Genomic DNA, 72,089 nt, shown 5'->3' with positions numbered 1-72,089 from the left:
TTCCCCTAGTCCCCCACCTATCACTGAAATGCCACTAGAACTCTTTGCTAGGCCACCACCTCTATCAGTGGTGCCATTTCCAAATAACCTATGCTATTCTTACATCACTCTACAACCAGTGACATCATTTTTTCAGCATGTGACATTATCTTTTTTGACTACCACATTAGCATTCCATTCAGCCACATCAACATGATGTCACCAGCCTGGGCCACCCTATTGATGTCATTTTTTGGCAGCATGACATCATATTCTAGCTACTGACATAAGCATTTTGGTTGCTAAAATTTTTTCTAGGTGAAATCTAGTTGACAGTCATATGACCATCATATTTTTTGTCATGTTTGTAATTTTCTAGTGAGCTTGTCTTTTGGAGTAGTACTTAGTTTTTTGGCCATAACTTGAGCACACAGAAGTCTTTTTCCAATTTGAAAGAAGTGAAGGAAAGCTAGTTTAGAGATGGAGACAATGATACTATTTTTTTCTCATTTTGAGTCTGTTTGAGCTCCCTTTTTTTGTTTTGAAGTAGAGGCTTCTATTTCCTCCTTCTCTACATCTAGAATCAAGGTTCTTTTCTTAGTTTTCATACTTTCTATAGTTATTTTTTTAGTACTTGAGGGATATCTTTATACATTATAGGGGGCATTTTATTTTTTGTAATTTACTTTAGAATAGGACCCTTTCACTTTCTTCTTGTTTTCTCAATGTCAGATCCTTCTATGACCTAGTTCACACCATAGAACTATCACACTTGGAAGGCACAAATGACTAGGCTTCTCATGTCAAGGGGCTTATGGTCATGTCTAGATGTGAACCAACCTATTCTACAACACCCTTTTGAGGTTCTACAATACAGAAATAGAATGGATGAGGCTATGGGATTGGTTGCACTAAATATCTTAGATAGTCTTTTATTTCATTTGGATGGTTTGAACACTTTGTGGGCTATTTGGACCAAATTCCAAAACTTGTTTGGTATAGTGAATGAATTTTGAGCACTTCAACTTGATGCAAAGTTGACCTCTTCATCACCAGCCAACTTTCCCACTATTAAAGACTTCTTGATGAAGTTCAAATCTTTGTGTATAGTTTTGCAAGGATGTGGTAAAATCAAAATAGATAATGAGTGTATCTTTTTTATCAAATCTTCTCTTCCACTTTCTACTCGACTATGGATTCCTTGGGTGACAGACACAAGATGCCTTCATTTGAGATATTTTGTTATCAATTGACACAAGAATAGGCAAAGATCTAATAGGTGGATGACTCTGGCTCTTCCATCCAAGCATTGGTTGGTCAAAATTCTAAGGGGAAATCAAAGAAGAAATAAAAATTGAAGAAAGATACACCAAAAATTGATACTAAACCTCTAGCTAACCCTCCTAAGGGTAAATATTCTTTGAATTCTTCTAACTCTATCTCCAAGACCAAGAAGAAATCAAGTAAGACTTGCAATTTTTGTGGAAGGATGGACATCTTATTTCTAGGTGTTGGAAGCATTTGGAGGCTTTAGAGGAAGCCATGTAGGAGCATCATATTTTAGCTCCTGAGTCTTCATCCCCTTGCAAGGAAAATTCATGTTCTTTCTGCTCAAGCTACAACTTTAGGGCCTCTCTAGATTCTTGATTTTGGAACCTCTCACCATATGACAAACACTTTTTTGTTGGTAACCTCACTTGCTCCTTGTGCTACCTTAATGATTGCTATTGGGAACTCATCACAACTTTTAGTAATGGGTTCTAGTTTTGCTGCACTAGCTAGTGGCTCTCTTCAGGATCTTCTTTGTGTTCTTGACATTTCAATGAACCTATTGTCCATCTATCATATTTTCCACTCTAGATTTGGTAAGAGATTTGAGTTCTCACCACATGATGTGGTTATCTAATACTTACATGATTTTGAGATGGTTGTGGCTACTGGAAGTATTGACTTTTCATCAGATCTCTATAGATTTGATGGACTTGAGTCTTCTGATGACATAGGTTCATGTCTTGTTACACATGTAGATATAGTAAGTAGACTTTGGCATGAGCATTTGGGCCATGTCAATTACACATATCTTTAGTAGATGAGTACACATGAACTTGTTCTTGGGCTTCCCCAGATTTTTTGTATAGGTCATGTTTGTTAGTGTTATGCACTTGGCAAGCAACATAGGGATTCTTTTCCACATGGATGAGCCACTCATGCTTTGGTGCCTTTGGGGTTGATTCATAGTGACCTCATGTCATTTTCTACTCCTTTTTTTGGTGCTAGATATGTGCTTACATTCATTGATGACTTCTCCATATGCAAATGGGTGTATTGTCTCAAGTACAAGTCTGATGTCTTTGATTCATTTCAAGTCTTCAAGACATTTGTAGATAAGCAGTTTGGTCTTTCTATTTGAAGGATACACATAGAAAATGGAGGGAGTATTTGAACCAATATTTCATGGATTTTTTCTTTGAACATGGTCTTTAGCATCAGTTTTTAGTGCCCTACACCCCTCAGTAGTATGGTGTGGCTGAGAGGAAGAACAAAAAAGTTTGAGAGATGGCTAATTATATGATTTAGTCTAGGTCCATGGGTTCATGTTTTTCAGTAGAGATAGTCAATTGTGACAATTATATTTAGAATCAGATGCCTCATAAGGTGATTCAACATATGACTCCTAAGGAGGCTTGGTCTCATGTCAAGCCTAATCTATCATCATTCCAAGTTTTTTGGAGCACAACATGGGAATTTGTACCTGATGCTTAGAGGAAAGAAATGGAATAGAAGAGTTAACCACTCATTTTTGTTGGCTACTGTGTGGATGTTAAGGCTAATAGGTTGTTTGATCCTAATTCTAGAGAGCTCCTATTTTGACTAGATGTCTAGTTTGATGAGAGCCTTCCTACAGTCCATACCCTACCTCTAGTGCTTACTTCACTTCCCACTACTCCCTCTTCTCCTCCAGTCTATTTTTTGGATGATGAGTATGATGATCTTGGCAATCCCCATTTACCTCTATCACATGATCCCACATAGATTCCTAAATGGGCTCAGGCTATAGTTAAGTTTGTAGGATCTTCAAACATTTACAATAGCGACAAGAAATTTAGAGTGGGACAGTGCCATGTAGGAGGAGTATTCTTATTTGATGAAGAACAACACTTGGGATCTTTGTACTCTTCCTAAGGGAAGAAATCTAGTGTGATGCAAATGGATCTGTCGTACTAAGTTTTTTGCCAATGGTTCAATTGATAAGCACAAGGCTCATCTTGTTGTGGAGATTTTTTTGAAGGTTGAGGGTATTGAATACACTGAGACCTTCTCCCCTATCACCAAGATGAATTCTATCTGTCATGTCTTATCCCTCACAGCTTTACAGGGATGGCCTATTTTTTAGATGGTTGTGAAGAGTGCCTTCCTACATAGTGACCTCATTGAGAAAATTTACATGGAACAACCTCAAGGATTTGTGCAAGATTCCTTCTTGGTTTGTAAACTTTGACCCTCATTGTATGGTCTCAAATAGGCCCCTCAAGCTTGGTATGAGAAGATGGACTCTTTTCTACTTTTTACAAGCTTCACTCATTGTGTTTTTGATCCTATAGTGTACATTCAATGTCTTGGAGATGATACTTTGTTTCTTATCCTCTATGTTGATGATATTATCCTCATGGGTAGCTCATCCTCTATGCTTTTGGATGTTCAGTGTGCATTGATGGACTAGTTTGAGATGACTGATCTTGGCTTCCTACACTATTGTCTTGGGCTATAGATTGTTTAGTCCTCTATGGGGATTTTTGTTACTCAACAAAAGTATGCTCTTGACATGCTTTGTCACTTTGATATTCTTGATTGCAAGCCTACTTCAACACCTTTTTAGTCAGGTGTCACTTTGTCTACCTTGTGATCTTCACCTTCCATGGATGCTACTTTGTACTAGTAGTTGGTTGACAAGTTGTTGTACCTAATACACACTTGTCTTAATCTCTCCTTTGCAATAGGTCTTGTCTCTTAGTTCTTCCAAGAGCCTCATGAGAGTCATTCATAGGCTACCATGCACATTTTGAGATACATTCAAGGCACACTTCTCTATAGCATTCATTACACATCAAGAACTCCTCACATTATTGGCTACACTAGCTTTGATTGGGTCAGTGATGTTGATGATCAAAAGTGTACTTTTGGCTTTGTGCTTTTTCTTGGCTCTAGTCCTATCACATGGTCATGCAAGAAGTAGAATGCTTGCACACTTTCATCTACAAAGGCTTAGTATAGGATATGAGTTCTTGCTAGTTAGGAGATCTTATGGCTTTGATAGTCGATGACTACATTTGGTTTTCCTCCTAATCATCCCACTATTTTGTGCTGCAATAATCAGAGTACCATTCACATTTCTTGCAACTCGGCAAAGCATAAACACACCAAACATATTGATTTGCATATGCGCTTGAGCTTTCAACTGATTCAAGATGGCGTTATCTCTTTGGAGTACATTTCTACTGACACCCAGGTTGTAGACATCTTCACCAAACCTTTTGCATCTCCATGCTATCTTTAGTTGTGGTCTATGCTGGGGGTTATGAAAGTTGTCCTTGGAGGGTCTTGTTGAGGGCTTCTTTCCTTCATGTTTTCTAGCATGTTTTTACTTACCTCTTTTGGGGGAGGGTTTTTCCCATGTGGTTTTCTCTCTTTCCCCATTTTCTGAGGTTGCATTTCTTATGCATTTGTACATGGGTACCTTTCTTGGCCTTGTTGTTGGGACCCATTATTTATTTCATCTTATCTTTTTGTAAGCTTAAGTGCATTCCCCTAAGTTGCACTTAAGGGGGGTTGTTAGAGTAAATAATTATTTCTTTATATTTACTCCTTACTTAAGTTTACTTAGATAAATGCAATTAGATATTAGTTGTCATCTAGGATATGTTGACAACATGAGGTTTTTTTCCTACCTAATCATACTTATCTTCTCACCTACATGGTAGGTAATCCACCTTTTGTAGATGTGTGCTTAGTTGTCATACTTATCTCCTAGTGCTTTCTAGCTTGTTCTAAAAGATTCCTTCAGGCCTTTATATTCGGGCTCTCCCATTATATTTTTAACAAAACAATTCAGCTCTCATTGTTGCAATATATTTTCTCACTTTTTTGAGTTGCTCACTCTTGTTCCTTCCTTCTTCAGTTTCTCTTCAATAGGTTATTTGCATGTAGGTGATCTTGGTGCACTATGAAGTTGGCTTTCATCAACTTCTATAAATAAGATAAGTGTGGGTAGTTGGTCTGATTTTTACATAACTAACTTCTCTTAAAATCATGGTATAAAAATCAAATGTGAGTCCTTTTATTAGATCCTAGGGTTTTAGGTTTTTGTCTCATACTCTTGGTACCTTTCAAAATCTATGTAAAGCCCTAGGTCTGGCCCTTTTATTTTATCCTAGCATGAAAGTTTTAAAAAAAGTGAATATTCTTTTCTCACCTACATTGAGGTCATTTTTGAGTCCTTTTGAAAAGTTTTATCCCACCGTTGGATCTTGTTTGAATCCCCGATTGTGGCATACTCACTATAAAAATTTGTGATGTTGTTTTCTATAGTGATGTAGAGACCATCAAAGAATTATGTTGTGGTAATAAAAAATGAAGTCCGGCACCGAAAAAGGTGTGTTAATATGAAGACATTATGATCATGTGCTATGTCCCAGGATTGTCAATATTAGAAAGGATGCACGAGGAGAAACTTGCAGATGGTGTCACTGGAGTTCAATTTTCTGCAGTGATTCGCTAAGTCACTACAGGAAAATTTATGCGACTTGTCGATAGTGACATAGTGAATGCTCAGATTTTAAAGAAAGTAGTAACATTTTTAAGGTTGATGTGATTGCAAAAATTCCCATGCAGTCTCATAAATATGCATGATCACCTTCTCTAACACCAGTATTAATTGGTGAAGTTTCAATCAATGTATCTTTTGTTATCCATCACTAGAATTGTGAATCTGTTGGAGGTTGCTACTTCACTACTCGAAAAAAGTACCAATTTTTTGGTAGTGACATAGCGAGGGCCTAGTCATTGCAAAAGGAAATGTTCTTTTAAAATAGGAAATGATTTTGAGGATCCTGAGGAAGATATTGTGCAAGCTCTACTTTTATTTCTATGAAGGTTGTGTCATTCATTGTTTTATTTCCTGGTGCCAATTTTGATGGGTTACCAAAAAGTTGTTATCTCGCTAGTTGGAAAGTTGGTAATTTTGCTAGTAGCGAGGTACTAACTAGTCAAAAGGTTGTGAAGTAATGGAAATCTTCAAAGGTGGGCCTTGAATGAGTGACTTGACAAAACTAAGTTATGCAGATCAAATGACATGGTGGCATCCTATTGAGCATTTATAAGCCAAAAAATTTGAATTCATCAGAACTCACTATATTGCTAGTTGGAAAGTTAGTAATTTTGCTAATAGTGATGTAGCGACCCACCTAAAAATAACAAACATGGCAAGGCTAAGGAAGTGTGATGTCACTAAAAGTTTAAAATAATATATATATATATCATTACATGTTAAGCCAACTTAGTACCAATGGTAACCTGGACCCAATCCCCATGCATAAAATATCCAAAGAATTATGATCATCAGATCAAGCATGGATCAATGATACTAACTTGCTATGAAAAGATGTGAAAATATTATGTATAGTGAGCTAGCAAATGAGGGGACCACCATTGTTCTCTTAAGAGTTCCTTCAAATGTTTGCCACACGATCAAAGAAAAATTAGTGGTTATCGCTATCTCGCTATAGCAAGATACTCAAAATTTATGCATAGCGAGGTAGCAACTTGATGACTCATGTTCCCAATCATCAGTGGGCCTAGATTGAAATGCTAACATTGAAGGAAAGGTATAGACTAAAGCAATTTATTGGTTTGACTACTAGCATGCTAAGAAGAAAACTGAGTCATCCTAGTTTTCATTCCTCGATCATATGATTTTTCAAGGATCAATGGCACAAATTTAAAAGGATGTGTGATGCCACTCTTTTTTTCTATTCTACACATTTATGATGAATGAAAGCTTCACATGTAAGAAAAATAGAGTATAATATAGGAGATTTCATTACTTCTAGTCCCACACAAATAAATATTTCACATTTTTTGAGCACAAGAGCCTGTTTATCATATTGTGTTTAGCTTGGCAAGGATGTGAAGAAATTCCTCATCTATTCAAGAGAAATTGTAGAGGCTTAGAGAAGAAAAAGTTTGGCAAGTCAAATATTGCTTTTGGTGAGCAGTTAGAAGAAGGTGGTATAGATGATGATGAAGAATAGAAAGGTGAGGTGCAGATCATTGACACATTAGCACTAGATTTGAAAGAAGAAGAAGGTGGAAGTCACCAGTTAGTTCCAACTATAGGTAAAGAAGCTCGAGATGTGGACATGATAGAGGAACTATCAAGTGAAAAAGTAATATTGCCTATTTAAGATGAAAATAGTGAAAATCCAAGGGAAAAATTTGACTTGGAGGCACCACAAGATAACCCTTTGTTGGCTAGTTTGGTAGCCACATATTCTGAAGATCTGGAATAGTAGGGGACAAATCAAAAGTTGATGATTTGTAGTAGTAATGAAAACAAGCCTACCCAAATAATTTTTGATGCACTTGGCATTCTGTTATACTTGTTTTTGTCTCTTGTTAATTGTGTTATGTTTCTTGTTTGAAAGGACACTTGTCAATCACATTTTCCCTTTTCTTGTTGCAACTCATGTTATATAAATGAGTTTTCAAGGCATTGTGAGGGTTTGAGACTTGAAAATTTTTAGTCTTTTCAAATAAATATAGTCAGTCTAGTCATGTTGTAGTTGTTATGAGTTTATTTTTAGTCATATACTTTTCGGATGAAAAATAGAAATACAGAATCAGTATGATCTTTTGGGTTCTTTCTTGATTTTTTATTGGTCATTGTATTAGTCAGAAAAATGGATAATATAAAGGGGTATTTACATCAAATATGTGTCATTATTTTCTATCTCCATTTCATGAGTTTATTAATTCTAAGATCATTTGAATAATGTTCATTTGATTGAATGCAGTCTGGATGGGATGTATATTGATTGCATTGTTGCCATTAATTCACCAAATTATGTAAATGCTTCAATAAATCAATAGAATTCATGAGTTTATGAAGAGAATATCATGTAAGAATGGAAATAGGTGATTATATTTTATAAATTCAATTACAAGTTAATTGGAAAAAGTCACTTGCCAATAAGTTACTCTTTTTTGCCCAATGGATAAGGTACTGGTCATATAAATTAGAGATGATTGAGAGTAAATTCTACCTCCACATGACAAATCAATTATAAATTCTAAATTACTTTTGTTCTCTCTAGTTCAAAGTTATAATTTTGGTCACCACTCATTTACATTCAATTTTCTAGGTCTTAGGTAGCTGCTATTTCTAGAAACAATTGTGAACTCAAGGAGAATTATGACCAAATATGCTTATATGGGATGAATATATATTTGAGAGCTTTAAAGAAAATTGAAAAATTATGTATGTGCTTGAGGGAAAAAGATGAGAATTAGAATGAAACTAAAATAATTTCATACCACATTTTGTAATAGAATCATCCTTAGGTATACCCACCTTGGTTTAGCAGGGTCTAAAGAGTAGGAAACCATCCTTGGTTTCATTAAAGTTGGGTCCAGATGATTGACTTGTATAATTGACCATGGGAATTGGCTAATCCTTAGGTTATTTGAGTATTATCATTCTAGTATTGAGTATTTTGTTGCTCAATAGTTTCAAACACCAAAAAAATGGCAACTTTGCTAGAGAACACTAAGTATTGTCAATAATTAGTGTGTCATTTAAGATCTATGTCTCCCTTTGGAAGAATTTAAGTTAAGTGTTTCAGGTTGAAGTTTCCTACAGATTTGGAATTTGTATACATTTTGCCTAAAATTGTCACTAAACCATTTTTCATTTGTTTAGTAATGTTCTCATTCTAATAGGGTCGGTGGTGACTAAAACAATTAACCAATGTCAATTTTTGAAAATTGTTATCCCAAATTATGGAAAATAAAAAGAACAGATGGGAAAATGTTAGGAAAAACCCATGAATCAAATAAAAAACTGATCTCCCTCCTAGAGGAAGATGGAATTGGGTTGTGAAGGGAAATTAGATGCAGAAAGGGAGCTATTAACAAGAGATAATAATAGGGAATGATAATACTCACCATTCTGGTGTTCAAAAGGAGTCTTTTTGCAAAGGTCCAAGATCTCACCCAATTTTGTCTGATGATGATTTCTATAATACCCCTAAAATGATATGTCAGGAAAAGGTTGTGCAACCATATGCACTTAATCTTAGTAACAATTTTTTTTAGTGTAGCACAAACTCTTTCATGTTAGATTATTCCCCTAAAAAGGTGAGACCAAGACACTTCAAACCTAAAAGTTTCAATGATAAAAAGACATCTGGGTTTGAGTTTACTATCCCTAATCTTGATGAGAATGAAATTTTGAGAGCACAACTTGCTGAGCAAGAAGCTATTGATAGAAGATATCAAAAGGAAAGGGAAGAAAAGATCATGAAGGCTTATGAAGAAAAGCAAGAGTTACTTAGGCAAATTGTTGCTTTAAAGAAGAAAAATGAGATAGCAACTAATTCTTGGCAGCTTGAGATTGTGGGACAAAGTTTGCTAGAAACTCAACAAATGGATTTGGAGGGACCTATAATATAGAAAATTAGGAATTATAATGCTCTAGAAGTTGATAACAATAGAGTAAAGAATGTGGAACCTATTGTAGATGCTAAGGACAAAGGAAAATAGAAGGAGATTGGTATTTAGATTAATGAATCAGTAAAGATAGTTCAAATCCATGATTCCATGTCACTTTCTAAAATTCGAGATTGCAGAAAGTGAGGCTGCTATAGTTGAGATGAACAATAAGATCAAATTCCTGGAAATTGCTAAGAAGCAATCTGAAGCTATGCCTAAGGGTACTATAGATGGTGGATTTAATGATGTAGATCAAAATACCAATAAGGTACCTATTTCTTTCTTATCCTCTTCCTCATAGAAAGTAGATCTAAATAAGCCAGTTGGTGATGCTAACACTAGTAATGTCATGGATAATGTTAAGAAAAATGTTCCCCATCATCCTAAGGTTGATTTGCAAAGAAGACCTATTTAGTTAGAGGGTTATAGGTAGATATGTTTTGATGGAATCCCTATTTTTACTAACCCCATCCCTCAAGAAATGAGAAAAAGGTTGCCTAAGTTTGTTGGAAACAATGCTATCACTTGTGAAGATCATTTGAGAAGTTTCTTAGATATGATGAGTGACTATGAGGTCGGTGCTAAAGATGTTATAATGAAGTTGTTTGTTCAATCATTAGTTGAAGATGCTAGAGAATGGTTCAAAAGACTTCCAGAATTGTTCATTATGGATTGGAAGGACATTGAATATTATTTCAAAGAGCAATATCGTGACAAGAAAAAATAGAGTTACATTTTGAGTGAATTCAATAACATCAAGAGATTTCCTAATGAGTTTGTAATTGAATTCAACACTACATTTCAAAAGAGAATGTACAAGCTAATGAAGGCTATGCAAATTGATGACAAGGTATGTCTAATAACTTATCTGAATGCTTTTGATTGTAAAATGGCATACTAGCTTAGGGATAAAGAGCCTAGGACCTTAAGAGATGCCGTTAGGATTGCTATAAATGTAGAGAATAACTTAAGGATCTCAGGGAGATTGGAAAGTAAAAGAGATGACCCTAGGTTGTTTGGAAATAAGGGAAATAGAAAGGAGGATAGCATAGGTGTAGATGGGAAGAAGCAAGAGCCTAGTGAAATGAGTCAAATTCTAAATTCTATAAAAGGTCTAAACCTTCCTTAGATGAAGAATGATAGGAACCCCACTGATAATAAGGTCCCTTATCAATCAAATTTCAATAGACAAAATATGCTGCAAAATTTCCCTTATAACACTACTAGGAAGGATGGTCAGCCTAGTATCCCTCCTCCCAAGAACAAAAACAACAAGGTGACCCTTGATCCTTTGTCAAATTTTTTTTTTAATTTGGTAGATGATCCTGAGTTTTTTGCTGAACCTACATGGTGCTTTGCATGTCAATTGCTCCATTCTCCTAAATCTTGTGCAGTAGCATTGTCATTCCTAGGAAATCAATCTGTAGTAGAAAAGTGTCATGAGCAGGAAGAAAATAATGATGATGTAGAATGAAATATGTTTGAATCACATTATTTTGAATGTGAAGATTATGATAGAGATGTGTATGGCCAAAGATAGTTTTAGAATATCATACAATAGCAAGTATTTTCTAATGGGAGTGATGTGGTGCACAATGTGTGTAACATGGTAAATGCAAAAGAAGAAGTAACACTAAGAAAACCTTCTCGGGAAGAGATTGATCAAATTATTGCTAATATGATAGCTCAAGTTTAGACTAGAAGCATGGCTCAGAGAGGTGAAAATGCTAAGGTAGCTAGTATCTTCATAAAAGGAACTGATCCTAAAAAAGGGGAAATTGTGAGACCGAAAGAAGCTTCTGCTATGAAGATTAAAATTACTAATAGAAGGTGGGAACAAAAGAAAGGAGGAAATCCTAAAGATGTAGAGTTCTCAAATAATGTCCCCAGAAAAATAGATAAGAATTTATCAAAGATTATCACAAAACATGATAAAAATCATCAAAATGCTCTAAACATTTTGGATAAACAAGATGAAAAAAGGAATGTGACTAACGATAATTCTTATGATTCTTCCATAGATATGCTTGCTATTTTATCTCAAATTACTGTTAAGGTTCCTTTCTCTAAGTTGCTAACAATCCTTGAGCACTAAAATAAAGCCATAACATGGTTAGGATATATTGATTTAAAGGTAAGTCAGGATTGTAATGAAAATCACAATCCCAAAGAAAGAAGTAAAGAAAAGGTAAAGGACAATGAAGCTAAAGTAGTTTTCTCTCAAATTCCTCAGGTGTTTTTGGATAATTCTATAAATTAGTGTTTGGGAAATGTTGAACCATTTTTCTTGAGCATTTTAGTAAATGGTAAAATATTAAAAAATTGCATGATTGATTCTGGTGCTTCCAATACTCTGATGCCTTTTGAAATAATGAAAGAATTAGGCTTAAACGTGGATACAACTCAAGGAAGATGTTGTGCTATGGATAAAAGGGAAGTGACCATCATAGGCAGTATAAACTATTTTCCATATAAAAACCTTCCGTGAAAAAAAACTTACTATGAGTGTATTGGTTGTTGACATTCCACCATAGTATGGCATGTTGTTATCAAGAAACTAGATTGCTACTATGGAAGGGAGTCTACAATGTGATTTATCATTTGCCACTTTTAATATTGAGAGGAATTTGATAAAAGTCAATAGCAAGCCTAAGAGTATATACATGATAGAAGAAGATGTAGAAGACACATGAAAAATTTTGTGGATATAGATATTAATGCATTCAGAACTAAGGTTTTGACTTTGAAGAAATCTAAGCATAAGTTTCAGATGGAAATGGAAGCTGACACAAAAATACACAAGGTTGATTTATGGACTATGTTTTCTGATGGTGCATGCTACAAATATGGATCTGGTGCAGGAATTTTTTTGATATCTCTAGTAAGGGTAACATATAAATTCTCCTTTACTTTAAGTTTCCCTTGTACTAACAATATAGCATAGTATGAAGCTTTATTGTTAGGCCTTAGATTAGCTCATAAGCATTGGATAAAATGCTTACATGTTGTAGGAGATTCTAAGTTGGTGGTATCCCAAGTAAGAAATGCTTATGTGTCAAAGAATAAAAGATTAAATAGTATAGAAATGCAGTATGGGACATGGTTGAGTGTTTTGATGCATTTGGGATAATTTGGAAGGATAGGAAAAATAATAAAATGGAGATTTAGTGGCAAATATAGCAATAAAACTTGATGATATCACATTTACTGGTGTGTCTAAAACTGAGATTCAAACTAGACCTTCTATCCCTGATAATGTTTAGAATTGGCAAGTGTTTGAAGATGATAGGGATATTTTGAGATTTTTGAATTGTGAGCATATGTTGTCAAGACAAGAAATTGATTGTGCAGCTTATATAAAAAATATAGATGGAAAAGATACTATTTTTGGGCAGGAAGTTGTGCAATTGAAAACAAATAAAATTCCAAAGGTCTAGTTGTTTTAAAAACTATTTTTGACAACCAAGATAGGTCACAAATGGACACTAATGGACATAATGCAAAAGATTTAGAGGAAGTGAACTTGGGAACATAGGGAACACCTAAAAAGGTATATATTGGTAAGAAATTTCCTCCTAAAATTAAAAGATCTAATAGACCTACTAAGGGAATATAGACATGTGTTTGCATGGTCATATGATGATCTAAAGGCCTATAGGGAAGATCCCTTTCAACATGAAATCCCTTTGAAACTAGATGCTAAGCCTTTTAGAAAAACATAAAGGCCAATAAATCCAACCTTGGCTCCAAAAATGTAGGAATAATTGATTAAGTTAAGAGATGCTAGGATCATAAATCCTATCAGACATTCTTCTTAGGGATCCAATTTAGTACTAGTAAGAAATAAAAATGGAGATATAAGGTTATGTGTTGATTTTAGGAATCTCAACATATATTCATTAAAAAATAATTATGGTTTACCCAATATGGAAGCCATATTGCAAAGGGTCACTAGTTTATATATAATGTCCATGATGGATGGGCTTTTAGGATATAATCAAGTAGTTTTCAAGGAATCAGAATAGTTCAAAACTACTTTCACTACTCCATGGGGTATTTATTTATATGTCAGGATGCCATTTGGGCTTACAAATGCTGGGGCAACTTTTCAAAGAGCAATAGATGTGGCGTTTGTTGATATCATTAATAAATTCTTGGCGATATATAAAGATGATTTAACTACTTATTCTAGAGATAAAAATGATCACTGCATACATTTAGAAAAGGTTTTTATCAGGGCCCTCAAGTATGGTGTCTCCTTCAATCCCATAAAGTGTCCATTTGGTGCCACTGAAGGAAAATTGTTAGGACATTTGGTTGGCAAGCATGGAGTGAGGATTGACCTTGAAAGGGTAGAAGAAATAGATAAGATTTAGAAACCCAAAAGTGTTAAAGGCATTCAGTCATTCTTTGGACAGATCAACTTTCTTAGGAGATTTGTGACAAATTTTGCAGAGATTAGTAGGCCTATATCAAGGATGTTAGTGAAACGATCTAAGATAAAATGGGATTGTGAACCTAGTATTGCATTTCATAAAATTAAGCAAGTGATTAAAGATGCCATTATTCTAAGAGCTCTTGATTATGACAAACCAATGCATATATTTTCTTTTGCCTCATTTCACACTATTGCTATAGTATTGTTACAAAAAATTGAAGAAGGTTATGAGTAGCCTATTGCATCCTTCAGTAAGTCTTTGCAAGCAACAGAACTTAAGTATGACATCAATGAAAAATAGGCATAATGAAAAATAGGCATATGCACTGGTGAAAGGAGTTAAGGCTTTTAGATGTTACTTAAAGGGAGCTAATGTCATTTCTTTTTTTCCTACTACTACTTTGAAGGACATATTTTCACAACAAGAGGTGTAGATGGATTAATAGGATACAAGAGTTCAATATTGACATTTAGATCACTAAACTAGTCAAGGGTAAAGGTTTGGAAAAAATTAATGACAGAAGCCAATCTAGAGGCAAACCAAATTAATCAATTTGATGATAGCTTCAGGGATAATATTTTTGATATGGATGCCTCTAACTGGTATAAAGATGTTATTTATTATTTGCAAAATATGAAATCTCCATCAGAGTTAATAGATGATTAGAAAAGATACATTAAGTTATAGACCATAAAGTATGTTATATTGTGGGGTCAATTGTGGTGGAGGAATATGGAAGGAGTACTTTTAAAGTGTGTGGATGAAAATGAATCTAAAAAAATCCTAAAAGAAATGCATGAAGGTGTATGTGGTGGTCATTGTATGGCAAAAACTATAGCCCATAAGATCCTTAAAGCTAGTTTTTGGTGGCCTACACTTTTTAGAGATGCTCATGAATTTTTGAAAATATATGATACTTCTCAAAGGTTTAGCGAAAAGTTAAAATTCTTTGGGAATTTTCCATTAAGACTAGTTGAAGTGAAGACACCATTTCAACAATGGGGAATTGATTTTATAGGAGAGATCACAAATAAATCCAATGGTGGTCATTCATGGATCTTAGTATCCACTAATTATTTCACCAAGTGGGTTGGGAAAGTCCCTACTAAGAATGCAACAAGTAAGGTGGTGATTAATTTCATTCTAAATAGTATTATAGCCATATTTGGTTACCCATAGAAGATTGTAAAAGATAATGCTATGTGTTTCAGATCATAAATTTTTTTGTAAGAAGTATGGCATTATAGAGTATACATCCTCACCTTATCATCCTCAAGGGAATGGCCAAGCAGAATCAAGTAATAAGAGTATATTAAAAATCATCAAGAGGATCTTAGGAGAAAAAAAAAAGGCTTGGGACTCAAAGTTTCCATGAGCTCTGTGGGCTAATAGGGTTACTATGAAAAAGGCCATTGGATGTGCCCCATTTGATTTGGTCTATGGTATATAGGATAGACTTCCATAAAATAACCTAAAGGAGATGTATAAATTTGTTGAACTATATGAAGATGATATCATTGATGAGATGCAACTAAGAATGGATCATATTTTGCAATTAGAAGAAGCAAGGAGAGAATATTCTATTAAAAATGTCAAGTTACAATCACAAATGAAGCACTTATATGACAAAAGAATCACTGAGAGGAAATTTGAAATAGGTAACATGGTACTGATGTGGAATGCTAGGGTGGAAGATAAAGGAAAGCATGGTAAATTTGACCCCATTTGGCTTGGCCCATATGAAATTTGTGATAAAAATGGAGAAAATTCATATTCTCTAAAGGATTTAACTAGAGGTATTCTTGAATTGTCAGTTCATGGACAATTCTTGAAGAGGTACTTTTCTTAAAGTATTTGTTTTCCATGAACAATAGTCTTAGGGTTCTTGGTTTTCCTATACTTTCTATAAATTTTGTAAATCCCTATAATTTTATTTGTATAGTCTAGTTCCTTGTTCTATTTGTTCTATTGTATGCTCTCTAAAGAAGTTATCATTGTTATATCAAGTTTGTCATCTGCTTTCCCAAAGATTCTAAATTCTTGCATAGACTCAAATAGTCTATCATGCCCAGACAAAGCCACTGTTGGTCTAATTTTTTACATAACTAACTTCTCTTAAAATCATGGTACAAAAATTATATATGATTCCTTTTATTAGATCATAGGGTTTTAGGTTTTGTTCTCATACTTTTGGTACCTTTCAAAATCTATGTAAAGCCCTAGGTCTCACCCTTTTATTTAATCCTGGCACGAAAGTTTTCAAAAAAGTGAATATTCTTTCCCCACCTACTTTGAGGTCATTGTTGATTCCTTTTGAAAAAAATTATCCCACTATTGGATCTTGTTTGAATCCACGGTTGTCACATACTCACTATCAAAAGTTATGCAGTTGTTTCCTATAGCGATGTAGTGACCATCAGAGAACTATGTTGTGGTACTGAAAAATGAAGTCTAGTGCCAAAAAAGGTGTCTTAATATGAAGAAATTATGATCACATGCTATGTCCCAGGATTGTTAGTATTAAAAAGGACGCACAAGGAGAAACTCACAAATGGTGTCACTAGAGTTCAAGTTTCCCCAGCGATTCGCTAAGTTGCTACCAAAAAATCTATGTGACCTATCGGTAGTGACATAGTGAGTGGCTAGATTTTAAAGAAAGAAATAACATTTTTAAGGTTAATGTGACTATAAAAATTCCCATGCAGTCTCATAAATATGCACAACCACCTTCTCTAACACTAGTATTAATCAGTGAAGTTTCAATCAATGTATCTTTTGTTATCCATCACTAGAATTGTGAATCTGTCAGAGGTTGCTATTTCACTGCTTGGCAAAATTACCAATTTTCTAGTAGTGACATAGCAAGGGCCCAGTCATTGCAAAAGACAATGTTATTTTAAAATAGAAAATGATTTTGAGGATCCTAAGGAAGATATTGTGCAAGCTCTACTTTTACTTCTGTGAAGGTTGTGTCATTCATAGTTTTATTTCCTAGTGCCGATTTTGATGAGCTACCAAAAAGTCGCTATCTCACTAGCTAGAAAGTTGCTAATTTTGTCAGTGGTGAGGTAGTGACATGTCAAAAGGTTGTGATGTAATGGAAATCATTAAAGCTGGGGCCCAAATGAGTGACTTGAAAAAATTTATTTATGCATATCAAATGACACGATGGCATCCTACTAAGCATTTATAAGCTAAAAATTTTGAATTCGTTGGAACTTGCTATATCGCTAGTTGGGAAGTTGGTAATTTTTTCAATAGCGATGTAGTGACCTGCCTAAAAATAACAAACATGGAAAGGCTAAGGAAGTGTGATGTTAGTAAAAGTTTAAAATAATATATGTGTGTGTGTGTGTGTGTGTGTGTGTGTGTGTGTGTGTGTGTGTGTGTGTGTGTGTGTGTGTGATTACATGTTAAGCTAGCTCAATGCTAGTGGTAACCTAGACCTAGTTCCCATGTATAAAATATGCAAAGAATTTTTATCGTCAAATCAAGCATGGATCAATGATACTTGCTAACTCACTATGAAAAGATGTGAAAAGATTATGTATAGTGAGCTAGTGAATGAGGGGCCCACCATTGTTCTCTTAAGAGTTGTTTCAAATGTTTGCCACATGATCAAAGCAAAATCAGTGGTTATCGCTATCTTGCTATAGCAAGATGCTCAAAAGTTATGCATAGCAAGGTAGAAACTTGATGGTACATGTCCCTAGTCATTAGTGAGCCCAGATTGAAATTCTAGCATTGAAGGAAAGGTATAGATGGAAGGAGTTTATTGGTTTGACTGCCAGCATGCTAAGAAGAAAAGTGAGTTAGCCTAGTTTTCATTCCTAGGTCATACAATTTTTCAAGGATCAATGGCACAAATTTAAAATGAAGTGGTGATTCCACTCTAAATTTCTATTATGTGCATTTATGATGAATGAAAGCTTCGCATGTCGAAAAAATAGAGTATAATACAAGAGATTTCATTACTTCCAGTCTCATGCAAACAAAGATTTCATGTTTTTCTGAGCACAAGAGACTATTGCTCATATTGTGTTTAGCCTATCAAGGATGTGAAGAAATTTGTCATCTATTTGAGAGAAATTGTAGAGGTTCAGAGAAGAACAAGTCTAGCAAGTCAAATATTGCTTCTGGTGAGCAGTTAGAAGAAGGTGGTATAGATGATGATGAAGAATAGAAAGGTGAGGTGCGGATCATTGAAACATCAGCACTAGATCTAAAAGAAGAAGAAGGTGAAAGTCACCAATTAGTTCCCATTGTAGGTAAAGAAGCCCAAGATGTGGACATGACAGAGGAGCTATCAGGTGAAAAAGTAATATTACCTGTTCAAGTTGAAAATAGTGAAAATTCAAGGAAAATTTTTGACTTGGAGGCTCCATAAGATAACCCTTTGTTGGTTAGTTTGGTAGCCACGTATTCTAAAGATCCAGAATAGTACAGGACAAATCAAAAGTTGATGATTTGCAGTAATAATAGAAATGGGCCTACCCAAAGATTTTTTGATGTACTTGGCATTTTTTTATTCTTGTTTTTGTCTCTTTTTAATTGTGTGTTTCTTGTTTGAAAGGGCACTTGTCAATTACACTTTCCCTTTTCTTGTTGCAACTCATGTTGTATAAATGAGTTTTCAAGGCATTGTGAGGGTCCAAGACTTGACAACTTTTAGTCTTTTCAAAAAATATAGTCAGTCTAGTCATGTTGTAGTTTTTATGAGTTTATTTTTGGTCATGTACTTTTCTAATGAAAAATAGAAATATAGAATCAGTATAATCTTTTGGGTTCTTTCTGGAGTTTTTATTGGTCATTGTATTAGTCATCAAAAGGAATAATACAAAGGGTATTTACACCAGATCTATGTCATTATTTTCTATCTCCATTTCATGAGTTTATTAATTCTAAGATCATTTAAATAATGTTCATTTGATTGAATACATTCTAGATGGGATGTATATTGATTGCATTATTGTCATTAATTCACTAGATTATGTAAATTCTTCAATAAATTAATAGAATTCATGATTTTATGAAGAGGATATCATGTAAGAATGGAAATAGGTGATTATAGTTGATAAATTCAATTCCAAGTTAATTTGACAAAGTCACTTGCCAATAAGTTACTCTTTTTGGCCCAATGGATAAGGTATTGGTCATATAAATCAGAGATGATTGAGAGTAAATTCTACCTCCACATGAGAAATCAATTATAAATTCAAAATTATTGTTGTTCTATTTGGTTCAAAGTTATAATTTTGGTCACCACTTATTTACATTAAATTTTCTAGGTCTTAAGTAGCCACTGTTTCTAGGAACACTTGTGAACTCAAGGAGAATTATGACCAGATCTACTTATATGGGATGTATACATATTTGAGATCTTTAAAGAAAATTGAAAAACTGTTTATGTGCTTGAGGTCAGAAGATGAGAATCAGAATGAAACTAAAATAATTTCATACCACAATTTGCAATAGAATCATCGTTAGGTATACCCACCTTGGTTTAGCAAGGTCTAAAGAGTAGAAAACCATCCTTTGTTTCATTAAAGTTGGGTCCATATGATTGACTTGTATAATTAACTATGGGAATTGGCTAATCCTTAGGTTATTTGAGCATTATCATTCTAGTATTGAGTATTTTTTTGCTTAGTAGTTTCAAACACCAACATGAGTAACATTTTTTAGCTCTTCAACAAAAATGAAAAAGAATTTTGACTATAAATATTGATTTCAGAAAATCCATGATATGAACAACATAATACTTTGATTCTATAGTTGTTTAGTGTCTTATCTATTGGGCAATCCCACAAATCACTAACATACACCTCTAGAAATCATTGAGACATTTTATGTATTAGGACTTCCTGATCTATCCATTCACCTTGTGAATCAAATATCTACATCTTTCTAAATCTCATACTCAACCTATCCCTTCATGAAATATGCAACCCAATGATGATAAACTAAGAATTTACACGAATCCTTGAAGAACAAGCAAAAAAATCAACACATACAACGTAAAATAGATTGCAACTGAGTTTTATGTTCTTTGTTGACAAAACATAAAAGATCACAAACAACATGAATAAGAGGCAAGATTCAAAGTGAAGATTAACTTACTACTGCACTTTTATTTATTTCCTTGAAAAAAATACAATAAGATGCATGAAAATAACTTCTTAAAACTGCTAAATAGACTAGAACTAGCTATATTATCACTACTTCTGGTTCATTACAAGAGAAATTATGAAGAAAAATTAAGGAAACCCATCTAAGCTTTCTTAGAGAAATTGGGAACCAACCCTTAGAATAAGAGAGAAAGAGAAAGATATAAAAGAGGAATGAAATCTTGGATTTGATCTAGAAGTGACACATGTCTACCTGAATCTTCACCCTCTACTATTGTAAATCTTATCTCTTCTCTCTACAACCAAAATTTGAGAGGAATCTCATCATTGTGCTCCAACAAACTCAAAATATATCCTCTAACTGATGAGAAACCTTATTCTAACAAAAACATCAAGTATGTGTCTAAAATGTTGATAAAATATTATGCTAAATTGATGTGAGAGTGAAAAAAACTATCACTAACTACATCCTTACTACCTTTGGCACACATCCATTTTATCATTTCATTGAAAATCAAATCTAAACTACTATAACAGAATGTGGTTGAAAAATAGGCACTTGGGACAAAACCCTAAATAACTCAAACATATGGCTTCCTATGCAAAAAAAATTCAAAACTAGAAATTTTTCTCTAAGATCTTTCTAATGGTATTGATAATCCTATGCTCACTTATTAGAAATGCCCAGAATGTCTAGCTAAAGATTAGGTTCATACATTGCCTTTGAGGTTTGCATTTTATGGAAAATATTTAACCATTTTCTAAAATTAAAACTTTAGCATATAAAATTTTTTTATTTAAAAAACCTTTCACGTAATTTGAGAGAAAACCTTTTAAAATATATTTTTTCTCTTTTGAAAATTTTCCCCCTAATTATGCATTTGGGTCAAACTATATTGACTGATGGTGACACATGTCATGATGTGATTGGCTAGTTGCTACACTATCATCTGCCACCTAGACACCTCATGGAACCCTCTAATTGGTCCACTAGTTTATCATTTGTCACTTGACACACTACCATGTGGTAGCTTCTCATTGGATCTTCTATTGTATAGTCACTGCCATGTTAGATGTTTGTTAGGTGGCTTGCCACATCACTAGCATGTGGTGTTTCCCAATTGGTCTGATTTTTCACATTGCCAAGTGGGCCTGCTGCCACATGAAAACACATTGCTATGTTTCTTTGGTTAACTTCCTTGCAGCTTTTCTTGGTGACATAGTGACAACTATCAATCCTATGCCACATGGCTAAATCTTGTGTGTCTGTCTCAAACATGGCATGTCACTATCCCTACCATGCATCATTATGTTTATTTGTCACTATCACAATCATCATTCTACCATATCATCACAACATAGAAAAATTGTGCCATGTGTCCCTCCTTGCCACACCACCACATCAATTTTTGTGCCAAGCTCAAAACAGTCTACCACATATCACTCTATGATTCATTTGACTACTACCATGTGTCACCTCTTGGTTGGTGTGAAATTTCACATCATTAGCAATGTCACAACATTCATTCAAAATTTACTGAAGGTATCCAAATCAATGAGTCTCACCATGCATTTCTTTGTAGCTTACAAAATCCTAGTGTCTTTAAGATAGTTAATAATGAAGTGTTTTGTATTTAAACAACTTGAAAAGCTTCTTGTTGAGAAATGTGGGATAATGCAAATAGAGATTCCCTATGAACTAAACATCTGCGAGACCAAACACAAAAATTCACCTCAAGTACGAAATCAACCATTGTGAACATTGCCTCATGTAGAAACTCCATGACCTTGGCATTATCATCTCAATCTTATAATCTAGAGGTAAATAATTTTTATCAAGTTTTTCCATCCACATTTTGCAAATGCTACTAGAAAAAGTTGAGAAGAAATAGGGAGTCCAATATTTTTCATGGAGTGGATGGATATTTTCTCACTGAAAGCTTCTAGTGCTTGATTTGTATGAGACAAAATCAAGCTTCTCAAAGGATGCAAACATGAAATTCCCAACAGTGATCACAAATAAAACAATGAAAGGAAAATGTTAACAAGCCCAAGGATTAGTTTTTTCTAGAAAAACTCATTGATTTAGAAAAACTCATTGATTTATTACTACCAGGAGGCTAGGCTTTGCGATAATCAAGGAAATTTTAATTTAGGATCCATTTTCCTATGCTTAACCTTTGTTAGAACATGAAGATTACACATGCTTTTCCCTTTCATGTTGCACAGTGATAAGAGATCTAGTGGTATCATGGTGTTAACAGATAGTGAAGAGCTATCCAAGAATCCATAACAAATAGTGTTAACCATGCAAGCTCAATAGACACTATTGAACTTGGTTAACACTATAGAGATTGGTTAACACTATGATCTTCTTCACTTTTAATGACTATCTCAATAGCCTCTGCTACACTCAGTTTTCACTAGACTTTGTCTTTGAAGCTCAGTAAACACTATGTAGCTTGGAAAACACTATAAACTAACTCAAGTGCTTGGTAAAAATTGTATTTTGATAACTTAGCTTGGGAGTAACTAAATCACTTTGTTAACACTGCAAACTAAATGATAAGCTTGGTAAAAACTATAGAGCTCATAGTAATATAACTAATTGACTAAGTGTTGAGTAATTGATAGACAAATTGACCTTAATCTCAATAGCCTCATCTATTTTCCAAGATCATATATCATTTGTTTGATATTATTGTCTAAAGTTGTTTGGGAGTGATATGGGTAGAACATACTATAAGAATTATCAACTAATCATTTCATTATTTTCTAATGTAATACAATGATAATTGAATTTAGTTTCACAAATATATTGTAAATAAAAGATATAGTGACTTACCTTGATGAAGGTACGTTGATCATGCATTTTCAGCCTTGACCCAATTTCACTTTTCTTTGATATGAGATTTCTTAAATTTGTAGCAAATCTTAGGAAATCCAATTTTCCATATGACTTAATTTAAGGCATTAATTTTTTGCTCTATTAATAAAAAGCACTTGCATTAATTTGATGTCCATTTCTATTTAATTGAATGATATTTTTCATTACATGACTAGAATCATGAATGTCACCACAAATTTGGGCATTTTTTCTTTATTACACCTTCCATCCAATATTTTTCATAGTGTCTCTATTACATTCTTTCCAATATGCATATTATCGAAGAAATGCACAATTTATAGCTACTTGTAGTTGGGCATCCTACTAAATTCTCTGGGATAACATTTTAGTCCCTTTGGAAGATGTTTACTAATGCATTGACAACCTTCATGATCATCAAATTACATAATTAGCTAATGAAACAATCAAAATATAGATTTTTCAAACATAAACTATTAGGTGGAGTGATACTACCTCAAATTCTATTATATTCCAACTACCATAGGTGAGGTGTCATTTTTTAGGGATTTGACGTAGTCTGTTCTTTCCCATTGAAAAGATTTTTTTTTGCACTTCGATACTTATGATTTGTGTGGAGGAAGTTCCTATTCTCATCAAACACCTATTTTCTTAAACTTTTGGAATGACAAGATTTCATCTTTGGACCACACATTGGACACACAAATTTTTCCTTTGTTTGAAGACCTACAAGATAATGATATAATTGGATTAAATATGTTCATTTTTGGAATTAGTATTATTGCGTGCAACTAGATTTCAGCATAACATAGCACATAAATGTGTCAACCTGCTATATAAGCATCCAATGGTGTAAGGGAAATCCTATATCACCCAAAAATATACTTAGTGTTAGTTTCTATTTAATGTGTTTTTATTTCTGGATACTAATTTGGGTCAAATAGAGGTTCCAACTCTCATAGTTCCATTATTGGTTTTCTAGTTAGTGTTTTTGAGCACCTTCGGATATGTGCCAATACAAAAAATAGGTTATTTTGTAATTGAGCCCTAATTATGATGAATTGGAGGGTGTAAGTTGGAGGGATCATCATATTTGTAATTTAAAGCACTCCAGAAAAAGAATTAGGTCAAAAAGCTTTACAGTTTGAAAGTTATTGTAGTTTTAAGTTTCCTAGAGACCCCCTAAGATCACTTCAAAGTCAAATTTGAGGAACTAAATGTTCCTTGTATGAGCCTAAAAAATGGGGGATGAGCAAAGCTCATCCTTAGGGCTATAGATAACTTGGAGAGCTTTCTAAAAATGTAAATAATTTTTCAATTGGAGTCCCAGATTAAAAGTTATGCCTTCTAGAAGTTGGACTACCATTTCTAGATTCTTCTAATTTTGCACCAACTTCTAATTTTTTTCCAGAACTTTCTATTTTGGCAGTTGAACCACCTCACAATAGGTGTTCCATAGTCATGCACTAGGCCTAGCTTAGGAATAATATATTCAAGCTAAGGACTACTTTTCTCCTACCATGAGGTGCATTTAGATTATCAACCCAAGGATGTATACTTGAAATGGTTGACACAGTATGTGCACTAGGTACCTTGATGAGTCATTATGCTTGTGCTGTAGGAAAGTAAAAATGAAAAGGAAGGAAACTACACTACTATTGTGGAAAGGAAAACACTAAATCTATGAATGTTGAAAACATGATGACAAGATAACAGAGATTCCATCTTGACTCATCCACTAGACTATTCTCGCAGATGCTGCGGGAACATTCATGAAGTGTGATGCTACAGGAAGGAATTAACTAGCTATGTCTTACTTAAAATATTGCTAATGCTAGTAAAATGAATCTATTCTATCCTAATCTAATCCACCTTCCAAGTGGGCCCCCTTGGTTGGCTTCTCTAATCTACCAATGCAGGATAGAAGCTAAAGAGAACTAATTAATTTCATTAATTAGTCATTACATGATTCAGAATTGTAAAACACAACTACAACAAACTGTGAATCAGTGTTCTCTCTTACTCAATAAAACTTATCAAAAACCAAAAACTAAAACTTCACACACAGGAGTCGATCCCAACATATATAGGGAATCTACTCTTTATTACATAACAAAAAAGTAACTATCCTTAGTTAAGTCCGCAGGAGAGAATATAGGAGAACAACTGAAAGCAGAAAGGAAGGATAACGAAATTGAGGAGGGAGCAATGAAGTCTCAGCATCCGCTTGTTACAATGTAAATGCAGAGAAGGTAATGGCTCATAAAAGCTCCTCCTTATTCGTTGCCATGTTTCCTAGAGTGGTTATAACTTCCTTTTTGTGGTTGTTCCTTGATGCTTGTTTCTCCTTGAATGTTGTTGGCAACCAACTTCTAGATTCTTTCACTCATCCTTTAATCCTTATCACCAGGTTAGTTATGATATAAGACATATTTTCAAATAAACATCCATCAAACTAAATTCAAGCATAAGAATGCACATTTGGATATTTATATGAAATACTACATATTAGATATAATTAAGGCAAAAGATGACGTAGTTTTTCTACCCCATAAATCAGCAAAGGTTTATCAAACATAGGCTTATAAGTGTTAAAACAAGGATAAACGGAGTATCACAAAGTATCTTAAGCATAACAAAATAAAGGCATTTTTTTAGACTCATTAGCAGTGGATGGAAAATGGCATATTCTAAAATGTATTCCTAACCCTAAACCTAATTATGGTTACTTAAGGTCATTTATGGTATTGTAAACACAAATTTCCAATGGATTTTGGGAGAAGGTACTATGAGGAGTGTCTTTCTCCATAACAAAACAACATTGTAAGCCCCTAGGGTAAATTATTGACTCTATTTTCATTGCATTGATTATAATAGCATATCAATTCTGATAATAATATTCCTCTTTTTCTATTGTGTTCATTTTTTCTTGGGTTGTGCCCTCATTACAACCCTGGGGCATCATGAATTGTCCACACAAGCATTGCATGGAATTGAAATTATTTTTGTCTAATTGGTCTAGAGGTATCATACATAGTGAAACCATTACATAACATGAATAACTCATCGATAAGAGGCATAATATATACATTCATATATTTCACTTGGTACTTACCTAGTTGAATGAGCACATCAATAATTATTATGGTCATTTCACTCTAAGACTTATAATTACATGTAGGTAACAATAAAATAACAAAATACCTAGAACAATCAATACCAGCATAATGTGCTCCCTCTTTATTGACATTCATTGAGGAAGGTTCTTCTTTAAAGTGTGGCCACTTTTCCTCTATGTCCATAAATGTTGAACTATGTGTAGGAATTCAAATAATGTCATCTCTACTTCTATTGCATGCATGGTAATCCATAAATTGTGCCTAGCTATTGGACCTGGATAATCATTTAAGATATGGAATAATGGGTATGTAATAAAGAACCTTGCTAGGCACCTTTTTTGTCACTTGATCACCTCAATATCTGTTTGTATGGTATTTGGGACATTCTATTTAATTTTTGTGTTCTTTATGATAAATTACATGATCTTCAGGGCATACATCTATTGCTTGATACTCCAATCCAATATGTTTCATAGTGGCTCATAATTCTTGATATGAGTTAGGGAGAACATTTGATGCTGGTAACAAATAGTCACCTATCAGTCTAGAACAAAAAATATAATCCATTAGTATAAACAATATTAATGGTACATATTTTACCTTTTATAGACTATAGTGATGTATATCACAACCTTAGCATATGTGATATTATTATGTTGGATAAACCATTCATACCCTTCAAATTCACCAACAAAAATACAATAGAGAGAAGATTTGATTGGGATCCTTCCTAAAGGGTTGTGTTTGCATTCTCAAGTAGAGGTATATCATGGATGGCCTCAATTTCATCCTCATCATTAGCAACAACATCACTAGTGTGTAATGGATCAATGCATTTGTACCATCATCTTCAAATGTTTTTTCTAGTGCATGATCATCATCTTCCATGGGATCATGATCTTCTCCTTTAATACTCACACCTCCATTTTCCTCCATATTCACACCTCCATGTTCCTCTGACACATGTTGGTCTATATCACATACTACCCTAGGGAGATTTGCCTATATAAAAATGATGATAATCAAACCCCCATTCCATGATTCATATGTATATTAATTGTGAAAACAATATAACAAAAAACTTACCAATGGATGATAATCAAACCCCCCTTTAGTGTGACCATTCTCCCTACAATGTCTCTTAGCTTCTTTTTATTCTTCTTTTCTTTAAGTTGTTACAAATCTTGCAAGGACAATAACATTTGCCATCATCTTCTCTTTGAAAGGTAGATAACAATCTAATGATTGTCTCCCTATTTTCATCAATTTTCCTTGTATTATCTAACATGATCCTTCTTCACGGGAATAACTAATTCTTGTACCCTTATTGAGTTGGTTGCACTTAATGTTTGTATTTTCACATATGGTTTTGAAAAAAAATTTTGGTGTAATTAATGTGTATATCTAAAAAATATTGGACATGTTGTACTTAATGTTTATATCCACACATATGGTTTTGAAAAAAAATTGTTCAAATTAATGTGTATACCTTCAAAAAATATTGGGCATTCTATACTTAATGCTTATATCTACACATATAGTTTTGAGAAAAAAATTGGTGTATTTATGCCTCTTCATTTTGATTTTGTTCAAGGGTATCTTGTTAATGGTAAAAGTAAACAAGAATTTATTTTCTAAGAGTCTACAATTGTTCAACAAAATTAATTTTTTACAAGAAAATGCATCCAAATAAATATTAGCTCAGAAGCATTAACATTGTGTTGAAATAGTACAGAAAGTGCTTGACATGAGATGCCTACAAGTGAGGGTGTTGACCAACTTTGAAAACTTGAATATTTAAATGAAAGCTATCAAGGATCACAAACCTATGCCAGAGTTACAACAGAATGTGAAGTTGATTTTAGATATGGTAGAGATATATATTCAAAAGTTTGATCAAAATTTAATGCATGAGAGAGTTTGTGGCAATATACCAGAAGGAGAAGGAGCAATTTTAAAAAGAGACTACATGATAGAAATAATAGCTACACAATGTAGAGGATATTATGGGAGTATTGGATAAAATCCAAGAAAGTGTTTCATTAAATAAGATTTCATGAAGAAAAACAAATCCAAAGGTAAACATTAGATCTACCTTGCTAACTTGTAATGGGTTGGGCTATTATTATTTGTCCCCATCACATTTACTTTGATAGCCATGTTAGGGAGGTGATCTCACCTAGTTCATCCTTGTGACTTTGAATTCCTTAATCATGATCTTGGGTGCTCAAATTAACATCCAAAACATTTGTGCCTTAGGTTCCTATTTGATCATCATTTGAAAGGACCTCAATGTCAACCACAAAATGTCTCTCAATATGTTGTTCTTTACTTTCAATATATGGGGAATCCATCTCTTTCTTACTTGCAAATAAAGGTGACCTTTTCTTCTTTTTAGGTGGCCCCTTTTCCTCTATCCCTTTCCCCTTCTTTCCTCTTGTTTGTAACTCCTTGTCACTCCCTCCATTCTTCTTCTTGTTTTGGCCTTCTTATTTTCTTCAACATTTAGGGAGTTGATCACATGATTCCTCATTTGGTTCTTCTACATCTTTCATTATTTTATATTTCAATGGAATTCTATTTTCCTTCAACATAGTCGTCTATTGGCTTATACATGTGTAAGTGAATGGTGTTAAACATGAATCATTAATGTGTCAAAACTTCATCTTTGTTTGACTAATCTATAATAGGAATTGCATTCTTTATTTTTGTGTCATGGTCACCTTGGAAATAGCTTCAATCCTCCTCAAAAAACTTTGGAATAAGTTATAACCTATTTACTATCAAATTAGATGATCTTTATAGATCTTTACCTTATAGTAAAAAATCACGTTAATCCAATGATCTTCAATGTCAGCTATATATGTTGACTTTATATGCCCTCTAAATTTGATGATGTGGATTGAAGTTGAGGTGGGTGTTGTATAGGGCTAGTTTAAAATGATTTCTCATCTACCCCTATGCTAGGACTAATGGGTAAATCTCACTTGAATTTCCAATATGAGAAGGGAAAGACACCCCAAATGTGTGTTTGAGATTTATTGGATCTTTTCATATGCTAGTAGCTATCTTGCTAGTTCCATTATGATTGGAATGTCAAGTTGTACAATTTATCATGTATTAAATCTTCATTTTCTTTTTCATTTCTTATAAGAGTGTTTCAAGTTTGGGAACCACTTCAAAATCCTTTGCATAGTTTAGAGGTAATGTCATTATGGAAAATCTTCTACAAGGAAATTAGCCTCATGATTATGGAATTTACATAGAAGCAAAACTTGCTTCTTCAACTCCTTACACTCAACTCTTCACTGAAGTTATTCTTCCAGTAGTGAAAATAACTACTACAAATTCTTGGAAGCCAATGGACCTTGAAACACTACATTTTCTGGAGACGTGGGAGAAGTTACTACCAGATTCAATACTTCATAACATTTTGGATCATATAGTGATGCCCAAATTAATAGCAACAATAGATACTTAGGATTCTCGCAGGGAGACTGTACCAATACATGCATGGTTACATCCTTGGCTTTCATTGTTGGGCTGACATATGTAGCCTTTATATCCAACCATTCATTATAAGTTGGGGAATGTTCATTCCTAGCATGCAAGTGATGCAATTGTATATATGATTTTATCACCTTGAAAATTTGTATTTGATCCGACCAGTTGGGAACAACTAATTGTTCATTTTATTGTACCTAATCAAATTATAGTTGTAAAAGAATTTTTAATCAACCCAACTAATCAAGAACTAGACCAATTTAACTAGGGCTTGTTTCTTTCTAAAAATATCTTCTATGATATGTTTATCCCATTTTTTATAGTTTGCATTATTTTTGTGCAAGATCTTGAGCTAAGTCACTTAGCATAGGTTGGGTGATTTTTATTGTTTTATTATTTGGATTCTAAATATGTATGCAGCTAAATCAATTTTTTCCTTTTTTATTATGTAATAAGCACCTTAAAAAGATCTCTTTATATACATAAAGACTAAAAGTTGTGCAATTTTTCATGTATTGCATTTTCATTTTCTTTGCCATTTCTTATAAGAGTGTTTCAAGGTTGGGAACCACTTCAACATCGTTTACATGCTTTAGAGGTAATATCATTATGGAAGAGTCTTCTACTTGGAAATGATCCTCATAATTATGGCATTTATAAATAGAAGAAATATTTTCTTATTCAACTCCTTACACTCAACTCTTCATTGAAGTTATTCTTCTAGCAGTGAGAATAGCCGCTACAAATTCCTTGGAGACAAGGGACCTAGACCGATGCTACATTTTTTTCAAACATGGGAGAAGTTACAACAAGATTTAGTACTTCATAACATTCTAGATCATATAGTGATGCAAAAATTCATATCAACAATAGATACTTGTGATCCTCATAGGGAGACTATGCTAATACATGCATGGTTACATCCTTGGCTTCCATTATTGGGCAAGCATTTGGAGCCTTTATATCTAACCATTTGTCATAAGTTGGAAATGCACCTCATGGCTAACATGTAAGTGATGCATCTACATATGCAATTTTATCACCCTGAAAAATTGTAGTTGATCCTGCTAGCTGGGAACAACTAATTGTTCATTTTATTGTAACTAATCTAATGATAGTTCTATAGGAATATATAATCAACCTAGCTAATTAAAAACTAGACCAATTTAACTAGGTTAAGGCTTTTTTCTTTCTAAAATTATTTTCTATAATATATTTTTGTTAAATTTCTTTCAAACTCTACCCAATTTTCATAGTCTACATTATTTTTGTGTACAATCTTGAGCTAAATCACTTAGCATGGATTAAGTGAGTTTTATTGTTTTATTATTTAGATTCTGGAATATGTATGCAGCTAGATTAATTTTTTTGATGTGATCTAATATGTAATAAGCACCTTAAAAAAGATCTCTTTATATGTGTAAAGAGATAAATGTTTAGAAGTAAATGTAAAGAAATACATATTTAGAAGGAAAACAAAAGAACATTTACATATGTATCTCTTATAGCCCTTGAAGGAAATAATAGAGCAAGAGCATGAAAACAAAATGAAAAGATCATAAGGGTATGGTATTAGAAGATTGTTGCAAGCATGAATGCTGATGATTTTCCTATAGGGGAGTACTACTATGATGATATGTTACATTCATGATTGAGTTTGTCATTGATGTCAACACAGAAATTTTCTATGGTATCTAATAGAAGAATAGTGGAAAGATCAAGTTGCTACAAATGGCTAGTTGAGTGTTTACACTATCTAAGGTTATGGGAGATACTTCTAACTATCTAATATGTAGTGCTTGCCCCTAGGTCACATTTTTTTTATCATTGCCAAACTCTTTTAGGGGTAGTTTTATGTTGATGGTTAGCAGCATTATTTTGAGACTATCAGATATTATGCTATGGATTTAGTTGATATGTGATGAGATCACTTAGACTTTACATTTCATGTATGCATGATGATTATTTTTAGTGTTTGCATTTATTAATGATGGTTAGTGGGATGATTTATTATCATATGTGTTTTCTTATGGATACTTACCCCATACTTGCATGTGTATGGTGTGCATGTTTGTTCTTATGTATGGCATGTCTGATGTGGTTAAGGAAGGGAGTCATAGTCACTTACTAGTTAGGATCTACATGATGCACTACTTCCTGCCATTGCCTATTTAGTTTAGTATATATTGTGCTTGTACATGCATGGATTTTATGCAAGATGCAAGTACCAGGTATCAACTTCCCTAAATTTCCAGGATGAGTGTACCCTATAGCATTATCTCAATGATAAGAGAGGGGAGATAAATTCTCAAGTCCAAATCCCAACCATTTAAGCCATTTGTTCTAATTGAAAATTAGGACAAGTATCTGAGTTGAGTACCCTCTGAATGCGTCAGATGATGTAATTCGTGACATTAACCCTTGGTTTGATTTTGTATGTGTTTTGCTATAGTGGATTTTTTGTATTTTATTTTATGAGTCTTTGATGTATTTTCTATTAATTAGCATCAATGTCCAGGTGCACTCGAGATTTTCGCTTATTCTATTTGCACTCTTTCTTTTCGTGTCTTCATTATGTCTGTTATATGTGTTTGAATATATTCCATGAATGAATCTTCAATTTTGAAATTGGAATCTAGATATGTGTGTGTGTGTGTGTGTGTGTGTGTGTGTGTGTGTGTGTGTGTGTGTGTGTGTGTGTTAATTGGTTGAAAACAATAGAAAAACCTAGCTTCAATTTAAGAAAGAAAATTAGTTTTAAATTGGGTTTGGGTTCGAATTAGAATCGAGTTGAGAAATAGATTTCAAAATTTAGAACAATTATTTCAAAGGAAAAATTTCTAATTGAAAGAGTTTGAATAGCCCTTTTTGTTTTAAGTTATATATGTGTAAAATCTGCACACACACACACACACACACACACACATATATTCATTTATTATTTAAAAGAAAAAAAATAACTATGGTTGATAGCAAACTGAGTGTATATATATGTATAGTATATATATATATACACACATATATACATACATATATATATACACATATACGTATATATATACATATATACATATATGTATATTTGTGTAAATCGCACCTTATAACATAACTTGAATCACAATACTTTTGAAAAAATGTTTTAAAGAAACTTATTATAAAGTAAGTGCATGATAATAAACGTTATTGAAAACATTTTATTAAAAAAAAAAAATTATATATATATAAAGAGAGGCGGGGAGGGACGGACCCGTACCCCCACCTCTCTCATGACGCAGAGTGTCGACAGCTCTGCTGCTGTAGGCACTGCGACGGCAGTGCTATCGCAGGCTTGTGACAGTAGACTGCCATGGCACTGCCATCATTCCCATCTGCTGCTAGTACAGTTTGCATCATGATATAAGTATAAATCAAGGTCAATTTATATGTTATGAATCATTTTTGGTGATTTGATTTTGAAGTTATTAATTATTGATTATATATATATATATATATATATACATATATATGTGTGTGTGTATGTATATATATATATGTATATATGTATATATATGTATATATGTATATATATATGTATATATATGTATATATGTGTGTGTGTGTGTGTGTGTGTGTGTGTGTGTCTATATATATATATATATATATATATTGTAATTTGACTTTTAAGTATTACGAAGATATTGAATATTAATTATTATATATATAATATTAATAAAATTTTATTTAAGTAATTAATCAAGTCGTTGAAATTTCAATAAAGAAATATAGTTAGAATTTATGAAGTTTTGAATTTGTAAATGGATTGATTGGAAATGATAAATGATTTTAAAAAGTATTAATAATAAATTGTCGATTATTATTATAAAAGGAGAGATATTAATATAGTTAGAATTTAATAATTACTTAATTAGTCTAAAGACTAATAAGAATGTTCTAAATGAATTAATAAAAAATTTTAATGGGAACAATTGTAGATAGAACTGATGGGAAGAGATATTGAATTCATTAGAGAATGGATGAATTTTAATATTAATTATTTAATGTATACTAAATATTATTTAATATATATTAAATAATTTAAGAGATGGTAATTTTATATTACATTAATAATAGTTGTTTAATGAGAATCTTTTTAAATGAAGAGACTTTAATAATAATGGACTAAGATTTAATTGACATGGAGTCATTGTTATAACATTGCTATAATTTGAATTGTTATGTTATTATTAATACGTTATGTATTATTAAATAAATTATTGATATACCTTAATGGTGTTAAGAGTTAGTTAAATATTAACCAATGAAATTTATGGAGGGATTCTCTAAATCGATTATTTATAGTTTTGATGAGTTTATTATTTATTAATGGTTGTTGGGTCTAACAAACTATTAATAAATAATGGTATAAATATTTTAAATAGTTATTAATTATTCGGATTAAAGTTAATGTTTGAAGTTCTGTAAAAGATATTAATCAATTTGAATTGGAGAAGTATTAATTAATTGGATTATAAATCAAAGTACATAGGGGAAATTTATTTGAGGATAATAATTGGTATTGGGGTTTTATTATAACTTGTTGTTATTAAAGTATTAATGAAAACATTGTTGAAAAGAGTAACGAATGTGGTCATTATAGAGTCATTATTAATATTAGAGAATTGGATTATGGTTGACCTTTAACTTACAAATTATGTCTAGTTATTAATTGGGTCGTTGAGATGGTTATGTAATTATTAATTAAATTAATTGATTAGAGTTAATTAAATTTAATTAATAATTAAGTTATGTAATAGAGTTTGAATTAATACCAATTCTTCTAACAAAGTTGTAAATTATTTACATTGAAGTTGACAAGTCTTATTCTCATGATTTGAATAATGATTTTAGATATTTTAATGGTTGTTAGTGATGATTTAATTATTAATATTAAAAGGCTTAAAATTTAGTAATATTTAATTATGTTTTAATTAAGTATTATTAGAATGGATTGTGTACCTATGTTAATTGATTATTTTAATAAAGTTATAATCTTCTTATTTGAAGATTGATAAACGATTCTATTATAATTTAACGAATAATGATCCGTTGATTATGTTGAAAAGTTGAAGTAACATTAAAGAAGAGTTAATCAATTAGAATATGGATCTTAGTTAAATAAAGAGAAAAATTTAATTAAGGGTCAATGATGATCAGTTTAATGAGTAAAGTATTTACCCTTAAGCTATTCTTAGAATATTATTTTAAATAATGGAAGGATTAAGCTATCGGGGGAACAAAAGGGTTGATATGTAGGTCAAATGTTTACTCTTAGACAGTTGAAGTATACTTGAAAATAGAAACTAAAACCCCTACACCTAATTCAACTATGTAATATAGAAAAACCAAAACATGTGTTTGCATCGTGTATTCTCTATGCTTCTTGTTTTGGGTTTTTGGGTTGACTAGTGTTAGCTAGTCTTAGGTTGTTACCAGAGGCTCAGGGGCTATGAGATGTGATGGCATATTGATCTTATTTGGTCTCGATCTTCTAAACCCAACCATGGTTATGTAATGGAATGCTCTATGAAATGTTTGTAATTACTGATTATTATAGTTGAGATTCTTATGTATGAGACACTTGACTTAACCATTTTTGAGTCATTGATCAGTTATCCTTGGATTACTTTCTAGTCGTCATGATGGGACTGAAATATTGATTTATTTCTCGATGATGTCATTTTGTGACATGTTTTGACTTAATCATTTTGGAGTCTTCGATCAGTATGATTTGAGATATATTTTGGTTATTGAGAACCAATGATTATTATGATTATCAATGATGCCTTTAGTTGCCAATAAAGAACTGTTGTGGTCATGATTTTCTATGGATGCTTTTTAGATGCTCATGGAGATTTGATGCTTTTATTGTGGATATTTGATGATTCTTATTGTGGATTATCTTTTGATATTTATTTCTAGTTGCTTGTATAGGACTGGTGTGATTTATGATTCCATGAACTTAGGGTAGGTTATCTACTTGTAGTGTCAGGAAGTGGCTTGCAATGGGGCCCGGGGCCCTAAGTGGCTACTAGGGTAACTCATTGTAAGTTGTTTAATAAGTGATAACATTTACACACTAAATGATGATTAAATGAACCTAAAAAAATAAATTGTTGATATTCTCGCTCATGCCTTGAGTGCTTGTACAGACTAGGATGAGAGTAGAGAGAACACATGGTTGTGACCTTGCATTCCATAGTATGCCTCGTTAGTATGAGAGGATACTAGTGGCCGAATGAGGATCAGTAGGGGCCCATGGAGTTTAGCTAACTGCCAGGGTAAATTCTACATGATGTATACGATGAGACTTTCCCTCTTGCATAGTAGGTTTCCTACATGTCATTATGTGCCTCTAGGAATTAGATGTCAATTTTGTGTGATGGAACCTTTGAGTTAGTATACTTTTAGGATTCTTAGACTTATAGCGATTTATGCTTTGTGATTTTGGATAGCTCGTTTGGGACTTGATATTATCTCCTTAGCACGATGGGAGTGGACCACTTAGGTACCACGTGGTCGAGTGGTAGTGTTTTTCCACTCTTATCATTTGAGATCCATTGAGACATCATGGCTGATGCATCCTTTGTGATGGTGGATATGTATCCTTTCACTGATGACTAGCATATGTTAGATGATGTTATCTTATTCTTAAATTTGAATGTTAGGTTACTTTCTGCATATGATGTAGTATGATTTAGGAGTGACATTCCTACTATATTAATATCGATGATCTATTTGGTGATTTGGAATGTTATGCACGAAGGGATGGCTAGGATCCACGATGGTCTAATGATTCTATTTATGGTTGGGAGGAATTATGCACTTAGTTATTTATGTTTGTGATGTATGGTTATGTTTTATGATGGATGTTTATATCTTTTATGATGATGTATCATGTATGATATATGGTTTCATTTACTTTAAATGCATCATGGATTAATATTGGATGATGATGTACTTTATTTACATGGATGTTTATTCTTTCAAGCCTTTCATACCCTATGGCATGTATAGCGGATGATTGAGCAATCAAAAAAATAATTTAAGAACTTTTGATGTATCATTGCTAAGGATGTGATGATAGACGAGTAGATAATTTAGATGTGATACAACATTAAGGGATCCTTAAAGAATGTAACCTGTTATGTATGTTATGTTTACTTTCACTTGTAATATCGTTACTACTTTTGTTACTATATGTATATTGTGAATAGTGTTACTTTCATGTTTAAAAAAAAAAAGAATTGTTTGGAAAACTTAGTGAAATTCTTTGGATCCCTTGACGAGGCATTACATAATATATGTAGTTAATAGTGGAAGAAGAAAGGATAAGTCTAGAAGAAGTTATGTAAGTTTTGGTAATGTTTGTTCTGAGATAGAGTTTATAGAGGCATGTTATGGTAAACTTGTTGTATCTCTTAGCAGAGTTGATATTATGAGAATTGAGGTTGAGGAAATGAAGAAGACATGTTGGTGATGATGTGGCTAAGCTCACTTGCCATAATATTACATGTACAGAGAACTATTCAAGTTGCAAGGTGGAAAAATAATGTTATCACTAATTGTAACAGTTTCTTAATGTGGTCCTATAATACTTAATTGAGAAGGTCTAATAGTTGAATCAGAGAATTTTTTTCTGGACTTGGTATAAAGAAAGGACATTTTCCTTTTTCATAAATGTGGATTTGAATTGTTAAGAAGTAGCAAAGAATGCAGAATGCAAAGTTGAGCAGAGCGATGAAGAAGTGAAGGAAAATTCATTGTTGATGTTTTGGCGAGTGATCCAAGGTTTGGTATTTGGATAAGAGGTTCATGAACTGGTCTAAAAGGTCTAATACTGATTGGTAATTGAATGAAAAGGTTAACAACTTTTAGAGATCCATGGTGAACATATTCAAAGAAGATAATACTACATCTCGTAGAAGAAATTTCAACACTCGAGTGATGGAAATTCTTGGTGAGTTATTAGATTTGTGTAAAGAACAAAGTATTGATTTTACAAATCTAGAATTCTTCTATTGTATACAAGGGAATAGTAGCATGAGAAAAGATAGGTCTAGATTAGAAGAAGACATAAAGATAGAGGAAAGTATTGATCTACTTACAAAGAGAGAACCAAAAGGTATGAAAAAATTTATTTGTTGGACATGTAAAGAGTTTCATCATTTTTCAAGTAAATGTCCTAAGAGATTGAGAAAAGCTAGAAAGAGTCTACTTTTTGATAAAGTTGAAGAATTTACAAAAAGTATGGAAAGATCCTTGAAAGATTGTGTTAGTTAATCTAGATTGGTAAATGAAAAGCATGTATTAGAAGAAATAGCTTTGGTGACTATTATGGAAATGTGAGAATTGATGAGAAATTTAGGATACAAGAGAGAATAGTTTTTTAAAATTTAGATGATGATTTTGTTACTAAGCCAAAGAATGAAAAAGTGTTTCTTGAGACTTCTAATTATTTTCACAATAAAGGAGAGCCAAGGCAAGAACAAAGCTCAAAACCTTTAGTAGAGCCAAGAGTTGAAATAGGAACTCCTACTTCAAGAAAGAATATGATAAAGAATCACCCATCCAAATAGATCACCAGAAGTGAAGACAAAAGTGTGATGATAAGAAGTAGAGTACATGAAGAACTATGCTTGATATCTCAAGTTGAGCCTAAAAATGTAGATGAAGCATGTAAAGATGATTATTGGAAATAAGCTATGAAAGAGGAATTGGATCAAATATAAAGAATAAGACATGGGAATTGGTCCTCGAACCAATAGATAAGAACATGATAGGAATTAAATGGGTATTCAAAAACAAGATGAATGAACAAGGAGAAGTTGTAAAAAAAAAATAAGGGTTGGTATGTAAAGGTTACTCATAACAAGAAGGAATAGATTATGAGGAGACTTATGCTCTAGTGGCTAGAATAGAAGTAGTAAGATTATTCTTAACCTATGCAACACAAAATAAATTAAAATTGTATCAGATGGATGTCAAGTTGGCATTTCTAAATGCAGAACTTGAAGAAGAGGTATACATTGAGCAACCTGAAGAATGTCCTATGATATATGACAAGGACATAGTGTGCAGACTAAGGAAAGCATTGAATGGATTGAAGCAAGTACCCAGAACATGGTATGCAAGGTTGGACAAACATTTGACAAAAATTGGATATAGTAAAGGTATGGCTAATAGTAATTTGTATTGGAAATAAATTGATGATGCTTTGATGATTTTGGTAATATTTGTTAATGACATCATATTTAGAGGAAATGGTGAAGAAAGTGAGAATTTGTAGAAGAGATGAAGAAAGAATTTGAAATGAGTATGATGGGAGAGATGAAATATTTCCTAGGATTGTAGATTGTATAGAATAAAGAAGGTATCTTTATTTCTTAGACTAAGTACTTGAAAGATTTATTTAAAAGGTTTGGTTTGGAAACATGCAAACCCATTGGAACACCTATGGTAACTGGTCACAAGTTACCTAAAAAAGATGGGGCACTGACTATTGAGAAGAAAAAGTACAGATCTATGATCAAAGGATTGCAATATTTGACTCACACAAGGCTAGGTATAACAAAAATGCAATTGGAATTGTTGCAAGATTTCAAGATGATGCCATAGAAGCACATTATGTAGCACTACAAAGGATATTTAGATATCTAAAGGGAACATTTGAGTTTGGATTATGGTATGATAAATCTAATGATTTTACTATAAATACTTATAATGATATAGATTAGGTAGGCAGTATGGATGATAGAAAGAGCATCAATGAAGGAGCCTTCTTTCTCAAAGGAAGATTGGTTTCCTAGTTAAACAAGTAGGATTGTACATCTTGAAGTATAGAAAAAGTAGAGTATATTGTAGTAGAAAATAATTACAATCAAGTCATTTAGATGAAGAAGATGCTGAAGGATATAAAGATAGAAATTAGTGAACCTATTTTCATACATTTTGACAACAAAAGCATGGTAAATATGTCTAGGAATCTAGTTTTTCATTCAAGGACTAAGCACATTTCTATTAAGTATTATATGTTGAGAGAAAAGGTTGCAGAAAAGGAAATTAAATTGGAGTATGTAAGAAGTAAAGAGAAGATTGCATATATATCCACTCAGCCTCTTCCTAAAGAGACTTTTGAGTATTTGTGAGGTATGCCTGGGGTTATTTTCCTTCCTATATCAGAGTAGAAGATGCAAGAGTGCATCAGTCCAGTGAAATAGAGTACCATTGTTTTTCTGGATTGAATGTTGATGTTTCTTGTATGGGGGGAGTATCTATGATGGACAGAGTCATCTAGGATTCTTATTGGATATTGTTTTGAACAATTTCTTTTGACACTCAAGCTAGTAAGTATCAGTTGTTACAAATTTGTATGCAAAGATGTTGGTTGTTGAAACCTTCAACATTGATGTCAATGGGGGAGAATATTGCATGAAAAATATTAGGTTAAGGAATATGTTCAACATAAGCACAACATGGAATAAAAGTTTGGTATAGAGCACATTGAGGTAAATCAATGGGGGAGGATGATTGATGAAGAGGATTTAAAGATGAATAGTATTTTGTTGGTATTCTTGAAAATAGATATTTTTCATCTATCTTTCCATCAATGCCAAGGGAGAGATTGTTAGAAGATTGTTGCAAGCATGAATGTTGATGATATTCCTATGAGGGAATACTACTATGATGATATGTCACATTCATGACTAATTTTTTTCATTGAGGTCAAAATAGATATTTTTTATGGTATCTAATAGAAGAATAGTAGAAAGATCAAGTTGGTATGGATGGCTAGTTGAGTGCTTACACTATCCAAGGTTATGGGAGATACTTTTGAGTATCTGGTATATATAATTAATGTCAAAAGAAGAAATGATATAAATTCTAGAAGAAGTTGTGTAAGTTTTGGTGATGTCTATTTTGAGACAGAGTTTACAGAGACATGTTCTAGTAAACTTGTTATATCTCTTAGTAGAGTTGATATTCTAAGAATCAGGGTTGAGGACATGAAGAAGACATGTTGGTGATGACATGGTTAAAATATATCATTATAATATTGTGTGCACAGAGAATTATTCAAGTTGCAAGGTAGAAGATTAACATTATTGCTAAGTGTAATGTGTTCTTAATGTGGTCCTATAATAATTAATTGATAAGGTCTATTAACCAACTCAGAGATTTCTTTTATGGACTTATTATAAAGGAAGGACATTTTCCTTTATCATAAGTATGGATTTGAATGATTAAGAAGTAGAAAAGAGTGTAGAATGTGAAGTTGAGAAGAGCAATGTGCAAGTGAAGGAAACTTCATTATCGAGGTTTTGCTGAGTGATACGAGGTTTGTATTTAGATCCAAGGTTTGTGACCTAGTCTACAAGGTCTTATAGTGATTGGTTTGATTGACAACATAGAGGAAAGAGGAAGACAATAGTAAGTTATTTTTTTGAGCAGTTAGCTCTTCTTGTAGTTAAAATTTCATATTTGGGCAGTGGGCTCATCTTGTATATATTGTACTACAACTCCTAACAGGGTTGGAATCTCGTAGTAGGGATTCAAAGTCTCCTAATAGGAACTCATTATACTAAATATTGTAATAGAATCCTAATACAGTCAATCCTCTAACAAGGAATATTTATATTAGTACATCATCTTGTGTGCATCATTCCCATAGGGGTTTTCCCTCTGATCAATGGTTTCCCTATTCAACATATTTGGTGTATTTGTCTATGTGCATCTTATTATGTTATTTGTTTACTTTGGTTGAATGGTTAAGTTTTTTTAAAGAAGATAAATGTTTTAATTATAAGATAATTGATTCATCCCCCCCATCTCAGTTATCTTGGTGGACTATTATTTCTAACACATGACAATGTTCAAAGCTCTACACCCTCATTCAAATCTCTACACCTCTTTTGTGTGTAGCTATGTACAATAAAAAAAAAGGGGGAATGATTTATGTCATGTTTTATTTGCTTTTTTTTTTATACTCACACAGGCATCACAATTATAAAGCCAACATCAGTATTGTGACAGTGTCGAGGAAAATTGCAAAAAAATTTGAAAATCACCACAAATTACACTATCATTGCAAATTGTTGTCACAATTTGACCCCAAATGTTGTAGTGAAAGTTTTGAACTATCGCCTAGAGTTATCCTAGACAATGTTTATGAATTTCTTAAATATGCAATTTTATACTGCCCGTGAAGGTTCTAGACACTCAAACATAATACCTAGGACTGATAGACTCTAACAATACATATATAGTCGACCAAATACACCTTTGACATTTATTTTGAAAGTTTTGGTTGGTCCAACTTTGGATGGCCATAACTCTTGAACCATTTCTCTAATGGGATATTATAACCATTTTTCATAATCCTCAACTTCTAATGTACTCAATTGGATCCACGCAAGCACCCATCCATTGAGTTTTTAGGCCTCATTTAGGAACCTTTAGGCCTTCAAATGTGAGTTTGAAGATTATATACCAAAATCTAAAAACCAAAAATCTATAATAAATCCATGAATATGCATTGATATGGAACTGAGCCTCAATTGATAGGCTGATATATCCAAGATGAACATCCACATTTGAAATTAGGATATTCTAAGCTTGTATGCCATACTTACTAAGTATCAAGCCTCCATAGATAACAACTCTACATTAAGATAACCCATGTTCAAAAAATTGAAATGAAATATTTTTTGTTGATGAAAGATTGCTCTTAGACCCAGGAGTTCCTACATCATTTATATTAATGAAAAGAACCATTCTTGTGTCATCCCTTATGCATTCTTTATTGGTTCAAGTGTGTTCTCTATTGGAGTCTCCCTTTTATATGATCTACAATAGAATCTCTTTGTTATACAATTGGGCATAGCTTCATGTGGGGCTTCACTTAAATAGTTTTTAAGAAAATTAGCTCTCATAGCACAAGGTTTCACTTGTGAAGAGGTGAAAGAATAACATATGATTTACTGAAATTTATAACCAAGATATTTCTATCATCCTTAAAGTCTAAGAATGGGTAGAAGGTAGTATAGATGTCTATCAATATGGTCAAAATCATGTAGAAGGTATGATGAGCATTTTCATTATATAACAAAATTTGAGGAAGGAGAGAATTAAAAATGAATAAATTATTGTCAAAAGATGATGGAGGAATTAAGTACCTAGACAAAAAAAAAATCAATATTTTTTTATTAGCTTTAGGAGATGTTGGAGATAATAAAGAACAATTTTCATAGAGATGTGAAAATAGAATATAGTTATTGTAGTGCCTACCCCTAGTTCGCATTTTGTTATCATTGTTGAACTCTTTTAGAACTAGTTTTATGTTGTTGGTTAGCAGTATTGTTTTGAGATTATCAGATATTGTGCTATGGATTCAGTTGATATGTGATGAGATTACTTAGACTCTACATTTTATGTATGTATGATGATTATTTTTAATATTCACAATTATTGATGATGATTATTACATTGCTTTCAGTTATTAATGATGATTAATAAGATGATTTATTATCATATGTGTTTTCTTATGGATACTTACCCCATACTTGCATGTGTATGGTGTGCGTGTTTGCTTTGTGTGTTTGCTTTTGTATGGCGTGTCTGATGTGGTTAAGGAAGGGAGTCGTAATCACCTGCTAGTTGGGATCTACACGATGCACCACTTCTTGCCATTGCATGTTTAGTTTAGTATATATTGTGCTTGTACATACATGGTTTTTATGCAGGTTGCAGGTACCAGGTATCGACTTCCCTGAATTGCCAGGATGAGCGTACCCTATCACACTATCTCAATGATAAGAGAGGGGAGATAAATTCTCAGGTCCAAATCCCAACTCTTTTAAGCCATTTTTTCTAATTGGAAAATTAGGACAAGTATCTGATTTGAGTATCCTCCGAATACGTTGGATAACGTAATTCGTGATATTAACCCTTGGTTAGATTTTGTATGTATTTTGGCTATGATGGGTTTTCATATTTTTACCTTGTGAGTCTTTGATGTATTTTCTATTAATTAAGCCTAATTAAAAGATTTAATTAATGGTTTAATTAAATAGAAAATTAATATGGTATTTTAATATTTATTTTATTTAATTAATTGGAAAATTAATTAAATTAAATAATTAAATGTGAAAATAAAAGTTAAAAGTTTAAATTTGGAATGTGACAATATTTATTTTAATAATAATATATTTGGAGTTCATTTTTAAATAAATGACTAAATAATATTATTATTAAAGCTAATAAATATTTTAACAATTAAGTTTTGGAAATGAAATTTAAAAGTGGAAGATATATTTTAAATTATTAAAAGATTCTAAATCTCATGTGATTAAAATATAAATATATTAAGATTGAAAAGTGGAATTATTAAAGTTTGTGCATGAGATTTAATAAATTAATTAATTAAATTGAGAAGAGTAAATTAAATATTATATTAATTAATGTGCATTATTTTTAATATTTGATCACATAGGAGTTAGCAAATTCTTGGGAGTTGTCATGTAGACAACACGGAAGTTTGCACTCTTAAGAATGCACTAGTTGTCTATACTTAGAAGTTAGCATTTTATTTGAGCACATGGTGTCTACAACCTTAAGACTTATTTAGAAGGTTGGAGAAGGCTCATGCTTGGTTGTTATGCTTATCTTCTAGTTGTTTCTAGAGACACTCTAGATGCATCTTAGAGGCCTTTAAATTGAGGCTATCCTAGTGTGTTTGGACAAGAAAAAATGAAAGCTGAAGTAGAAGCTGAATGGAAGCTGCAAGTTACAAGCTCATATTCTTCTTCACATGCTCATATATTTTCTACATGCTTCTATGCTTCTTCTAGCATTTTTAGTCACTTGGAGATTTTCGGTTGGCTTGGATCTTGGAAGGATTGCGAATGATGGAGAAGGAAAAGATTTTCTATGGATTTCTGAGGCATGGTGGATTAGCATCAGTGTCCAGGTGCACTCGTGATAATCACATATTCTCTTTGCACCATTTCTCTTCCTGTCTTCATCATGTTTGTTATAAGTGTCTGATTATTTTCTATGAATGAAATTGTAATTTAAATTGGAATCTAGATATGTATTTATTTGGTTGCAAAAGAAATCAATAGAGAACTTAGTAGAAAACCCTAGATTCAATTAAGGAAGAAATTAGATCTAAATGGGTTTGGGTTCGAATTAGAATCAAATTGAAATAGATTTGAAAATGGTTTCAAGATTTATGGCCAAATCCATTAGTGAAATTATTGGATAAATTTAGAGAACAATTATTTTAAGAGAAAATTCTTAATTCATCACAAACTATCATGTCGCTGCCTTTTGGATAGACCCGAACTCAGTCATTCATAACTTTTTATCAAGATCGAATTTTTTCGATCGCTTCAATCAGAATCGGCGCAACTTGACCCTCTTCAACATATTTAAATTGTAGCCCAATCCAATGGTTCATTAGGGAGATATGACTGTCGTACTGGAACTATTTTATTCAAAGACAGATATTTCTTCATTTTCCATAACCAAGAGTTCTTTATGCTTAAACTTCACAAAAATAATATATCAAAGTATGGAATGAATTAAAGATATTATTGCAAACTTCTCTTATTAGAATCTTATTAATATGCATTAGTTTTATATGATTTATTATCTAATCTAATTAAATCAAATATAATTAAGATTAGTAAATAGTAGAAGAAGTGTAATTAATTTTTAGTCAATCTAAGTAATGGATTTTTAAATGAGAGAAAATTAAAAGAAGAGAGATTTTAATATAGTTTATATAGTGAACTTTTTGTAATGTATATTGAATACTATTTAATATATTAAACAATTTTAGAGTTGTTTAATGAAGATGATAATGTTAAAAAATTTGGAGATTATTCAATGAGTTTTATTGGTTTGAGATAGGGATCTTTTTCAAACAACTTTTATATAGACAAAATATTATTAGAACAATTAGAAAATGGATTCTAATGGTTGATTTTAATATTGATTAAATAATTGTAAGATGATAATTTATATTATGTTGATTTAAATTTAGAAACTCTGAATGATATTGGATTAAGACTGAATTATTATGTTATTGGTTAATACGTTTGAATACCTTAATGGAGTTAAGAGTTAGTCAAATATTAACTAATGAGTTTATGGAAAGATTCTATAGATCAAGTATTATAGTTTGAGGAGTTATTATTTATTAATGTTTGTAAGGACTAGCAAACTATTAATAAATAATGGATTAAATAGATATCAACAAATTTGATTAGAGTTAATCTAGAAGAAATTATTTAACGATTGAAGTCTTGTAAAGACATTAGTTTTTGGATTTGGATTATAATTGATTAATGAGTTGTCAATATAATTAAATGCGATAAAGATTTATCTAGGAAATGATTATCATTAATACGAAATTGTTAAGAAAGATGAATGTAGTCATTATGGATAAGATTTTCAAACTAACTTGTTAATATTATTATTATTTGTGTATTGGATTGAGGTTGACTTTGATATACAAACTATTGTTAGTCAACTAATAATCATTGGGTTGATGGGTTGGTTGTGAAATTATTAATTAAATCAATTAACTAGAGCTAATTGGATTTAATTAATAATTATGTTATGTAATAAAGATTTAATTGATATGATTCTTTTAACGAGGTTGTAAAATATTGATAACAAAGTTGATAGGCCTTATTCTCATGACTTGAATAATAACTTTAGATGTTTTAATGGTGAGACGTAGTAATATTGAATTGAAAACTATTAAATGACAAGAGTCATGGAATCATGTACCTATGTTAATTGGTAGATTAAATTGATATTTTTAATTAAGTTATAATCCTCTTATTCGAGGATTGATGATTGGTTCTTTTATAAATGAATAATGATCGTTTGGTTATCTCGAAAGTTGTAGTAACATTAAAGGAGAGTTAATTAATTAGAATATGGATCATGGTTAAAATAAAGAACAATTTAATTAAGGTCAATGATGATCAGTATAGTGAATATTTATCCTTAAGTTATTTTTAGAATGTAATTCTTAATAATGGAAGGATAATGCTATTGGGGAAACAAATGGGTTGACTTGCAGGTCAAATGATGAAACCTAGACATTTGAAGTATACTTGAAAATGGAAACTGAAACCCCTACACTTGTAAATGGAAAATGAAACTCTACACTTGATTCAACCATAAGATATTAGTAAACCAAAACATGTGTTTGCATCGTGTATTCTATATGCTTCTTGTTTTGGGTTTTGGGTTGACTAGTGTTGACCAGTCCTAGGTTGTTACCAGAGGCTCGGGGGTTATGAGATGTGTTGGCATGTTGATCTAATTGGTCTCGATCTTTATAAGCCCAACCATGGTTATGTGATCGTATGCTCTATGAAATTTTTTTGTTTGTTCATCAGTCTTCATGTGTGAAGCTGAGATGTATATGTATTTGAGACACTTGAGCTAATCATTTTTGAGTCATCGATCAGTTATCCTTGGATTATTTTCTAGTCGCCATGATGGAACTATGATGTGGATTTATTATTGATGATGTCATGATGTGACATGTTTGACTCAACCATTTTGGAGTCTTCGATCAGTATGATTTTGAGATATTATTGGTTGCTTGTTGAGAACCAATGGATGTGATGATATATTTTGGTTATTGAGAACCAATGGATACTTATGATTATCAGTGATGCCTTCAGTTGCCAATAGAGAACTATTGTGGTCATGATTTTCTATGCATGCTTTTCGGATGCTCATGGAGATTTGATGATTCTTATCTTGGAGATTTGATGATTCTTATTGTGGATATTTGATGCTTTTATCATGGATATTTGATGATTCTTTTATGGATTATCTTTTGGATTTTCTTTACAGTCGCTTGTACAGGACTATGGTGATTTTATGATTCCATGAGCTTAGGGTGGGTAATCTACTTGTAGTGTCGGAAAGCGGCTTGCAATGGGGGCCGGGGCCCTAAGTGGCTGCCAGGGTAACTCATTGTAAGTTTGGTTAATAAGTGATAACATTTACACACTAAATGGGGATTAAATGAACCTAAAAAGATAATTGTTTTGGTTCTCGCCCATGCCTTGAGTGCTTGTACATGCTAGGATGGGAGTAGTGAGAACGCATGGTTGTGACCTTGCATTCCATAGTATGCCTCGTCAGTATAAGAGGATACTAGTGGCCGTATGAGATCTGTATGGACCCATGGAGTTTAGCTAACTGCTAGGGTAACTTGTACGAGATAAATGCGATGACACTTTCCCACTTGCAGAGTAGGTTTCCTACATGTCATTGTTGTGCCTCTGGGAATTAGACGTCGATTTTGTGTGTGTTGGAACCTTTGAGTTAGTATACTTTGAGGATTCCTGGACTATAGAGATTTATGCTTTGTGGTTTTGATATCCTATTTGGGACTTGAGACTATCTCCTCAGAACGGTGGGAGTGGACCACTTAGGTTCCACGCGGTTGGGTGGTAGTATTTTTCCACTCTTATCATTTGAGATCCGTCGGAGACACCGTGGCTGGAGCATTCTTGGTTGGTATTTATCTTCATTATGTTCTTGGAGCATTATGATAGATGATATACCTTATGATGGATGTATTTTCTAGTATGTTTCCTATATTGATGATTTGCAAATGTTAGATGATGGTATCCTATGCTTTACTTTGTATGTTAGTAGGATGTTTTAGGAGTGACATTCCTACTATGTTAATACCGATGATCTCTTCGGTGCTTTGGAATGTTATGCACGGAGGGATGGCTAGGATCCACGATGGTCTAATGATGCTATTAACGGTTGGGAGGAACCATGCACTTAGTTTATTTTGATTGATCTTTATGATAGATGTATATGTCTTCTATGATGATTTATCATGTGATTATCTCTACTTTGATGTATCATGGATTGGAATAGGATGATGTACTTTATTTCACATATGTATATTCTTTTAAGCCTTCATACCCTATGACATGTATAGTGGCTGATTGAGCATTTGGAAATGTAATGTAGGAACATTGGACTTATCATTATTATTCATGTGGATGTTGTACTAGATGGATTCATTTATGTTAGTTAATTTAGATGTGATACAACGTTAAGGGATCTTTAAAGAATGTAACTTGTTATGTATATATGTAATGTTTATTTTCATTTGAATTGTTGCTATTGCTTCCGCAAATGTTATGAATGGTTTTATCTTTCATGTTTAAAAAAAAAAAATTTGTTTGGCAAACTTAGAAAAATTCTTTGGATCCCTTGGCGGGGCATTACAGTTATTATTAGGTATAAACTATTCATGCAAACAAGGTTGATGAAAGTCTAAAATTGAGAGAAGACTAGTAATAACCATGTTCTAAGTTTATGACATGTGACACAACCCTTCCAAACTACTAGAAAGATATACCCATTTAGTTTTCATATTTATGAAATCTCAATATATTGTTTTATCTTAAAAACTATGAATTGATAACATAGTAACTTCATTTAACAAGGCATTATAATTTTCTCTCAACTATTATTCTATTGTTGACAAAGAAGATTATTGAAGTATAGAAATGAGGAAGATTGTTGAAACCTATCATGGAGCAATCATTATTTTATCACTAATGTCAAACTTGCTACTTCTTGGTAAGAAAATTGCTAATTTTGTCTAAAATCTATCATTTGATTGATTGATGAAGAATGTTTGGAAATAATGGATAACAAGAGCACCTAGAAAATGGTTGAGTTATATGGTGTATAAAAGAAGCACTAAGACCAAAGAAGACTTTGATGATATGGTGTATTGTCTATCTACTTAAAGCTACAATGAAAGGATACTTAAAAAAAGACAAGAAGAAAACTAAGTAAAAAAAGGTGTCTACCAAGCCTAACCAAGCAAATAGTGGAAGCTAAGTGAATTTAGTTTAGGTCGAGCATACATTTAATAGGTGTCAAGCAAAGAAAAATATTAGTAGAAACTAAGTAAAATACATGTCAAGCATCAGAGAATGGTAGTAATGATTGAGTGAAGACTTAGTATATGCTGAGTAAACTAGTGTTGACCAAGAATTAGAAGACATTTGGTGCCAAGTAAATAATATGTAATTTTCAAGTGATGGTGGAATGAGTTTGATCAAAGGTTTGTCAAATCTAAGCTGACATAGTTAATTTCTTGAATTGTGCAGTATGATGAGCTGGTGGTACAAAATTTAAGATAAACAATTTTGAGATGAATTTAATGATGATTGTAAGAGAATTTTCTAGAAGGAGCAAAATGGAAAAGTGACTACATTCAATGAATCTAACCTAACCCTAAGATGGATGATTCTGATGAAGTGGAAAAGATCAAATTTCTCTATATAAGGAGATAATAAGATAGATGTAAGAAGTAAGAGTGTGAACCAGAGAAATTTAAGGAAGTCTAGAGGTGTTGCTTCATATGGTGGCCAAAGAAATGGATGTATAGTTGGCATACTAAACAAGAAGGCCTAGGAGGTGAAGGATTGAAGGGTGAACAAGAAATTAGAGATGAAGGAGATGAATGCAAAGAAAAATGGAGAGATGAATGTGAGATATAAAACCTACAAGTTAGTTTTTTTTAGTATCAAATCATGTCTTGCTACTACTTTCAAACAATTGTACTGATCTAGATAAATTCTTTGGATTAAGGTTGACATAACTATCATGAGTAAATCCTTTAACCAGATGGCATTCTAATGGAATGATCTAAAGTCCTCTAAGAAGGATCACTTTTAATAGGGTGATTAAAATCCTTTAACAAGGTCACATTTAACAATGTGTGTTGTAACCTTTAATAGGTTTGTCTCTCCATAGGGCTCACTTTAGAAGAGTAAAAATTGGTAGTATGGTACTGGTGGTTTTTCCCAAATTAATTTTCCTTGTTAAATCCTTTTATCAAATTATGTGATTGAATTTGTGGTATTTCATGTTTACATTTCTACAAAGTTATTTTTACCTAGGAATAGCAATATGCATAAGTTTGAGATAATGGATGATCTATTCAATGCACGCACATGTATATGCTGAAGTACTAAAAGTTTTGTTTATAAATTTGGACCTTAGATAATTGATTCACCCCCACCCCCCTCCCAATTATTTTGTATTCCAACAATTGGTATCAAAGTGCTTGATGCTTGTGAGGAAATAGTTTGAAGGTACTTAAAGCTAAAATATCAAGATGTACATAAAGGAGGTGTCCAACCTTAACAAAGAAAATTTTTCTACATGAATTTTTTTGATGAAGCTACATCTAGGAGGACTTGGAGATTATGCATAGTCAGCTATCACCACTGAACATATTAATTTTTTTGGAGCCCCAGTTACTAAACAACTGAAACATAAGAAATAACACAATTAGGTAATGTTGGAGATTCCATCTACCCTAAACTTTTCAGAGTTTGAGACATCAAATGATGTAATTCTACTAAAAGGATGTGGGATTCTCCATAGAAGATCTATGGAGGAGAAAACAATATATTGAGAGCTAAGGCACAAAGTCTAAGAGGAAAGTTTGATGAAATAAGAAAGTAAGAAAGTGAAACTATAATCACTATTATGCTAGAATTAAAGATGGTGTTAATGCAATTAGAGGAAAAAATATAATTATTGAAGATGAGACTATGATCAGAAAAGTATTGAGAACCCTATTGCCTATCTATGCTATTAAAGTCTCTACTATACAAGAACTGAGGTGTATTCCTAGTAGTGATCTTACCCTTGAAGGAATGGTTGGTAGACTCACAACTTTTGAACTTTCCAATTTTAATAATTTCAAATCTGAAAATGTTGAATATGCTTCTAAAGCCAAACTAACACTCAAAGTATCTAAGGATAAGAAAAAGAAAAAAGATCAAACATGTTGCTAGTGATAGCAAGATAGATGATGAAGATTTTGAGGAGATTGAAGCACTGTTGGCTAGGAAATTTTACAAAGGAAAAGGAAAATACAAAGGTAAGTTTCCCATCATATGTTTTAACTATAATGAATTTGGTCATATTGCAGTAAGGTTTCCTAAGAAAAAAAATAGAAATGGAGACAAATATAGAATTAGAAGAGATGAGAGTAAAAAAGACTATAAAGACAAAGGAAAGAAAGCCCATTACATTATTGAAGAAGAATCTAATGATGAATCAGATGATCATGACGATGAAGTTGTGTATGTTGCCATGAAGGATAATTATGATGAAGATGAAGCAACACCATTGGTATCTTATGTAACCAAAAGTGATAGATGAATCATTGATAGTGAATGTTCTCATCACATAATTAGAGACAAAAGTAACTTTAAAACTCTTGAGCATTATAATGGAAATAGTGTTAGATTTGGTAATGATTCACTCTATTTGATAAAAGGTAAAGGATCAATAACATTGAAAAACAAGATCATGTGTGACAATGCTTACTATGTGGAAGGACTTAGCTATAATCTTTTGAGTGTAACACAATTGAATAATATAGGATGCAAAGTTGAATTTGGAAATATGAAGTCCAAGAGCTCTGATACATATGGAAAACTTATTGGAATTGGTGATTAGTCTGAATGAAGTTTCTTGTCATGTTGTACAATTTGATGATGTATGGCTATGGCACAAAAGTTTATGTCATATAAATTTTGACAATCAGTAAGATAAAAGAGTTAGAAGTTTTCCAAAATTAAATAAACCTGGTAATATGATTTGTAAACAATGTTAGTTAGGAAAGACGAAAAAATCTACTTTCAAGAGTAAGACTCTTACTTCAAATGATATTCTAGAATTAGTTCATACTAATCTATGTAGACCAATTAATATGTATAGCTGCAAAGGTGACAATTATTTTATTCTATTTTTAATGATTACTCTAGAATGACGATAATGATGTTTTTCACAATAAAATTTGATTCTTTTCAAATGTTTATGTGTTATTTAGCAAGAGTTAAAAAGGAAACTAGTAAAATCTTGAAATGTTTGAGATATGATAGAGGTGTAGAGTTTACATCAAATGAGCTCAACAATTTTTGAAATGACTGAGGAATTAAGAGGTAAACATTTGCACCTATGACCCCTCCACCAAATGGGACTGATGAAAGGAGAAATATATATATGATGGAATGTGCTAGAATACTGATGATAGAGAAGAATTTTACATTGAAATACTAGAGAGAAGTTGTCAATACAACTATCTATACCTTGAACTAAGTATAAGTAAAGAAATGTACAAATTTCACACCTTTTGAATTATGGTATGGACACTCACCCAGTATCAAATATTTTAAGGTATTTGGAAGTAAGTGTTATATTCTAAAGTAAAATAGAGATGGAAATTTTGATGAAAAAATTGATGAAGGTATATTCCCAGGATATTCCACAAAAAGTAAATATTATAAGTGTTTAAATACTAACACTAAAAAAGTTGTGGAAAGTGAAAATGTAAAAATTGATGAATATATAGTGGTACATGAGGATGAACAAAAGAAGGAACCTAAAGATTACAAAACCTTTGTTTAATACAATGGAGGCATGTATAATAATAATAATGAAACTAAGAATAAAGTTGTTAATCCACAAGAATTAGTGATTGTCGAGTCACATACAATGGATGTTCAGATGCATTTAGGAGTTGAGTCACATTCCAATGCCAATATCATTTTACAAGAAAGGAATGTTGAGTTGCCTAATAGAGAAGTCCATAGTGAACCTGAGATTGAACTTCATGAAAGACCTATTTGTGAAGAAAGAAGAATAGAGGCAATATTACCAAAATATGTTAGAAGACATCATCTTGTTGAACAAATCATTGGATGAAAAGAAGATGGACCAATGATAAGAAGTAGAGTTAGAAATAAAACATGTTTGTTAAGCATACATGAAACTAAATTAGTAAAGGATGCTCTAGAGAATAAATATTTGATTCAATCCATGAATGAAGAAATTGATCAAATTGAGAAGAATAAAACCTGGACATTTGTACCCAGACCAAAGAAAAATAATGTTATTGGAACCAAGTGGGTATACAAAAACAAATTATATGAGAATGGTGAGGTAGCAAGGAATAAGCCAAGATTATTTTGCAAAGGTTATGTACAAGAAGAGGAAATTGACTATGGATAGACATTTTTCCTAGTTGTAAGATTGGAAGGAGTAAGAATTATGCTTTCTCATTCTTCTATTAAAGGATTCAAATTTTATCAAATGAATGTGAAGTCTACATTTTTTAATGGAATACTACAAGAAGAGGTTTACATTAAACAACCTAATAGATTTATTTATCTAAACAATAAGAACATGGTATGTATATTGCATATGGCTTTATATGTTTTAAAGCAAGCTCCTAGAGCATGGTATGAAAGACTATATAATTATCTTGTGAACATTGGTTTTAAGAAGACTAGTGACAACACCAAATTATACTTGAAGATAGAAGGAGGTAAAGGAATTTTACTATCTGAAATATTTTTTGATGATATCATATCTGGAGAAAAAAATTCATTGTGTAAGACATTTGCAAATGAAATTTTGAAAGAATTTGAGATGTCTATGTTTGGATAAATAAAGTTCTTTGTTAGGTTACAAGTATATTAGATGAAATCTAATATTTACATTACTTAGTCCAAGTATGTAAAAGAAATTTTGAAGACTTTTGGTATGGAACATTCAAAACTAGGTAGCATTCCCATGGTGATAGAACAAAAACTATCCAAGATTGATGATTTTTCTGAGGTAAATCAAACATTGCATAGGTCTATGATTGGAAATTTGTAATACGATGGACTTGATATTGCACTAGCTATTGGGATTGTTGCAAGATTTTCTAAAAAGCTTAAAGAGAAACACGTGATGGTTATTAAAAGGATTATGAGATATTTGAAAGGGACATAAGACTATGGTCTATACTACAAGAAAAAGATATGTTTGATTTGAGATCCTATACATATTCTGATTGGGGTACAAAAATGGACAATAGAGAAGGTCCAAGTGGGATGACATTTTTTCTTAGAAAAAAGATTAGTCTCATGGACTAGTAAGAAATAGAATTAGAGTTCACAATCTATTGCTAAAGCTAAATATTTGGCTACTACAGTGAATTGTAAAAATATGGTGTGGATAAAATAATTACTAAAAGGAATGAAGGAAGAAATAATTGAACATATGGTAATCTATTTTAATAATACAAGTTCTATAAACATATCTAAAAACCTTATGATGCACACAAAGACAAAATACATTGCAATCAAGTCTCATTACTTGAGAGAATTAGTTCAAGACAAAGAAGTGAGAATGGAGTATGTGAATACAAAAGAAAAAATAGCTGGTATATTCACAAGGGCCTTACCTAAGGATGCATATGAATATCTAAGAGGTAAGCTAGGGGTAATACCCCTATCTAAAGATACTTAAGAAGTATAGTAGTGCCCTACATCAACTAAGTTGAATGACATACTTTACAACTTTATGCAATGGATCTTACTTTAGGAGCTACCTAAAGTAGAGAAGGAACCAAAATAGAAGATCTACACTCACAAGTAAGGTGATAGAGGGAGAATCTTATAAATAAGAACTTGAATTGTAGATATTAGCATGAATATAAGTCAAGTCTTTAGCATTTTTGTCAAAGATGGAGAATATGCAATGATATTTGGCAAAGCAATAATTATTGGCAAAGAGGGAGAAGAGATAAAGGAAGAAATAGAGTATTTAAAAGTGAGATAAGAGGGAGAGTATAACTAGAACAAAAAGAAAGATTAGATACAGAGGGAGAAGACAATTTGAGGAAGATTTGAGAAAGTTTAAAAAGAAAGATTGCAAAGTAAATAGTAATCTATTTAGAGGAAGGACACATATTGATAGAGTGAGAGATTTCCACAAAAAATTATTAAGGTTCTATTTTAGTATTGTTGTTGGTATTAGTTTGCCATAAATGCCAAAGAGGGAGAATATTGAGAAAGAAGATTGTTGAAGTATAGAAATGAGGAAGATTGTACAAACCTATCATTAAGAAATTATTATTTTGTCACAAATGTTTTGCCTACTATTTGTTGGTAAGTCAATTATTGATTTGGTTTGAAAGCTATCATTTTATTTAATGATGAAGAGGATTAAAAAAGAATGGACAACAAGAGTACCTAGAGAAAGGTTGAGCTATATGGTGTATAAAAGAAACACTAGCCAAAGAAGACTTTGATGATATGGTGTATTTCTTATCTACTTAAAGCTGCAATGGAAGGATGCTTAATAAAAGACAAGAAGAAGACTAAGTAAATAAATATGTTTGTCAAGCCTAGCTGACAAAATAGTGGAAGCCAACAAAATTTAGTTCTAGCTGAGCATAAATTTAGTAGGTGATGAGAAAAGAAAAATATTAGTAGCAACCAAGTAAAATATGTGTTGAGTATCAGAGAATGGTAGTAATGACTGAGTGAAGACTTAGTGTATGCTAAGTAATCCATTGTTGATTGACCATTATAAGATAGTTGTTGCCAAGTAAATAGCATGTAATTTCCAAGTGATAGTAAAATGAGTTTGTTCAAATATTTAACAAATTTGGGCCAACATAGTTGATTTCTTGAATTTTGTGAAGCATGTAGAAGATAAGTATGATGAGACAGTGACACAAAATTCAAGATAAACCATTTTGAGACAAATTTAATGAGGATTGTAAGAGAAGTTTCTAGAAGGAGAAAAATGGAAAAGTAAGTAGATTCAATGAATCTAGCCTAACCCTAAGATGGACGATTGTGATGAAGCAAAAAAAAACTAATTTATCTATATAAGGAGATAATATGCTAGAAGAAAGAAGTAATAGTCTAAGGAGAAAGGCAAAGGAGTTTGAAAGTGTTGCTTCATATGGTGGTTGAAGGAATGGATTTGTAATTGGCATATTAAGCAAGAAGGCTTAAGGAGGAGAAGGCTTGAAGGGTAAATATATATTGATTGTTGGAAAAACTATACTTGTTGCCAAAGAGGGATAAGAGATAAAGGAAGAGATAGAGTATTTATAAGTGAGATCAGAGGGAGAGTACAACCAAAACACAAAGAAAGATTAGATATAGAGGGAGAAGACTATTTGAGGAATATTTGAGAAAGTTTAAGAATAGAGATTGAAAAGTGATTGAAAAGAAAACAATAATTTGTACAAAGTAAGGACACATACTAATAGAGGGAGAGATTTCTATAGAAAGTTAGTAAGTTTCTTTTTTGGTATTATTGTTGGTATTGGTTTTTCATTAATGCTAAAGAGGAAGATTGTTGAGAAAGAAGATTGTTGAAGTATAGAAATGAGGAAGATTGTAGAAACCTATCATGGAGAAATCATTATTTTGTCACTGATGTCAAACATGCTACTTGTTGGTAAGACAATTACCAGTTTGGTCTAAAAGCTATCATTTGATTAATTGATAAAGAGGATTTGAAAAGAATGGATAACATGAGTAGCTAGAGAAAGGTTGAGTTATATGGTGTATAAAAGAAGAACGAACACCAAAGAAGAATTGCATGATATGGTGTATTATTTATCTACTTAAAGCTACAATGGAAGGATACTTTGGTAGTTGGCTAGCATCCCTCATAAGATTCATGAGATGGCTTAAACACCTCCTATGGTTCTATAATACTATTGGTTGTATCAAGTATTGACAAGTCAAACTTTTGGTGCAATGGAAACTCTAGCCTTTTGAACAATTGGTATCAAAGCTTGGTCATAGGTGATCTCAGTGAGAAAATTAAAATTAAAATTAAAATGGTTATTTAATTTGAATTAAAGGAATTAGATGATGGGAGTTGAACTCCCCACCATTTCCCTCCTAAAATTATGGCCAACCAATTGGCTATTTATGTTATATTTTATATTAGAGAAAGAGTTCTTATGTATCCATAACAAATCTACCCAACCTTATTTAAATAAGGGTATTTATTAAAACCAAACCCTTAATTTTGGTGTGCGATCATAACAAGAAAATGGTAAAATAGTAAATTCAAATATATATAATAAAAATGGGGGATTATGTTGGTTAATTTTTGTAACCCATTTTTTGCTAAATTTGATGTATAAAATGGGGGTAATAGGCTTTGAAAATTCATCTAGGTGATGAGAAGGAGATTATGATTCTAGAGACTAGGTGATTATTCATGCACATTGGAGATTAATGCTACAATTATGTTTGAAGGGAATTATTCCAAATACTTGTAATTTATTTTTTGAGCTAATCGGATCAGTCCCTCTACTCGAGTAGGACCTAGAGACATAGTCTAACCCATGGAAAAACTCTATTATCAATTGTATTTTGTATTTTATCTCTCTACTCTCTTTGTTTCAGTTATTACCTTTCTATGCTTTGTTCATTTAAGCATTTAAGTTGTGTTAATTCACTAATTAATACTTGGAATTAAATTTATGTAACAATGTTAGGCATTCCTCTGTAATAGTCCTAGATCCTAGAAATCAAATCAAATTTGGTATCAGAGCTCTCAAGTGACTAGTATTGCAAATTTGAATGCTAACAATATCCAGGATCAAGAAAAGTGAAGGAAAGCTCGAGGAATACAATCTTGAGATCAAAAAATGAAGGACTAAACCATCATCAAAAATGGTAGGAAAAGTTGGTAGATAAGTTTTTCAAGATAAGATTGTCTAGAAGAGTCTTCAAAATTTGCAGACAATGGTAGAATTTTTGGTGTAAGAAAGAGAAGAAAAGATTCGAAGACATGCGCTGGAAAAAGAAAGGAGGTGATCATGATCCTCAAAACACACCTCCCTCTTCCTCCTTCTCCACCCTCCTCTCAGTCTTCTATGCATTCTAAATCTTCTAATATTTTTAAGGGTGGACATAAGCCTCAAACTAAGTTGTATGTAATGTTTGGCTTGCCAAAGTATTGTGGGGAGTTAAATGCCAAGAAATTAGATGACTAGATTCAACAAGTAGAAGTCTACTATAGAGTTCAAAACCTTGTAGATGATGTTGATAGAATTTAGTTAGCCACTCTACCATTAGGTGGTGTAGCTCTAACTTGGCAGGAGAGTAGGACTAGGGATGAAACTTCATAGCATGGTAAGTTGAAATTGTCTTGGTCAAAAAAAATTATTGCTTTAAAGAAACAATTCTAATCCTTAGGCCATATGCAACAATTAATGATGAACTAACAACATTTTAGGCAAGGGAAAGGTCAAACTATCTAGGAGTATAGCCATGAGTTTCATAAAAAGGCTATTTCATTAAATATCCCATTGTATGCCCAAGACACTTTACTCAAGTATGTATGTGGTCTTCATTCTTACCTAGGACATTTCATTCTCATTCTAAATTCTTGTAATTTGGATGAAGTATGTGTCTAGGCAACACATTTAGAGTCAAAAGGTAAGGGTACTTTCATTGATAAATTTGATACAAAGCCATCTAATTCTAAGGAAAAGTCCAAAGGCAAAGGAAAGGGTAAAAATATAGCTACAATAAAGAAAGAGGGTGAGAAACCTACATGTTCACATTGAAATAAAGAAGGGCATGATGATTCTAAGTGTTGGAAGTTGCATCCTAGAAAGAGGCCAAAGCGATTTGTTTGAAATAAAGGCAAATAGAAGATTAGTACTATAGTTCAATAGGATCTTAGATCTAACTCTAGAGATAACACACAGATCATTGCCACTAGGATCCAAGGTAAAGGAAAAGGCATTTCTCTCTCATCAGCTACCAATTCTTCTAGCATAAGTGCAAGTATGAGTAAAGATTCTTCTCCTAAGAATGATAAGAAAAGGAAAGAAGTATTTCACATTCGAGTTGTCATCAAGCATAATAAGGTTGATACATTATTTGATATTGGTTCTCAAGTGAATTTGATATCTAAGGAAGTTTTTAAGAAGCTTAATCTAACTACAACACCTCAACAAAAGCCATATCCTCTTGGATGGGTTTGCAATGATACGCAGTTACAGGTAACCAAGCAATGTAATTTAAAATTTTCTATTACTACAAACTTTTTAGATGAGGTAGAAGTTGATGTAGTCCCTCTAGATATTTGTGGTGTTATACTTAGGAGTCCCTATTTTTATGACTTTTAGGCTATCTTCTATAAGGGAAAAATAAATATCATCTGTTTAAAGATAAAATTGAATACATTTTAAGGGCACATAAGGTTAAGATTAATTTAGCATTAGTTAATGCTGGTCTAATGAAAAGGTTAGTCAACTCTAGTAAGAATTTTGTGTTGATTATTGTAAAAGCCAAAGAAGATGAAACATCTGAGGCATTTAAGGAATGTGATCCAAAACATAAAGATGAATTGGTCAAAGTTGTGTCCACTTATGATGAATTGTTTATGGAACTGAAGGGAATGGCTCCTAAAAGAGAAATACAACATGAGATCTAGTTGCAGCTAGATGTGCCACTTCCTAATATTAACATGTACCACTTATCAATCTTAAATAATGAAGAAATTAAGAAGAAATTTTAGGAGCTAGTTGAGAAAGGAGTTATTTGTCCTAGTACTTCTCCTTGTGGTTCTCCTATTGTGTTGGTTCCAAAGAAAGATGGGACTTAGAGAATGTGCATTGACTATAGGGCTCTAAACAAGATAATGGTAAAGAAAAAGTACCCTCTTCCTAGAATTGATGTTTTACTTGATCAGTTGAAGCATGTAATTTATTTCACTAAGCTAGACTTACATAGTGGATATCATTAGATAAGAATTGCAGAAAGTGATATTTGGAAAACTACTTTTAAGAAAAAGCAAGGACTTTATGAGTGGTTGGCCATGCCTTTTGGCCTTTGTAATGCACCAACTACATTTATGAGAGTCATGAATGATGTCTTTCATAACTTTATTGATGATTTCATCATAATCTATTTAGATGATATTCTTGTATTTAGTAAGTCTTGGGATGATCATGTAATTCATGTAAAGAAAGTACTTGATGTACTAAGAAAAGAATTTTTTTATGTAAATATGTCTAAATGAAAATTTACAAAGACATCCTTAGTGTACTTAGGCTATGTCATAGGAAATGGTCAATTGAAAGTAGAACCTACGAAGGTTGAATGAATTGTAAAATGGCCTAAGCTAAGTGTAGTTACAGAATTCACAATCTTTTTAGGTGTAGTCTACTACTAGAGGAAGTTCATTGCAAAATTCTCTTATATTGCATCATCGTTGCATGCACTAACCAGTACCAAGGAAAAGTTTTAGTGGGGAGGTCCATAGCAGAAGGCTTTCAACACTTTGAAGGAAAAGTTGATCATTGCACTAGTTTTGGCTTTGCCTAATTTACATCAACCATTCAAAATTGACATAGATTAAAGTGGGTTTTCCATGGGAGCTATATTAATGCAAGGAGGTAAACTAGTTTGCTACCACTCTGAAACTTTTTTAGGAGCAGTAAGTAACTATCCCACTTATGAAAAAGAAATTTATGCTTTAGTTCATAGTGTTAAAAAATGGAAGCACTACTTAATGGGAAAGGAAACTATAATCGATAATGATCATCAGCCACTTTAGTATTTGCACTCATAGTCTAAATCGTAAAAAAGTAGGCACTTTAGGTGGATGGGTTTTCTATAAAAATTTCATTTGGTAATTAAGTATAAGAAAGGTGTTCATAACAAAGTAGTAGATATGCTCTCCACGCCTCCTATTATGAATGTTTTGATAATCCTTCTAAATAGTTCTATGGTTCATGAATTTTTTTAGGAATAATATGATAATGATGGGAACTTTAAGGCTATCCATGTAGCTTTAATCCATGGTAAACATGTAGAAGAGAAAGACTATTTTGTACAGAATAACATATTGTATCACTTGGGAAAATTATGCATTTCTAAAGGTGAACAAGCACAGGTAATCCATGAAGCACAAACCTCTTTGATTGTAGGACATTTTGGGGTGAGTAAAACATTGGCACAATTGTATAAATATTGTTGCTAGCCTCATATGCAAGAAACTATCACTAAGTATATAAAAGGATGTGTAATGTGTGCAACTAGCAAACCAAGTAATAGAAAATTGGGTTTGTACACACCATTACCTATACCATCACATCCATGGGAAAGTGTGTCTATGGACTTTGTAGGAGGTTTACCTATGTCTAGAAAGGGTCAAGATTATTTGTATGTGGTAATTGATCGGTTCAACAAAATTTTTATTTTAATGCCTTGTAAAAAAATAGGTCACTACTGAACTAACAACACATATGTACTTTCAAAATGTATGGTTTCCTTTTGGCTTACCCACTTTCATTGTATCAAATTGAGATTCTTGATTTCAAGGGGAATTTTGGTTAGAATTGTGGGGCCTAATGGGTACCAAGTTGAAGAAAAGTACAACATTCCATCCACAGACTAATGGACTGATAGAGGTAGTGAACAAGATAGTTGTGTATCTACTTAGAGGTTACTATAGCAAGCATCCTAAGTTGTGGGATGAAAGTCTCCATTATGTGCAACATGCTTACAACCATGCAACACACTCTTCTACAAAGAGGTCTCATTTTGAGACTTGCTTTGGTTACTTGCCTAAAACACCAATGGATTTTTTTTTGGGAAGGATGACATTAATGATGGATGCCATGATGTAGAAAGGGCTTTGAAGTTCATCCAAAAAGTCCAAGAAATCCATCAGGTAGTAGAAGCATAGTTAGAGTAGAGCCAAGAAAAATAAAAGGCTCACCATGATAAGCATAACATCAATCATCAGTTCCAAGTTAGAGATAGAGTTTCATTACATATTAGCAAGGAAAGAATGCAAGGTGAAGGAAGGAAGCTCATGCCTATCCACTGTAGTCCTTTTGAAATCTTAGAGAAGATTGGTACCAATGCCTTCTACCTTAATCTTCCTCCATACATGAAAATTTACTTAGCTATCAATGTTGAGAATCTGAAGTTGTACGAACCTCCAATGATCTTGGATGAAGACACAAACATTCATGTTCCACCCATTGATGATCTTTCACCAAAGTACATGTCAGAATTGCCAGAAGATGTCATCATTGATAGGAATATCAGGACTTCACGAAGAGGACTAGTTGAATATGTCTGAGTGGGATTGAAGGGGATGCATCCAAGTAAGGCAAGATGGATGGAGATTGGTAAAGTGAGGGAACTGTACATTCACCTACTTTCTAAGTAATCAAACTTTCAGAGCTCCGAAAGCTCTTCAATGGGGAGGCTTGATCTAGGGGATAAAATTCAAATTCAAATTCAAATGGTTATTCAATTTTAATCAAAGGAATTAGATAATGGGAGTTGAACTCCCAAAAATTGCCTTCCTAAAAGTAAGGCCAACCAATGGGCTATTTATGGTATATTTGATATTAGAGGAAGAGTTGTTATGTATCCTTAACAAATTCACCCAACCTTATTTAAATAAGAGTATTTGTTAAAAACAAACCCTTAATTTTGGTGTGAGATCATAGAAAGAAAATGATAAAAGGGTAAATTCAAATATATGTAATCAAAATGGGGGATTATGTTGGTGAATTTTTTTATCCCATTTTTGACTAAATTTGATGTATGAAATGGGGGTAATAGGCATTGGAAATTCATCTAGGTGATGAGAAGGAGATTATGATTCTGGAGACTTGGTGATTATTCCTACACATTGGAGATTGATGCTGCAATTGTGGTTGAAGAGAATTATCCCAAACAACTGTAATTGATTTTTGGAGCTAATCAGATTAGTCCCTCTGTTGGAGTAGGATCCAAAGATGTAGTCTAACCCATGAACGAACTCTGTTATCAATTGTGTTTTGTCTTCTATCTCTCTACTCTCTTTCCTTCAGTGATTACCTTTCTATACTTTGTTCATTTAAGAATTCAAGTTGTGTTAATTTAAAAATTAATGCTTTGAATTAAATTTATGTAATAATGTTAAGCATTCCTCTGTAATAGTTATAGATCCTAAAAATCAGATCAATAGGTTTGAATCAAACAAGTAATGATTAGTGACCGTGGGAGGGAGATTATTTCCAATGGGCTAGCATTCCTCATAGGATTTGTGACATGGATTAACCACCTCCTATTGTTCTATAAGACTATTGGTTGTATTAGGCATTGATAGGTCAATCCTTTGGTGCAATGGTAACTCTAGCCATTCTAACGTACTTAAGAAAATACAATAAGAAGAATAAGTAAAGAAATATGTCTACCAAACCTGATTGAGCAAATAGTGGAAGCCAAGAAAATTTAGTTCAAGCTAAGCTGAAATTTAGTAGGTGTTGAGCAAAGAAAAATATCAATAGTGACCAAGTAAAATATGTGTCAAGTGTTAGAGAATGACAATAATGACCAAGTGAAGGCTTAGTGTATGCCAAGTAACCCAGTGTTGACCGAGCATTAGAAGATAGTTGTTACCAAGTAAACAACATGTAATTGCTGAGTGATAATAAAATGAGTTTGATCGAAGACTTGACAAATGTAAGCCAACATAGTTGATTTTTTGAATTGTGTGAAGTGTGTGGATGATAAGTATAATGAATTGATGGCACAAAATTCAAGATAAACCATTTTGAGGAAAATTTAATGTAGATTATAATAGAAGTTACTATAAGGAACAAAATGGAAAGTGAGTAGATTCAATGAATTTGACCTAACCCTAAGATGGATAATTGTGATGAAGCCAAAAAAATATTAAAATTCCCTATAGAAGGAGATAACATTCTAGAAGTAAGAGTCTGAGCCACGGAAAGATAAGGAAGTTTGAGGTGTTACTTCATATGGTGGCCAAAGGAATTGATATGTAGTTGGCATATTAAGAAAGAAGGCTTAAGGAGGTGAAGGCTGAAAGGGTGAACAAGAAACTAGAGATGAAAGAGATGAATGCCAAGAAGAATGGAGAGATGAATGTGAGATTTGAAACCTGCAAGTGAGTTTTTATTATTATTAGATCAACTCCTGCTGCTACTTTCTAACAATTGTAATAGTCTGGATAAATCCTTTAGATTAAGGTTGATCTAATAGTCATGAGTAGATCCTTTAAATGAGTGGAATTCTAATGGAATGTTCTAAAGTCCTCTAATAAGGCTCACTTTTAATAGGGTGATTGAAATCCTTTAACAAGGTCACATTTAACAGTGTGTATTGTAACCTTTAATAGGGTTGGATCCTCATAAGGCTTACTTTAGAAGAGTAAAAATTGGTAGCATGTTACTAGTGGTTTTTCCCAAATTGGGTTTTCACATTAAATCCTTGTGTTAAATTATGTGATTGAATTTTTGATATTTCATGTTTACATTTCTACAAAGTTATTTTGACCTAGGAAAGCAATATGCATAAGTTTGAGATAATGGATAATCTGATCAATGCATGCACATGTATATGTTGAAGTACTAAAAAATTTATTTGTACATTTGGACCTTGGATAACTAATTTACAACCCACCCTCCTCTTAGTTATTGTAAATATTCCAACATCTAGTCCTATATACTAAGAGTAGGGGTGAGATTAATAGAAATTAACCTATTATGTTACAATTTTTATTGGACTATTGGTGAACCCACAATAATGGGTTCCACTTTTGTAGGATGAAGGAAACCAAAAAAATAGCAAATTTTGCATAGATCATATGTTCACCCAATCATACTTATTATATTTGGGTGAACTTAATTAAAATATATGTTTGAGTGAACATCTTTTATATATATGGGGTATGTTTGGGTGAACATACCTCATTAATATGTTCACCTGAACATAATTTATGACAATTTCACTTTCAAAACCCTCATTTTCCCATATTACTATTCATTTTTACTACGAGTAAATTTGATTGGATGTTGGAGTGAATGTATTGGATTGGTAGACTAGTCGCATCATTTTCTATCATTCTCCTCTAGATTCTTGTCGTTGCGCTATTTTGGGTATGTTTATATGTTATTATTTAAATTTTTTTATATTTTTAATGTTTTCAAACCATATTTTCATGTTAATTTAATATTTTTATTGTTTATTTATGTTACTCAATTCTCTTAATTTAATGTGTATAACTTTTTTTTGTATATGTTAGTTATATATTAGTAAAATATTAATATAGCATTAGAAAATAAATTTAGAAAAAAATTAGTGTTAAATTAGATAAATATTAGAAAAAAAAAAAAGTTTAGAATATTAGAAAAACATTAGAAAATACTGAAAAACATTAATCTAGAATATCATAACATCACATTAAAAAAATTAGAAAAAACATTACATATAAATATTAGTTTTTATTAGAAAAACAATAAGTTTAAATATTAGAAAAAAATTAGAAAATATATTTAAAAATCTTAGTTTGGAAAATATTAGAATAATATGAGAAAATATTACAAAAAAATTAGAAAAAAATTAGAAAATATTTTTAAAAATGTTACTCTTGAAAATTAGAATTTTTTTTTTTTTTAAACTATAAAATATTAGAAATAATAGTGTAGAATTATTCGAGAAACATAATACTAAGTGAAATATTAAAAAGAAAAAAGTACTAGTAACATAGAATAATAGAAAATAAAATTTAGAAAAATATTAGTTTTATTACAAAAACATTAGGAAAAACAAATTTTGAAATATATTAGTTTTATTAGGAAAACCTTAGAAAAAGCATTACATTTAAATATTAGAAAAACATTAGAAAATATATTTAAAAATATTAGTTTGGAAAATATTAGAAAACTATAAGAAAATTATAAGAAAATATAAGCAAAAACATTAGAAAAAAATTAGAAATATATTAGAAAAAAAATTTTAGAAAAATATTAGTTTTATTATAAAAACATTAGAAATTTTCTTTTTTGAAATATATTAGTTTTATTAGGAAAACCTTAGAAAAAGCATTACATTTAAATATTAGAAAAACATTAGAAAATATATTTAAAAATATTAGTTTGGAAAATATTAGAAAACTATAAGAAAATATAAGAAAATTATAAGAAAATATAAGCAAAAACATTAGAAAAAAATTAGAAATATATTAGAAAAACATTAGAAAATATTAGTCTTGAAAATTAGAAAATATTAAACATTTTTTTGGAAAATATTAGGAAAACTATGGGAAAATATTAGAAAATATTAGGAAAACATTATAAAAATATTTTTTAAAAATGGTGTAGAATTATTAGAAAAACATTACTAAGTGAAATATTAAAAAAACATTAATCTATAATATTAGAAAAAAAAATTAGTATATATAAGATTACAAAATATTAAAAAAAAATTAAACTTGAAATATTAGAAAAACATTAGGAAAAAAAAAAACAAATTAGTGTAGAAAATTAAAAAATATTAGAAGAAGCTATCTCCATAACCTTAATACTAACTATAATCTTAAAAAATAACACTAACCATAACCCTAACCTCAACCCTAATTTGTATCCCTAACTCAAACTATATAACCTAATTTGTTTCCCTGGCTCAAACTCTAACCCTGACTTGAAAACTCTTTAACCCTAATCTAACACTAGAGTTTTGTAATTGAAACAAGCTAATGTAAACCTAGAACTATAACCCTAATCTAATACTAACTAAAAATTGAAACCCTTCAATCTAACTCAAACCCTAATCTAAATCAAACCCTAATCATGAACCCTAATCTAACAGCAAACCATAATCTAATCGTAAGTCTAGAAATCAAATCGTAACCAAAACCTAGAATCTAACTCAAACCCTTTAATTCTTCAATGAAGGTTCCTTATATATAGATAAAACCCTAGAATCTAACCTTTTGATTAGGTAGAAGAGTGTGTTTCAAAACTTTCACTCCATTGATTGTTCACCCCTCCCTATTATGGTGCCCTCCTTATTCAATTGAACTGCTTGATTGTTCATGGTTACCTACCATGTTACATATAAAATCTCTCAATGAGTTCTTGGTGCTTGATCCTTAAAGGCACTGCCCAATACTAGGAACGAGATTTCCCTATCTGACCATGGGTGTTGATATTGGTGTTCGGGTAACTGAAGCCACTCACCCTTTTCATGATTTTGGTGCAACCTAGCCAAGAATTTTACGGGATGGGTGATCCACTTGTTCAATACATAACATTCATCATGGTGCATTATTGCCAAAAGTATCCCATTAGAATAGTAGGGGGCTGAGTCCTACATTGTTTCATGTTGTGTGGCTTACCCCACATCTTTTCACTTTCTTGGACACCCTCTTGAGTGTGTTTGTTGTGTTGAAATATAGTTGTGTGTTGGTTGGGGCCCACCCATGTGCCCTATATCTAAATCAAACCCTAGAATCTAACTCAAACCCTAATATAAGGTAATCCTAACCAAACCTTAACTCAAATTGTAATCTAATCATATCTAAAAATTGAAACCCTTTAATCTAATCCTAAATGAAAACTCAAACCGTAATCTAATTCAAACCCTAATCTAAATGAAATCCTAGAATCAAACCCTAATCTAACAAAAATTCTAGAATCTAACTATAACCCTATAAATCATTTGAACCCTAACCTAAATCTAAATCAAACCCTAATCACATGTATTTATACCCTAATCTTTAACTCTTGAACCCTAATCTAGAAATCAAGCTACATAATCAAACCCTAATCTAGAATCATCTTCCCTAGATCTAAATCAAACACTAACCAAACCACATGTAATCTAACTCAAACCCTAATCTAAATTAAACCCTAACTCAAACATTAACTAATTTGTAAAACCATAACCCTAACCAAACCATTTAATTTAAAACTCAAACCCTAATCTTTAACTTGAAAATCCTAATCTATAATCATAACCCTATTAATTTCTAATAGCTAGATAACCCTAACCTAAGCCTAGAATTGTAACTAAAACCCTAATCTAACCCAGGTTTAGAACTCAAATTGAAACCCTAATGATAAAACCCTAATTTATTATATCCTAACTTCAAACTCAAACCCTTATCTAAGTTCTCAAACTAGATAATGGAATCCTAACTAAAAACTCAAGCCTTAATCTTTAACTCAAAATCTAACGTGATCTAGAATAGAAAAATAAGACCCTTTAAAATCTAAATTAAATCCTAATCAAACCCTTTAATTTAAATTCAAAACCCTAATCATTACTCTAATCTAACTCAAGTGAACCCTTTAAGTCAAACAAGAAGGTAATCTTTAATTCCTAAAGTTCTGAAAACTGAAGTTCCCTAACTCTAACTCTAACTCTCATATATATGACTAAATATAAATTTATTGATACATGTTATAGATTAATATCTAGACATGTGATGTACATGATTACATATCTTTTAATTTAAATAAAAAATTGTGTGTACTAGACTTAGAGAGACATGTACATTATATGCATTATATAAAATTTACAATATATATTAGCTCCGTCATTGTACATATATGACTTCACACAATCAACTTGCTTATCATCCTAAGGGCACTAATGAGGTTCCTATTATGACTCCTCCTATTGCAGCTCCTACTATAGCTCCTAATGTGGTTCTTGCTATAGCACCTAATGCAGTTCCAACTATGGCTCCTCATGCATTTTGTCATGTTGCTCGTGGCAGGGCCTATACTACGGTCCGTGGTTGGGCTTGTGTTTTGCTTCATCATATGGCTCTCGGTGTGGCTCCATGTGGTGTAGGTCCTAGCATGGCTCCTAGTGTGACTCCTATTGGAGGTCCTACACCTGCAACTCCTATTGGAGGTCCTACTATGCCACCTCTATGCATCGATATTGATGCATTATTTACATTTACAAAGTAGGAAGTTGCTAGATTATAGAATTATATATTATCCTATGATGATGGTCTATATAGAGACATATGTGCTACCATATGTAGGAGTTTATAGGATCTGACTGCTAGATTTAGAGATCAACATTCATTTACCCCTGACATATTAGCTGCCATATCTAGGGAGCTTAGAAATAATATTTTAGGAGATGCATCTTTTGATGATGTCAAGAGGGTGGCCCCCAAAGACATCATCAAACAAGATCTATTTCCATCATATGAGGGTACATAGGTTAGAGTGATAGGCTATTGAGTCACATGATGCAGAGATCCTATTATTGCTAGTATGATCTATCCTCATTTTTTAGCCACACATGGTCATTATCCTAATAATAACTACATACCTCTTTATTTTGCATAGTAGTTGTATAATAAGTTCTACATGGGAATAAACATCAACTACTTAGACATTTTAGATTATTACAGATAGGGGTGTGGTTAGATTGAAAATCATGACCAGTATCATAGTGCACAACATCTGCCACCTCCAGACATGATACAATTTCTTGGATAGAGACTTACTCTAGTGACTCCAACACTAGCGCCTATTGCAAATAGAGTTGTCATTGCTTCCCTAGAGGGGTGCAATTGATAGTATTGGATACATTGCATCTGTGGCTACTAGTATCACATCTAATTCTCTTGGTCATTATATTCACACTCGATGAATTCATCCAAGTTGACCATATTAAGAGGCATCTAGTCACACATCACGCACCTCCTCTAATGAGACATATAAAACTGCTGGACTACCAGTACCAGGCAATGTTTTTGCTCTTTCAAAATAGCACACACATATGGATTTAGCATTGTATTTTTTGGAGGATCTATTGCAGAGTATTAGTTATATTTCTAATATGTAGGGGATGCCAGCTCACTTAGTGATGGATGCCATTAGAAACCATCAGAGCCCTATAGTTCCATAGGCATAGATCACACTAGTGACTGTCACCACATAGTATAGCTCACAATATTCTACACCAGGCTCATGACACTCTATAGATGACTTAGGCATACAAGTTGGAGATGTTAGGATCACAGCTAAGGGCCTTGATGATTTTGGTGAGTAGTTGTGAGGGATATCTAGGATTCATAGTAGTCTAAGCATTTGATTTTCATCATATATGGACATGTTATTCTGACCCAGTACTGATTCTACACTATTACCCAACCAATTACATAGTCAACTTCACTCATCATTACTAGTAGTTGGACATTGTGGTGCTAATAGTGGTTCAATAGGTGTCAGAGTTTTAGGAGATGATGTTGGAGTATTAGGAAACACTGATGTTTCAAATAGTAGAGGTGCATCAATAGATGATACTATAGAGTATGTTGATCATCCTCCACCTCTAGAGACCTAGGTACACACACACACACACACACACACACACACACACACACACACACACACACACACACACACACACACACACACACACACACACATGCACGCATGCATGCACACACGCGCGCGCTCGCACACACACACACACATATATATATGTATGTATATATATATAATTTATTTTAAATTTAAATATATGAAATTTAAAAATTGAGTTCAAATAGATATTTAATTTAAGAACTATAATAAATCATGCAGGCATAGGTCACCGAGCACATGATTACATCTAGTGTTGAGTTAGGACATGTATGTTAGAGAGATGATTCTATTGAGGCACCCAATAGTGCTCGAGTACAAGTTTTAAATAGTTTGTAAAGTTATTTATGTTTCAAACTAGATATGCACTCATATTTAATTTGAATGTACACACACACACACACACACACACACACACACACACACACACACACACGTGTGTGTGTGCATGTGTGTGTGTGTGTGTGTGTGTGTGTGTGTGTGTGTTTGTATGTTTAGATAGTTCTTATATGTATATATATTTGCATGGCTTGGTTGATGTGCCTTGGTCATAGGATGTATAGGAGACTCAATCAGGGGGTCATTCTATTTGTATGTGTCTTGAGGTGTCCCTCTAGTAGTAGTAGATTTATATATATTTTGATGTATTTATATATTTTAGACTTTTTATATATTATTGATGCAGGAGCATCTTGCAAAACTTTATTATTAAAAAAAAAATTAAAGAAAAAAAAATTATGGAGGAGAGAGAAAGTGACAAAAATAGAAGGAAAAATAATAAAAATCGAAAAATGGAGGAAAAAAGGAGAAAAGAGGAATTTCTATTTTCAAGGTGCATAGGTGGCATAAATAGAAAAATAAGAAAAATAGTTGTCATTCCATTAATCGAGGTGTGTAGGTGGAAATTCTAGAAGATTTTCGATAAATCATGTATTTAATATTTGTTGGGTGCTTAGTTGTATTTGGGTGGGAATTTAATATTTATTTAAAAGTAGTTGTATTTACCTTTTATCCCCCATTGGTTGTGTTTGTAATGTCTTGGGTTAGAAATGCCTATTCAAGCAAGGCTTATTATCATTTGTGATCAAGTTCGAAAATAGAAGCTCTTCGAATGTAATCTCTTGTAAGAAAGCTTGAGAAGTAGAAGTTTGAGAAGTAGAAGCTCTTAGAGAGGAATCTCTC

Source organism: Cupressus sempervirens, chromosome 2, assembly GCF_028749045.1.
Source record: "Cupressus sempervirens isolate cs-2001-9-10 chromosome 2, ASM2874904v1, whole genome shotgun sequence".
Lineage (NCBI taxonomy): Eukaryota > Viridiplantae > Streptophyta > Pinopsida > Cupressales > Cupressaceae > Cupressus > Cupressus sempervirens.
This window is presented reverse-complemented; position numbering follows the sequence as displayed.